The sequence below is a fragment of the Thamnophis elegans genome, chromosome 4, assembly GCF_009769535.1.
Source record: "Thamnophis elegans isolate rThaEle1 chromosome 4, rThaEle1.pri, whole genome shotgun sequence".
Taxonomy (NCBI): Eukaryota; Metazoa; Chordata; class Lepidosauria; order Squamata; family Colubridae; genus Thamnophis; species Thamnophis elegans.
In genome coordinates, this window is record NC_045544.1 from 67,260,988 (window position 1) to 67,333,076 (window position 72,089).

At 39.3% G+C, this 72,089-nt stretch overlaps 1 protein-coding gene across 1 annotated transcript; it reads left to right on the forward strand.

The window, feature by feature from the left end:
* The first annotated feature begins 10,288 nt into the window (after positions 1-10,288).
* Positions 10,289-29,943, forward strand: KCNK1 (potassium two pore domain channel subfamily K member 1). Its single transcript, XM_032216438.1, has 3 exons — positions 10,289-10,877; positions 25,003-25,398; positions 27,542-29,943. The coding sequence occupies exons 1-3, from the start codon at positions 10,532-10,534 to the stop codon at positions 27,799-27,801; spliced, it is 1,002 nt and encodes a 333-aa protein (XP_032072329.1). The 5' UTR covers positions 10,289-10,531; the 3' UTR covers positions 27,802-29,943.
* The last annotated feature ends 42,146 nt before the right edge of the window (positions 29,944-72,089 follow it).

The following is a 72,089-nucleotide window of genomic DNA, read 5'->3' on the forward strand; positions in this document are numbered from 1 at the left end:
ATGTAGATTTTTAACAGCTTGAAGCTAGGATTGAGTACTGATGACCTAAGGAAGCAAAACTAATTTGATTCCAGTACACATGTGGATGATTTAGGTGGTTTAACTATGAGTTGTGAATGACCATGAGTCTATCAGGGGGTGAAGAGAGAAGATTGGGGTTCTTAGAATATTGTTTATTTTTATGGGTGAACTCATACCTGAAATTCTAAAGTGTAGTTTATTTCTATTGTTGGAAGAAATATCCATCTGGTTCAGTTCCACTGGAAACATGGAGGCTGCTTGGAAGATGTTTTAATGATGAACAGAACCACCAAGCACATGGTTCTGGGTTGCTGACCACGTGGAGTTGAGAGTGAGTGGGTTTTATACTTTTTCTTGGGCTTTGAACTTGAGCTTCCTGTTCCTGTGCAAGAACATGTATTCTATTGGCTGTTGTCAGACTCCCATGGTACCATGTACAAATCCTAAGAGTTTGTCTGAGCTAAGTTTGGTTGATGTTTGGGCTGATGCATTGAAGAGGCTTGTTGGGCAATTCCTATTGTGGCTGAGGGCTAACCATACCTTCATTCAGACCTTGCTGAATTTGCCTATGAATAGAACTATCTATCTCTCTATCTCTTAAGTCCTGACATCTGCTGTGGGCTATTAAGAGTGAGTCTGCTTCCTGCCTCTAAAAAACATGTTTCTCCATTTCTTATACAGAGAAATATGATATTCTGCCTTTTTAATATTTCCTAAAATATTTCATTCTTCTAGAAGAGGGGTGAGTGCTAACTTTCTACACACTATTTTTTTTGAATGGGTAAAAATAGCCTGGTTTACACATAATGCTAAATGATGAAATATTTTTTATAAAGCAGAATAGCTGGGCTCACATTACATGCTAAGCCAAACCAACAAATCACTCTGTTTCTACACCTGGCCAACAGCCCATTTTCTTCAATATATTTCTGATTGTTCTTTCCAGCCCAAATTTAAAGAATGCTTTACTTTCACATCTTGTTCCCAAAGACTACTTGACAGCGAGCAGCCTCCTACTATGCCACACAAAGAAATGTGAAATGTTTACGAGAAACATTAAACAGCCTAGAGCTGCATTAAAGATAGAAAAGGAAAACCACAGCAAATCGTTTGTTTCACAGTATTGGCTTGTTGAACTTCTCACAATTTGTTCACTTTATATGTAATGTTCTGACTTCTGCTCCAGGCCACCACATTTCTTGTTTTATAGATTCTGTTTTTATAAATTTAAACTCCTAATTCTTCTTTGCCATGAGTTAGTCCACACAGTCTTTATCTCCTGTGTGATTGACACCTTGTGCTCAGTGCCAGCTCAAGCATTTATGGCACCCCTAGCCCACAATGACTGATGATGACACTTCTGGCTGATGGGAAGATTTGTATTTTTGGACTGTTTCAGAGGGAGGAGCAGCATTGGAGATCTCAAGCTTTGGTGGCCTACGCCAGTACTTCCTCAGCCTTTGCCTGAAGCTGCTCTGCTTATTATGATAAAGGATAAATCCTCTTTCTTTTTATTAATAACTGTTGCATTCAGCATCCAGATTATAAAAGGAGTTTGGCAGGGAAAGAGGATTCCTCAGCCTCTCTTGTTACTTTCAGGCAATGCTGGTTAAAAACTGGGGGCAGGAATTGTGCCCAAATTTTGCATACGAAACTTTTGCCAGACTATTCTTGAGTGCAGCTCGTCTGCCTGGAATCCACACTGTATATTGGACATTAATACAATTGAGTGAGTCCGGAGGTATTTCACAAGAAGAGAGTACTCCACTACTTTGCTCACGATAGAATACCTTATGACCCCAGGCTTGAAATTTTGGGCTTGGACAACCTGGAACTACGCCACCTATGGCCTGACCTAAGCTTAGTACACAAAATTGTCTGCTACAACGTCCTACCTATCATTGACTTCTTCAGCTTAAACCACAATAATACTCGGGCGAACAATAGATACAAACTCAAGGCAAACCGCTCCAAACTCAATTGCAGAAAATATGACTTCAGCAACAGAGTGGTCAACGCCTGGAATGCTCTACCTGACTCTGTTGTTACATCACCAAACCCCCATAACTTTAACCTTAAACTTTCTACCATGGATCTCACCCCTAAAAGGTCTGTAAAGGAGGCATGTATAAGTGCAGCAGTGAACCTACCATCCCTGTCCTACTGTCCCCATTTATTTGTACCCATTTCCTGTGCTCATGTCCATGTTTAGACTTATATCTGTTATCTCGTACATGTTTGACCAACTAACTAATTAAAATAAAATGAATAAATTCAAGAAAAAGAAAGAAAGAAAAGTGCTTTGGGATGAGATTCATTTAAATTCCTTTTCTAAAAAGCATCGGTCACTTTGTTTGGGACAATATTAAGTGAAATTGTTGACCCTGTGCTGGAGATATAGCACACTGAATTTCAGAGGGATCAGTGCAAGTCTCTGTATAAAGGAACTCTTTATAATTTGGAAGGATTTATTAAGCTGTACTGTAGATCCATCTGTTAATGAGGAGGACTGGGGAACTTAAAAAGAGAGAGAAATTGGAGGAGGAGGCAGGAACATCCCAAAGGCTGCAGCATATGGAGACATTCTGCAGCACAGGTGCTGTCAGTTCTTCCCCCGGGGAGAAATGCTGGATGATTTAATATCTGGATTAGAAAATACATCTTTCTGTCAGTCATTTTACTCCACTCCATTCTCCTTTCCCTTCCTCGTCTCTCCACCTTGAAGTTCCATGTTGTTATGAAGAAATGAAAACCCTCAAGGTCACCTTTTCTACCATGTCACAAATTCAGCTTGGATCCTAATACGCTGCACTGCAAATGAGCTTGTTCTGCTAACTGTCACATTACCTGAGCTACTCTGAAGCAGATTGTTATCTGGTAGAACGGGAGATTTATGGAGCCATTTCCCCATTGGAAAGAGTTCTTGCTTGGCATCTCCTGGATCCTGAGCTTCAATGGATCCGCCAAGGTCTGTAAGAGGACTGCCAGGTTTTGTTCTTCTTCAATAGTCAAAGTGAACAAATTCACAAGATATTTTTCAGATTTACCTTCTTCATAGGTAAAGGTTCTCCTTGCATATATGTGCTAGTCATTCCCAACTCTAGGGGGCAGTGCTCATCTCTGTTTCAAAGCCAAAGAGCCAGCGCTGTCCAAAGACATCTCCATGGCCATGTGTCTGGCATGACTAAATGCCGAAGGCGCACAGAATGCTGTTACCTTCTCACCAGAGGTGGTTCCTATTTTTCTACTTGCATTTTTACATGCTTTCGAACTGCTAGATTGGCAGAAGCTGGGACAAGTAATAGGAGCTCACTCCATTATGTGGTGCTAGGGATTCAAACCACCGAATTGTTTGACAAGCTCAGCATCTTAGCCACCAAGCCACGGCATCCCTGTACTTTCTCCATAGCCTCATGCAAAATGTCCAGCTCTGGTTATGTTTCTGTTTTATTTTCCTTTTATGCAGGGAATGGGGGACAGAATTTTACTACAGCAGAACAGATAACTGTTTGCTGTTTTGGCAGTGATTTCCATGTCTTCTTGTGCTCAAGCCTAGGTGGCCCCAGATCATTTCCAACCTGCTTTTGATGCACTGGGGAATAGAAAATGTGATTGTGGAAGTGAAACATTTTGCTCATTTTACTTGCAGACACCAGCATTTTGTGTCATTTTTGGCATTTACTGTATAATTTTTTCACATTGGCTGCAGACTTTAAAAAAAATAATAATACAGTACCGGTGTTCACGTAATCAAAATCAGGGTTTGAGAGTATTCCCACTTCTCTCTAGCAAGAGCCACAATACTGTCCTCAAAAATCAGCTGATTTTTTTTTCATAGATCAGTTATTTTCATCTCTGCTTCTTCAGCTTTTTATATTCCAGATGTCTTTGCCAAAGCGAGTCTTTAATTACTGTACTCACAGGCTAATTCATACTTTGCCACCATATATTCTCATGGGGCAGTTTGTTTTGTCATTCAATCGTCCTTAAGCTTTCCAAAATTACATGTTTGACTAGCTTTTCACAGGTAAGAGGAAGTCTGCCATAAGACCTATAATAAATATTTATTAATAGTACAGTTAAGGATAATTCTACAGATTAAAAAATATATACTAGTCAATAATTCTGAATATTTACTTCAATGCAGATGTTTTCTGAACCATTTCATTATTCTGTTTTGGAAATAATTTTATTAATAATGTACATCCAGTACTATATATCCAGTACTATACACAACCAGGAATATATTAAGTTGAATTCCATAACAGTCATATACAGTTCTTGGCCATAGATTACATTTACCATATTTTGAATTGACACAGAAATATGTAAAATACAATTCTATTTTGCCCTAAAACACAAGAGAAACATTTGGAGGCATAATTTATTGTGAAGTAACCATCCTCTGCTACCAAATGTGATGTTCCCGTGGGTCGTCCATGAGGCCAATGTTGAGAAAAGACAGGACACGAACTTTCTCGAGATGGAGCGACCCAGATTGGGGGTCTGAGAGCCCCTTTTATTGAAATAGGACAAAGGCAGGAGGAGCAATAGCATGTGCTTAAAAACAGCCTGTAAAAGTACAATTTCTAATCTACTGCTTCAGGAAAGTTCTTTCTATATATGGTCAAATCCTGGACGTCAATGGCAGGGCACATCTCAGAATGTTATGTTATTCACTATCAGGTTGTTATGGCTTTCTAGGAGTTTGTTTTCTCCTGTGTGATTCAGCGTGACTCTGCAGGCCCTAGTATGAACTAGGCCATGGAGGATACACACCTGCACAAGGAACCATATTACAACAATTTATTATCCACAGCAACACCATATTCAATAGAGCTGGGGATATACATGGTGCTATTAGATTGTAGTCCTCGATTTATGACCACAATTGAGCCCAAAATTTCTGTGGTTGTGAGACATTTGTTAAGTGAGTTTTATCCCACTTTATGATCTTATTAAGTGAATCGCTGCAGATATTAAGTTAGTAACTCAGTTGTTAAGTGAATCTGGCTTCCCCATTGACTTTGCTTGTCAAAAAGTCGCAAAAGGGGATCACATGACCCCTGGGACACAACAACCATCATAAATATGAACCAATTGCCAAGCATTTGAATTTTGATCACATGGGTTGCTAAAAAGAGATCATAAGCAGAGGTGGGTTCCTACTGGTTCGGCCCGGTTTGGCTGAGTAGATAGTAACTCGGCCGGACACGTGCCCGAACCGGTTCTATGCTCGGCGGTGCCATCTTGATTTTCTGTTCTGCACATGCGCAAAATGTTTTGCATACCGAACCCGTAGTAATGCCGGCAGGAACCCACCCCCTGGTCATAAGTCAATTTTTCTACTTTCTCCTGGTCATTGTAACTTTGAACAGCCACTAAATAAAGTGTGACAAGTCGAAGAGTACCTGTACATATTAATCAATATTTTTATTCTTTCCAGCGCACTAGAATGTTGGATAGAAATGATGTAAAGGAGTTTAGGACTTTGTCCATATCTCTGCCTGCAGTAGAGATGAAACTAAAAGCTGAACAGAACACGATTCACTTCCTTCTGAGTCGTCCAGTTATCTAATTCTGACTGTTCCATTCTAAGCCTCGATCTACTGTTTCCTGGTCATGTGATCCAGAGCATGTAGCCCACACTATGCTTCCCAGTACCCATATACACACATGAAAGGACACTAGGTTCAGATACATATGCAAAGACAGCTTGATTAGGTCAATACAAGTACAGAATAGCAATGCATACAAAATCCTCCCACTTTCTGTTCTGGAGTGAAAGGGGAAACTGAGGAAAGAAGAAACTGTACTATGGGCATGGCAAGCCTAAAGGGAAGTTCAGAGTCCTAAACTAGCCCAAGGAAAACCTTTATCTGTCTCAAGTGGTATGTTTGTTTAGTAAAGAGAAAGGCAAGGATCAACAGCCTACAGATAGCCAGCAATATTAACTCAATCTTTTTATAACCTATCTTGAATTATTTATCAAAAGTTAATTTGATTCCTTGTTTAAACATTAGCAAAGTGAGTTGGCTGCTGTATACCTCACCCACATTCCACCCAGTTATATTGCATCAGATACAAAGCATACATAGGAAAAAATACAAGAAAGTGGTAGTGAAACTAATAAATCTTTTAGAGAATCTTTCTTACACACACGCAGACGAACAGACGGACATGTATTTGTATATGTATATAACACACACACACACGTGTGAGTGTGTATGTGTGTTGTTATTGTGTTTTTTCCTTATATAAATCAAGTATATGATATTGGTATAAATTGAAGTCTTAGAAGTTTAAAGATCTATTTTGCAGATTAAACATCTATATTTGACAGGGAAAATAAAGATGTTAAGGAGTTTCCAAAATGACGGATTTTTTTCTTTCACCATCTTTCTCTGGCGTTTGAGTATAAAATGAGTGAGCTGTAACATAGAACCATAAATTCAACTAAATATTGTTGATAAAACAGGAAAAATTGGGATTGCAAAGAACATGCTACCCAGAATTCTATAATTGGTCATGTCCAAGTGACTTTACAGCTAGGATGATTTAATACTTCAAAGAAATACTTCAATAGTCTTAGGAGTTGCTGAAGTTAGCAAGAACACAATGAGCTATGTAGAAAAGCTGGAACTTTTACAAGGGACGAAGCATGCCAAGTTCATAGAAAGAAATAAAGAGATTTTGAAAGTGTATGACTTTAAAATAATCTTCTTAATGGAAGTAGAGTCATTTTGGGAAAGAAGGTGGGGTCTACAGAGTCTTATGGTCAATTGGTCTCTTGGTACCCCCCAAAAATACATGTTATTCTGGCACATTTTCTTTGATTGACATAAACAGTCTAACATCTTTGCCTCCCTGCTCCCCCTTCTCTTTCACACACACACAAACATACACATGAATAACTTTTACCAACATGACTCAGGACTGAAGAAATAATAAACGATAAGTAAAGTTTCAGCCAGACCATGAGTAAGTTTCTTCAATGCTCCAGGATGCAATTAAAATGATCCTAGAGATTTAGAATATCAGAAAAAGTTGGTATTCCCTGACCAAGTTTTATCATTCTCAAGCTTTAAACCTGAAATTTCCTCATGTTTTTCATAGTTGCCATACCTTTTCCTCAAAATAATTTGAACCAAAATAGAAATAAAGTCGCTCTTGCCTTGTCTTTGTTGCTTGCAGTGGCACCTGCAGCAAACCACAATGATATCTCTGGAACGAACTCCCGGTGGAGATTTGGACCCTCACCACCCTCCAATCCTTCCGCGCCGCTTTAAAGATCTGGCTGTCCCGGCTGGCCTGGGGTTGATTCTAACCCCACTCGAATCGTGTGACTGTTGTGTTTCTTTTTAATATGTTGTATTGTCTTTATGTTGGAACATTGTTTGTCTTCCCCCCCCTTTTTTTAACTGTGAGCCGCCCTGAGTCCCCCCAGGGAAAAGGGCGGCATACAAATAAAGGAAATGAATGAAATGAATGAATGAATATCAAAGTAATAACATGTATATATGCACATAACTATGTCATCCTTCTAATGTCTGGTGCAAGTACATGTCACGGCATTTGCACGATGATGTTGTCATTCATCTGTCATCACTCCCCCACACCCTCTTGCCTTAGTTCAGTCATTCCAAAAATCCTTGGTCTCTTCTTTCTCTGGTCTTTCTCTATATCTGATTTCTTATTTGCTCATCTTTCCGCAATGTGCAACACTCTAAATCTAAATAACTTTACAGCATGGATATGAAAACCAGGGAGAAACAGCTTTTTAAATAGTTATATTTATTCTCTCAGATGTGAAGCACAAAACCAACATTTCTCTTCTTTTTGTCCCATTTGTATCTGAATTCATGATGTGACCAAACAAATAAACACAACATTGTAGCTCAACCAGGATTTTAAAAATGCACTCTCAGAATGATAATATTGGGATGGTGGCAATGCGAGAGGAAAAAAAAAACTGTTACATTGCCTTTAACAAGTGGCAAACTCCCCGGTTAGCTCACAACAGTTGCAACACAGACAGCTTAGGGATTAGAAGTAAGTATAGAAAATGTCATGCCAGTCATGTTTTTTGTTGATTTAAGAACAGAAAGGCCCTGTGGTGTATAACAGGAATGAAGACTGTTAATTTTTTCTATTATTTTATTCCCTAAAGGTCACTTAGCAAAGCAGTAGGGCAGCTAACACCTACTTCCTGTTTTCTATTTTTTTTACAACTGGAGTAGGGAATCTTTTAATGGCTGAGTAGCATGCTTTTTCTTTTTTAGTTTTTGAGAGCTGCAGTACCTGGTACTTCTGGAGAAGGAGAGACCAATTTCATTTCATTCATTCATTTGTTCATTCATTCTTTCATTTTTGTATTTTGGAGATAGTTAAGGCAAAGTAGACATAGTCAGCATAGCACAAGCTAAACAGACTTACTTTAATTTACTTCCATCTTGTTTTAAGGTGGAAATGTAAAGCTGTCCGAAATCAATAGTTCCTTTACCAGTGACAAGCAGGGTGGGCTCTGGAAGGCATCAAAAGGTGTCTCTGGCAGCAACTAGCTCAGCCTGACCTCAGCTCTTGCCTTTTTCCTTTTACATTTTTTTTCTTTCCATGATGGCAGGCAAGAGAAGAGTTGAAATCCTCTCTGAAACACCTGGAAAAGGTACTTGTGGGTCGGAGGGAGGGGGAGGAATTCAAACTTCATCCTCCTGGTGCAACTTTGTGTGTGTGTGTGTGTGTTTGAGAGAGGGGGGAGGGAGCATATTGAAACGTTCTTTAGTTTATGCACTATGTAACACTCAAATACTATGCCTTTGGGTCTTCTGAAATTTTAATTATCCAATCATAAGCAAAAACAATGTTTTCAGTAGAATGAATTTCCACTTCTACTTACACCTACCAGCCAAAATGCTGCTAGTCATATTGCTAACATGGACTGAGGAGGAAAACCTAAATTTTCTGAAACCTGGTGCAACTTTGTGTGTGTGTGTGTGTGTGTGTGTGTTTGAGAGAGGGGGGAGGGAGGGAGAGAGGGAAGAAGGAGGGGAAGGGAGAAGAAAAAGAAATAAGGAAACTTATTTAGCAAAGGAGAAAAACAAATGCTGTCACTTTAAATCAGAACTGAGCATGCCTGGCTGTGGAATTCTGGGAGTTGAAGTCCACAAGTCTAAAAAAATTGCTGCCTCACCAGCCATAAACCTCACCGCGAGTCACTGGAGAGCTGGGAAATGGGACCGATTTGGCTCTGGTGCAATGGATGGACTTAATGACTCTTCCGTGCTAAACAGAACAATGTATAATACAGAAGAATCCTGAACTGTACTTTATTGCACTATACTGTATCAAGTTTCTCCAATCCATTCACACCAACAGTGCAGCTATAAATAAAAGTAGTGCTGACTGAAGGGAGGAGGCAACAATGCTTAGTCATATCATGACCATTCTAACCTACTCAGCTGCCTTCATAAACAGAACAGAACTGTTACCATAGTTAGGCAGCAAAACAGGATAGCCGGATTCCCCTCCTTTCCTTGCTCCTGTTTCAACAGCAGCTAACCCTGTAAGAGTCACTGCTGCTTTCCAGTGTTTGTGTGCAACTCTGCTCAACAGAATCCACGACCTGAAGTCTCTAATTCAGAATTTCTCAACCTCAGCAGCTTTCAGCGGTGAGGTTTTCATACTGACTGGGGAATTCTGGGAGTGTTGCTGAGAGTTGAAAAGCACTTCTCTCATTTATGGGAGCAAACGTGCCGTTTTCATTCACTGCAAACATTCTACATAAGTTTCCACTGGATTCCTTTCTGCTATGTAAGTTTGCAGTGAGACAATAAAGGATGATGACCATCGGGTTGGCTCTTGGCCATTAACGCTGAGATGCTTCCCAGGCTCCCTCCTCAATGCTGCAGCAGCTTGAACAGCATCGGAATCCGAAACTGATACAGTCGTGTGGGTATTTCGGGGCGAATCTCGAGATTCCGAATTGAAAAGCCACGGAACAATCCAAGAGGCAGACCGATGAATGGAAGAATCTATCCACTTTTTCCCGATCCAGGATCGTTCGTGGATTATTATTTTTTTCGCCTTTTTCCTCCTTCTCATTTGGTTAGCGAGCTCCCAGCTGGAACCAGTTCAGCAGCTTCTGGTGACGCGCGTCCCATTGCCGGTTACCTGAGCTGGCCACGTGAGCGCCACATCATCGGGGATTTTGATATTGAAAGTCACCGAAAGAAGGAACCAGAAAAAGAGCCTGGTCCGAGACCGAGGAGAGAGGGACCTCTGCTCCGGGGCTGAGATCGCGTGGGCCAGCAAGCCGCGAGAGCCTCCGGGGCCACCCTCCGTGGGCTGCTTTCCCACCCCCGCATCTCCCTCCAGCGCGCTTCGAGGCCCCAGGCTTCTGCGCTGAGCCGCCCGGGTCACTCAGGGACGCGGGTCTTTCGCGGGCTCCGGGCAGGGCAGCAGCGGTGGCGGGCTGGCGCTCGGAAGGAGTGCGCGGCGCTGGCGGGGGAAGATGCTGCAGTCGCTAGCGGGCAGCTCGTGTGTGGAGAGGCACCGCTCCGCCTGGTGCTTCGGCTTGCTGGTGCTGGGTTACCTGCTCTACCTGGTCTTCGGCGCCGTGGTCTTCTCGTCGGTCGAGCTGCCCTACGAAGACCTCCTGCGCCAGGAGCTGCGCAAACTGAAGCAGCGCTTCGTGGAGGAGCACGAGTGCCTCTCGGAGGAGCAGCTCGAGAGCTTCTTGGCGCGCGTCCTGCAGGCCAGCAACTACGGCGTCTCGGCGCTGAGCAACGCTTCGGGCAGCTGGAACTGGGACTTCACCTCGGCGCTTTTCTTCGCCAGCACGGTGCTCTCCACCACAGGTAAGCAGGCGGCGGCGGCGGCGCGGGCCTGGCCTGGCCTTTGCGTTGGGAACCTCCTTCCTAGGCCAGCCCGGGCCTGCCAAGCCGCGCAGAAAGCGTGAGTCCGCAACACTGGGAGAAAGTGGCGGCTTCTCTCCTTCCCCTGCCCCCACCTCGGAACCCCTTTCCAATGGAAAAAGAGGTTGCCCGGCTAGGAAAATGTAGAAGGCAGAGGCCGAGGCACGTTTCTTGTGGGATTGCATTGCGGCTGTTTGGTTTGCAAAGAAAGTGTCTCCCTTCACGCAACCCGCTTTTAACACGCTTACTGAAATACTACGAGTCTGGAGTCGTAGTAAAATACGTAGTAAAATTGAACCGTAAAATAGCAAAACAGGCCGCGTTAACAAAATGTCCCACAAAGAAGAACCCATAACCAGGGTTGATGCTTTGTTACCCATGAATTGCAGATATGGTGGGATACAAATGCAGCCACTAACTCTTGTCTTGGTTGAGCGAGGTCTGTGATCACAGTCAGGGTCTTTCTCTCTTATAAAGGAGAATATTTGTAGCTCTGGTTCCTTGGTGCTCTCTGAGTTTGGTTGTTTTCTTGCAGACATTTTAGTACCCAAACTAGGTAATCTAGAATATAAACTAACAGTTTCTAGAATATAAACTGACAGCAAAGTGCAGTCCTTACTAGCATTGATGATGTTACCTCATTTGGGTAAGGAAACTTCTGCAAGAAAACAAGCAAGCTCAAGGAGCACCAAGGACCTCTCTTTTCCTTTTCCACCTTTATCGCCTTCAGGCATTTCCACTTTTCCTTCTACTCCTTTGCTCCTTTTGGTTTCTTCTGTACAGAGCTAACATTTTCTGAACAAACAGCATTACAAATAGAGAACTTGGGAGGCAACGTACTCATATCTTTTGTGAAGTGGTAATCCAACTGCAAACTTTTCTTTTTCCTCATTATCATGTCATCCTGGGCTCTCATCTTTTCCCCCAGTTAATAGGGCCAGTACTTCGTCCTTTAGTAATAAAACTCTGGTACAGATTCCTGCTTGTGATACAAGAAAGAAGCCAGCCCAAAAAAGAAAGAATCTTAGTTGGATTCATATATTACATTTCAGTTGGATTTTATTATAGAGTCTTAAGTATTATGCCTGTCAAAACTGGCCATCTAGTTTTAAAAACAGTAAATGTATACAGGTGCACAGTTTGTGGACATGCCTTTTCACCAATGCTATTACAATGGATCTTTGTTTAACTGTGCTTGTAGGATCATAAACAGTTTTACATATTCCCAATGAGAACCTGTTTCTATAAATGAATAATATGTGTTCACTTTTAGATTTAAGTCACATGTGGCGCTAAATCATGTAAACTGTTTAGCTTTGACGCTTTGATTTTTGTTGTTTGAATCCAAATACTTATATATTTATTATTAGATATACATTTATTATACTTATATCCCACTTTTCATTCAGGAGTTCAAGCAGGGGAACATAGCCTTCTTCCTGCTTTTCCCCACATCAACATTCTTGTGAGGTTAGGCTGGGAAAAAGTGACTGGCTGAAGAGATACTAAAAGCTGGTTGTGTCTGCTTCTGCTGAAAAATGTATCCTATGTCAACCCAGTTTATGACTTCTGGCCATAATAGTTTTTTTTATCAAGCCAGGCCATTCTGCCTTGTTTAAGAGTCAGAGCTTAAAAGAAGCCATAACTTAATGTTCATCATATCTTTGTTGCATTCATGAAAATCTTCTTGTACTGTCAACATGGTGAATTATTACTCTATACATGTCCTGCAATAGTTATTTTTTAAAAATGAAATTCTGATTAGTGAGAATGTCATTTTGTTGCTTTTATAATAACTCATAACTGTGATAGCATGTCTGGTAAATGTGACTTTATAGAACGCATGCATGCATGCATCCATCCATCATTAATATTATTATCATTGAGCAGTTCAATAGCCATCAGATTCGTCACTTACTATGGTTTGCCTAGAGAAATGTGGCAAACACTGCATGTAGCACATTGGGGTATCTAGTTAAAATGCCCCTTTAAACCAGTAGAACTTGAAAGTGAAGAACTTGTTCATGTCTTCTTAAATACAGGAAGCACATCCCACTGCTAAAGAGCAGGTTAAGAGGATGCCACTTCCTTATTGTGTTTCTCTTTCCTATTTGAATAATGTGACCTGGTAAGGACAAGACGGTATTGTATTTCCTGATATAATGGAAAAAGCCATTGCTCGCATATGACTGAGAAAGGGAAAGCACACCCATAACTAAGTCATCATTTAGCTTGCGTCTCTGCAGCTAATTTATTGTGTACCGAAATGTATGTTATCTAAAGTTTCTAAACCTTCCAGTTAAGTATGAATCCTTTAATGCATTTTTCCCTTAGTTCTAAATAAAGATCCTATTATGGACATATTGCCCTTAAACTGTTTAGAGGTCTTGCTGACTCAGCAGTTAAAATTGCATAAAGGTGATATGAGGTACTGTCAATGTGATATTCGGTATCATGTCCCGTATTCTGATCGATTTGGATGACATAGTGAATGATAGTGAAACTTTTGTATTAACCATTACTGGATGGATAGATACCATATTTTTCGGAGTGTAAGAAACACCTTTTTCTTTCAAAAAAGAGGCTGAAAATCTGGGCCTGTTTTTTGCTCCTGTTTCCCCACCCCAGCCCCTAGGAGCACTCTGGAAGCCTCCTAAAGGCTATGCACAGCCATTTTTGCAAAGGGAGCGAGGTTTCAGTAGGCCAGAAATGCTGTATTCAGTGTATAAGATGCACCCAGATTTTCAGCCTCTTTTTGGAGGAAAAATGTGCGTCTTATATTCTGAAAAATATGGTAATTGTAAAAAAAAATGCCACATCAGTCTTTGACAGTTTCACATTATTGTGATGCTATATAGTCAACCAGCATCAGAGATTTGTGGCCAGGTAGAACTATAAATTATTTGCATAGAAAGTCTTTGGATCTTAAGTGATATGAGTGAACTTTTCTCATGCAGTAAAAGCTTCCAGTCCCATCCCACCCCAGCTGTAACATATACAACTGGGTTAGATTCCAGCAAACTAAGTAAAAAAGTAATTCAGTGGCTTTTCTTGAAGCAACCAAGTGAAGAATGATGGTTATGTTCCATTTTGTGTACCTATGATGCTGTTTTATACAGAGCAGTGTTTCTTAACCTTGTCAACTTGAAGATGTCTAGACTTCAACTCCCAGAATTCCCCAGCCAACGAATGCTGGCTGGGGCATTCTGGGAGTTGAAGTCCAGACATCTTCAAGTTGACAAGGTTAAGAAACACTGATACATAGCTTTCCGACTATTATTGATTAATAGTTTCACAGCTTTATGTTCTTTTTAACAATGTTTATTTGATACAACAGCTAGTTTGGGGTCATAGTTAAGGCACCAGGGCTAGCAACTGAGAAAAGTGATTTCTAGTCCCACCTTGGCAAAAATCAGCTAGGTGATCTTGTGCCAGTTATTTTTTCTCAGCCCTAGAAAGGAGGGAATGGCAAACCAATACTGAGAAACCTTGACAAAATAATGATCTGCAGGACTTATCCAGGCAGTCTCCTAGAATCAGACACAATTGAACAGAAGAAGAAAAACACCCCAGTAATGAACTTGACAAAGTTTAAAATATTAAAAGAAAAAATGAAATTGAGAAATAACCTAGTAGAATTATAATAAATGGAACACCTTCATCAGTTATTTAAAAAGAAGAATATCATTTGCACAAAACAGGAATGTTGGTAATACTGTTTCAAGAGTAGAGGAAGTTGTAATCAGAACATTAATTAAATGTGCAGAAAAGGGAGTCTTTGAAATATTTTAATAAGCTTTCTTTTCATGAACATGAGAGAGATGCTTTAAAAAAAAAGAAACCATGATATAAAAATATCTCAGTTGAGAATAATTGACTTTCAAATTTCACTTAGCAAAACGTTTGATGTTCTACAAGGGGCAATCTTGAAAAGAAACTCACATTCTCCATTGCATTCCTACTGATAATAGGAATTATAGTTTATAAATGTGAGAATTCAAATTTTCAAATCCTGTAATTCAATGTAACAGATAGCTACTTTTTTTCTTGCAGTGACTTATATAGTTGTACTGATCATAGTTATCAGTAAACCAGTGGTGGGTTTCAAAATTTTTAGAATCTCTTCTGTAGGTGTGGCCTGCTTTGTGGGAGTGACTTGCTGGCCATGTGACCGGGTGGGAGTGGCTTGCCAGCCATTTGACCGAGTGGGAGTGGCTTGGCAGTCATGTGACTGGGTGGGCATGGCCAACTAGTAAAATGTGGTGAAACTCACTTAACAACGCTCTTGCTTAGCAACCAAAATGTTGGCTCAGAAACCCTGGCATTTGAAGCAGGCAAGTCTTAAAGCTGTCAAGTTACAAGACCCTTGCACCCCTAACCCTTTAGAAAAAAAAACCAGGGGTGTTCAAACTTGACAGCTTTAAGACTTGTGGACTTCAACTCCCAGAATTCCTCCTCTTGCTCTTCATCTTGATGATGTGCGGATGCGTGGGGGGAAGGGAGCTGGAACCGGTTCTAAATGGCACTGTAGATTTGTGAAATCTCTTCTATAGAAGAGGATAGAACTGGCAGGAACCCACTCCTGCAGTAAACTCTAAAAGCAATGCTTAGTCTGGCAGCTCTTTTTAATTAAAAATAATAAATATTCACCAATGGACTAGATAGAAGTTAATGAGCTGAAGTAATGTTATAGATAGGTAACTCCCAAGGAAGTTTCCTTGATGACTATGAGAATCCAACCATCCATGGATGATTTGCAAACTGTAACCTATCCCTTACAAGAAAAGCTGAGCTCTGATGATTTGCAGATGGGATTAGCATACATAATATGTCATACTATGGTATGCCATTAAAGGCGATCCAAAGTATGATATAATGCTAAGTTCTCCAGCTGAACTTCTGGCTGGCATTGTCTATCAATTTATATTACATTCCTTCCGGAACTTGGAATGTGCATATTGTGATCCTTCAGGTAGTGAAGGAGGCATAGTCTATTTCTGAAGGCATTCTCTTTGACCATTAGCCTTCCTTTGAAGAAAGTGGTTTCTGCTTGTGCATTTCTCATGGTACAGAAACCATTTCTGCTGTTGAGATCAAACAAAATAGGTCCATTCTGCTGCTCACCAAGGGGAGGGGAGATTTTGTATCCCAATTTTTGTCTCGGTTTCATTAAGATAAAGTGTCTCTTCAAAGCTGAACATATCTCTCTTCTCAGTCCAATTTAAGGAGCTGGTGTTGGGTTTAAATCACTTACAAATTTGAGACATCAGTATAAGGAGTGCCTCTTCCCTTATTAGTGTAACCATGAATTGAAGCATCATAAGAGAGACATAAAGAAGAGAACCTTTTCAGCTTCAGAATGTCTGAGAGAACTTGATCAATATTACATTCTTTTATTGCCAGATTAAAAAGCCCTTTATGCTTTATGCCCATCTTAATACTGTTTCTTAGGATTCTAGCTAGTTGGTTTATTTTAGTTTACTAACTCCATGGACTGATATTCTATTATACCCAATTGTACTTGGAAATGTGGTTTCATTATTTATTTATTTATTACACTTATATCCCTCTGCTGCCAAACAACTCCTAGCAATCACTGCTAAATTAGAAAAGCAATTTAAAATGTTTAAAGAAAAAATATACCCAGGATATATTTTCACTGCAGTCGAAAGAATTCAGAGAATCTTCTTTTGTTTGTTTGCCTGAGCATTTTACAACTTTATGAAATATTCAGTGCGAGTGTATTTAGAAAGGCTTTTCACATTACAGACACAGTAAATTATTTCACAAGCAGGCAACTTACATTCATTTTTGAAAGAGCCTGATGATTGTTATTGTTGTGTTTAAGGCTTCATTTGAAATGATTGATGTAGTGCTTTAGTTTATTGACTTCATAGAACTCCAAAACTAGAAAGGACCTTTGAATCAATTGCTCAGTTCAGGAATCCCAGGATATGGCTACCTAGCCTCAATTTCCCAATGAAGGAAACCCCATCACCTCTCTCAGTAATAAAATCACATCTGGAGTACTGCATCCAGTTTTGGTCACCACATTACAAAAAAGATGTTGAGACTTTGAAAACAAAAGTGCAAAGAAGAGCAACTAAGATGATTAAAGTCCTGGAGACTAAAACATATGAAGAACAGTTGCAAGAATTTTGTATGTCTAGTCTAGAGAAAAGTAGGACTAGGGGTGACATGATAGCAGTATTCCAGTATTTGCCACAAGGAAGAGGGGGTCAACTTATTTTCCAAGGCATCAGAAGGCAAGACAAGAGACAATGGATAGAAACTAATCAAGGAGAGAAGCAACCTGGAACTAAGGAGAAACTTTCTGACAGTGAGGACAATTAAGAGAGCCACTTGTCTGTAATGGTGTGGGTCTCCTATTTGAGCAAGGGATTGGACATGAAGATCTCCAAGGTCCTTTCCAGCTCTGTTCTGATTGAATTTCTTCTATTGTCAAAGAACTCTGTTCATTACCATTTTTTTCCTAGTGTTCTATAAGAATTCACCTCCGTGTTACTGAATCCCTCATTCGGTCTCTAGTGCTACAAAAGTATAGAGCATAAACTTTAATTTCTATGCTGATATTTAATTCATGGATATACTAATATGGGAAGAGTTATTTCATATCATTTCAGACATTTGAAAAAATGCTAGCATCAGTATTTTGCCTCACTTTGAACATTTTCAGTTCTTCCAGGCTTTTTTAATAGGATATAGCTTGTAGTCTCCTGGTTATCCTCACTTCCCCTTTTTGAAATTGTTCCAGTTTGTCTCCAGGTGGTGTGGTCGTGCCCAGACTTCATAACTTTTTGTGAAATGTAATGGCAGTGAGACAAACATCACATGAACTGCAATTGTTGTTAATCTCACTCTAAGCACTTTCTTAATTGTATCAACTTGTGGCATGTTTTAAAGTTTGGGCATCTCTAGTTGAGTGGAAATGTAACTCAAGACGATAAGGATCATTTGGAACTATACGGGATTCTAAATTACTGCAATTTCCTGGTAGCCTCTCATAAAGATACTTATACAATAGCAGAGTTGGAAAGGACCTTGGAGGTCTTCTAATCCAACCCCCGGCCTAGGCAGGAAACCCTATATCGTTCCAGACAAATGGCTATCCAACATCATCTTAAAGACTTCCAGTGTTGGGGCATTCACTACAGCTGGAGGCAAATTGTTCCACTGATTAATTGTTCTAACTGTCAGGAAATTTCTCCTCAGTTCTAAGTTGCTTCTCTCCTTGATTAGTTGCCACCCATTGCTTCTTGTTCTGCCCTCAGATGCCTTGGAAAATAGTTTGACTCTCTCTTCTTTGTGGCAACCCCTGAAATATTGGAACACTGCTATCATGTCTCCCCTAGTCCTTCTTTTCACTAAACTAGACATACCCACCGATCTTCATATGTTTTAGTCTCCAGTCCCCTAATCATAATTGAGTTCAAGCCTTTTTTGAGATTAGCCATGGTTGCCAGCCCTGCCATATGTTGTAGGATCAAGTCAAATACATAAACTTTAATTCACATTTACCGCACCATGTGTGAAGTTTAAGTGTCAGTTAAGTGTGGTGCTGGTTTAAGCCAGTAGCTTGGCACATCTACCAGCTGTAAATATAGATGAACTAAAGCAGCTTTTATGATGCTCATATATAAAGAAGCTGCACAAATTTAATAATTAAGCTTACTGAGTTTTTTCATCTGTTCAGTTTCTTACTGAACGGCAGCTTCATATCTGCCATCTGCTTCAGATTTTTTTATGACACATAATTCAAAGAGTATTTTTCCTGTTTGTATTACCTCTGTCCAGGAAGTCTGAATCATATGAATTCCTAAATATGAACATAATGTTTCCTGCTGTGGTAAGAATGTTACCCAACTTAGTACTCAGGGATGTAACAGTACTGGAGGCATCAGATATGCTGTTTTCTCAAATTCTTCATGGCAAGGATAAAATAAGTAAAAATAACATGATGTTGACATGTACTGAAACTCATGCAGCACATGAGCTATGAATGTTTCCTCAAAAATAAGTCAATGGTCTGGCTCCTAACTATTTGTTCTGAATATTACAGCCTTAATGCATCTAGCCAGCCTTAGAAATTAAAAAAGCTATTAATGTTCTTCTCTAAAAAAATAATAATTAGAAGACCTGAATCCAGACATTGTGAGTAAGAGCTATTGATTATTAACCAATATGTAAGCCATTTTAAAAATCTGTATTCTTTTGCCATAGTTTTAAAATTGAATGACAATATTGTGATACAGTATATATTAATATTATAATATAAATTAAAAATGTAGAGTGAGAGATTCCTCCCTGATAACATCACTGCCAACAAGAAAATTATATTGACTGCTGGATGGATTAAGAAAACTATGTAATTAGAGTCTTAATAACTCAGGTAATCAACATAACAGCTGCTGTATTTAAAGTGAAGGATCTGTAATATCAATTTCAAGCACTGATTTATTCACAAACCTGGGGGCCAGAGGGCAAAAATTGAATTTTCTGTAATAATCATGTCCGTGCAGCACTTTGGATCTGAAGGGAAAAATTCCTTTGGTTCACACACAATCATGCACACTCTGTGACATCTATTGACAACTTTCCCAGAATCACACTGAAGCTGCAGAGGACAGCCACGGGATCCTGGGAAAAGATGTGATTGATTTAAAACAGCGATGTCAAACTCCATTTCGTTGAGGGCCGCATTAGAGTTGTGTTTGAACATGGGGAGATAGGTTGGGCATGGCCAGTTCGATGTCACTCATGTCAGGGGCACCTGTGGTGGCCTCTGCTAGTGAAAACAGGCTCCTGAGCTCTATTTTTAGCTGTGACGGCCTCCTGCAACCATCTGCCAGCGAAAACACAGCTCAGGAGGACCGCATCCTCCCAAGCTCTGTTTTCACTGGCAGAGGGTTGCAGGAGGCAATCACAACCAAAAATGGAGTTCAGGAGCCCATTTTTGCTGGCAGAGGCACTGTGGGCTGATCCTTTGCTGTTTCCAGGGAGGCCCTGTGCACCCCGCAGGCCAGATCTGACCCCCGGGCCTTGAGTTTGACCCTCCTGATTTAAAGAGTTACAAATTGAGGCACCATGAAGAACTTTCTGTTGTATAGAGGTGGGAAGTGGAGAGTGTCATTGGCTACTTTTCTTGTACATCACCCAGAGCCATATTGTTTGAGTTGGATAGCCAAATAAATAAGAAGATGGATTAATCCTGTGACCTGCATTATCATTAATATAATAAATATTAAGTACCGGTAATTACCAGATAACTTTACTGGTGTTTATTTCCAGTTTCTGGCAAAACAAAAAACAAAAAACCCTTTCATTGGGTAAAAATGGATTCATTTCATGACCACAGCATTCTCTTAAGCCTATTGCAAAAATGCTGGAAAAACAGTTCCAGTCACATGATGTCTTGACTTACGACTGTAATTCTATTACAATTGTAAGTCAGGGGCTACCTTCTTCCCAGAGGAACTGAGACACTGAGGCTATACTTTTTGCAGCCTCTGCACTCAGAGTAGTGGCTCCTGCAAAAGCCCCTACTGATTCCTGAACAAATTGAGGTCCCTTTGTCTAGTCTCACCTTCCTCTATTTTGTCTCAAGGCACTATAGCTTCGACACTATTTTTTTCATACAGTAAATCAAAGCACTCCTAGCTACAGGAGAAAATATGTATTTTCATTTTTTTGTTTTTGTTTTATTCCCCTCTTGCTTTTCTACACATTTTGATTCATTTTATTTCCAGCAGGATTTCTGCTGCTCATTTCACAGGAAGAAATAACTTTCCCAGGTTTTAGAACTTCTTTTGGACCTGCTAGAAATTTAATAGAGCCGAGGTGGCGCAGTGGTTAAATGCAGCTACTTCAGCTGACTGCAGTTCTGCAGTTCGACTGTTCAAATCTCACCGGCTCAGGGTTGACTCAGCCTTCCACCTTTCCGAGGTGGGTAAAATGAGGACCTGGATTGTTGTTGGGGGCAATATGCTGACTCTGTAAACTGCTTAGAGAGGGCTGAAAGCCCTATGAAGTAGTATATAAGTCTAACTGCTATTGCTATTGCTATTATTTATTAAATATATCAGTGGATATCAATGTATTTTACTGTCAAGCTATAGTGCAAATTCTACTACTCATGTACTACCGACAAGTGCCATATACTACTATTAGAAGCCTGGACTGGATTAATTGCTCCTGACATTGGTTCCTCCTAAGCTATGTTATGATTCTGCACAGGTGCATCATACAGCAAGCATTTCTTGTGCTGCTAGCCAGACAGGGAGCAAAACCTGACTGGATGTAAAACCTTACTTTACTCACCACCGAATTGCATTTTGTTGGATAGGGTCCAGTGTTCAAGTCTGTCAATATCTTTCTGGATCTTGAGCCTATCTTCTAAAGTATTAGCTATTCCTTCCAAGCTTCATGCTATCTGCGAATTTGATAAGTTCCCCTTCTATTCCCTCATCCAAATAATTTATGTAGATGGGCCTAAGACAGAACCTTGAAGTACCCCAATGCATGCTTCCTTCCATGTAGATCTAGTTCCATTGAGGACTACACATTGAGTGTGGCTGGACAGCCAGTTATGAGTGCATTTGATGGTGATGCTGTCTATCTCACATTTTTCTTTATCTTGGCCTGGGCCAAGAGAGTCCAGGAATCCAATAAACAAGCAACAACAACAAAAAAGACAAGAAACAAAGATGTGGAATCCAGAACTCCAAAGATAATACAATAAAGCAAGGTAAAAGCAACAGAGCTGAGATTTACAAAATTGTCTTTGTAGAGAGTGAAATGAATAAATGAGCCAAACTGGGCCTCTACCCCAATGCCCAGCTGAAGCACTGTTAGACTTTGCTCTCCTGTGACCCATTTTTTGGCCAGTCTGGCTGATCTGAAGAGCTCAGCCTTCTGTTGTTGGATCTTTAAAGCACACCTTTGTTTAGGAGTGGAGGATTGAAGTTCATATCTGAGAGGCTGTTAGTGGGTGCAAGCAGGGAGTACTGGATTTACCTCAGCCAGAGGCATTGGCTTCATCTCCTACAGGACTATTATCCGTAGATGTCCTTGGCTCTTAATTACCCTTCATCAGAAGACAAGTCAAGCAAGGCCACAAAAAGGCACTAGTTTTACAGCTGATGATTGTCATGGTGTTTTAGGAATGGACCATGTTTTTCAACAGTTTGGATTAATGAGGGTGAGCATTAAAAATCAATGCACATTTGGAAATGCCACAGCCGAAGATGAAAAAGCATAGCATTAAACTTATTTTTTTGCTTCAAAGAAACCTTGAACTCTCCATGTTCCTGAATATTCTATTCTTGGAAAAATAAATGCTATTTTAATTAGCATCCTATTAACCTAGCATGCATGTTTTGTAGTCCACTAGAAGCATAACTAGAATTGGCACCTAATGCAAATGTTTGAGATCCAACAGCATTTTCAAGAATTACTGTACAACTCAAGAATGGACATTGAAAGTTACAAATTTAGCCGAGATGGCTAAAATATCGGCATATCTTAAAGATCACTCAAGTGAGAGATATAAACGAGACTGGAAAAAATGGATTGACTATATACAAAATAAATACGGGACCAAGAAATTCCAGTTAGCCTATGCTTAAGATCAGAAATGATTTAAATTGTTTAAAGTTAGCTCAGCAAGAAGAAGCTAAGGTCAATGTAGAATGTCATTAATTTCTTTATTTCTTTTTTTTTCAACAGATTTTAGACTGTGTTTGTTAAAAATCCATACCGTGTACGGGTTCTGGGAAGTCGGGGGGGTAAGGAGGAGGGGGGTTGGGGGGGAGGGAGGGAGGGTTATGCATTAGGCTAGACAAGAATTTGGTGGTAAATTAGAATTATTTTGACATACAAAAAATTGTACTTTGATGTCTTACTGATTGAGGAATGATGAAATGTTTGTTTTAAAAGAAATAAAAATTTTGATTCTCGAAGAAGAATTACCGTACCTATAGGCTTTAAAATTTTAAAAAAATCATGACGTAGCAGGCAAGTGCTTAAAAGAAGTACTCAACACTTTTCACTAATGGAAAGTTCTATACATCCAGCCCAAACTGGAACATTTTATCCTTTGTATAAATTTCTTTTTATCCTTTTTGTTGCTTTAACCATTGTGCTAGGATACAGCCCTTGTTTGCAAATAGTTGACTCGCCTTGGTAATATTTATTGATAGTTCATTGTAGGGCAGGTTAAACAAGTGATCTATGAGTTTTCTACAAGAGATCTTAAAGTAGCCTTCAAACCTGACTACCTCTTCTGTGTTGTTTATTAGTTTTTACTGGGCAGAAACCTTTTGGTTGTTTCTTTCCCAATAGGTCTGTAATGTTAGAAAATCACCTTGACTTGCAAAGAACTTGCATCAGTTTTCATATTCAGCATTTGGATACTTAGAAACAAATTAATGCATTGTGGTTGGATTGCATGTAATTAATACTGAGTTAATTTTATTTGAACAGTTTCATTTCAAAGATTTATAAGATCACCCAACTCAGAAATTGATACTGCATGATAGATTATAAGCTACCCTATATATTATAAGATGAACAACAAATATAAGTCTGGAACTGCATTTTTAGGGAGTAGGAGTGAGCTAATATTCCTCTATCATAATTTGTGATTTGTTATTTGGATAAAATAAACTCTTAATTTCTCTCTGGTACATTAACATGTCAGAGGGAAGAGAAAGAACAGGGACCCTGTTGGTGGGAGAAAATAGTCCTAAGGACTGTGGGGAACCTGATGGTGGGAAGCAGAACATGGGGTATCTCAGAGGGTGGGGGAAGACTGAGGCATCCCATGTTCTACTTAACAACCCACACAGTCATTTCATAACCACATCAGAGAAAGCAGGAGATGGGGTCATTGAGCAAGGTGATCTTGCTTAACAACCATTACAACATGTGGCCATGATGGACAGGCTCCATTATGGTCATAGGTTGAGGACTACCTATATAAACATATTTTGAATCTCTGTTGGAAATGTGAACGATATAAAGGGACATTCTATCATGTTTAGTGGATATGTAAAAGAGCTGTAAAGATTGGATACAAATACATTAATTCAGGACTAAACTCCAATTAAAACAAGAGGCTTTTCTTTGGGAACTAATGGACAGTTAACTAGAAAAATGACATGGACTTTTATTTTTATATATGACATGCACAGCAAGATTGTTAAATGGTCAAAGTGGAAAGGTACGACACTACCCATGAGAGAGGTTAAGATGATGGAATTTGCAGAGCTGGTTAAATTAACTTCTTTGATTAAAGAAAAAAGACAATATCTACATTTATAGCTGACTAGAAACCCTTTACAGACTGTTTTCATGAAACAGAAAAATGGCTTGTGATTTTGATGATTAAAAAAAATAGATGATAGAAAAAGTGAGCTTTCTCTACTTATAGAGTAAGGAATGAGTAAGCAAGTAAATATCCATTGTTATATTTCATGTAAAGGAAATTAGAAGACTTTTTCTATTCCTATTCTTTTATTTCTACAATTTTGTCTTTTCTTTTTCCTTTCTCTCTTTCTGTGTCTTGATTTATGTATTAGTTTGTGTTTTAGTGTTCTCTTTAAAACTTTAATAACATTTATATTAAAAGAAAAAGAGTGATAGTATTTGCAAGTGCTTTCTCCGTCCTCCCTCCATAAATGAGACAAATACTCTTCGGTTTCAAATGGCTCACCTTCCCATTTCTTGCAGTATGAAGATTTTGTTTAGAAACTCTGGATAAGTTCGCTCTCACACCCAAATACTATAGTTAGGAGTTTAATGACAAGATGGCTTTCCTAATGTCAAAATACAGCTTTCCTTTCTCTCTGCTTTTTGTTCTGTGGCACAAGTGAATGATCTTTAATGAAGTACAGACAATGATGTAAAATGTAAACCTTGTCTGCACTTCAACCTCAGGTTGAGGTAACTACTCTATCAAATTAAGTCCTCAGAATGCATTCAGACTTAACAGCTTTTCTCTACACATAAATCTCTAAGCCTGACTCCTGTCCTTGTGCTTATGTTACAGGTTATGGTCACACTGTGCCTTTGTCAGATGGAGGAAAGGCCTTTTGCATCATCTATTCAGTTATTGGGATTCCCTTCACCCTGCTCTTCCTGACAGCAGTGGTGCAGCGCATCATAGTTTATGTCACCAGGCGGCCTGTACTGTATTTCCACATCCACTGGGGCTTTTCGAAGCAAATTGTGGCCATCATCCACGCCGTGATTTTGGGCTTTGTGACCGTCTCATGCTTTTTCTTTATCCCAGCAATAATATTTTCTGTCCTGGAAGATGATTGGAACTTTCTAGAATCATTTTATTTTTGCTTCATTTCTCTCAGCACCATCGGCCTTGGCGACTATGTTCCAGGGGAAGGTTATAACCAAAAATTCAGAGAGCTATATAAAATAGGAATTACATGTGAGTAACAAATTAATACCCTAACAAGAAAAACGCATATTTCTTCTTAATAACTCTTTATATTATATAACTGCAGATACCAAAAAAAAAAAATTAATGAGATTTTTGAAAATCTTATTGAAGTTCTGCTTTTTCTTTAATGTGTAATTTACATGTAATAACAAAGTGCTATAGAAGATGTACAGGTAAGTCCTTGACTTGTCATCATTTATTTAGTGACTATTCAAAGTTACACTGAAAAAGTTGCACTGAAAAAAGTGACTTAAGGTTTAGTCACACTTATGACCATTGCAGCATCCTCCTGATCACGTGATCAAAATTCAAATGCTTGGCAACTGGCATGTATTTATGACAGTTGTAGTGTTTCCAGATCATGTAAAATCCCCTTTTGCAACCTAAGAAGCAAAGTTAATGGGGAAGCCAGATTCACTTAACAACGGTGCTATTAACTTAACAACTGCAATGATTCATTTAACCACTATGCCAAGAAAGATTGCAAAATGACTAAAGCTCATTTAATAACTGTCTTGCTTAGTAATTGAAATTTTGGGCTCGATTGTGGCTGTAAGTCAAGGAGTACCTGTATATTCCATTCTGACAAGCAAAGTTAACCAGTCAGATATTACTAAATGCAATCAAATACTTATAAATGATTCATAGAATAGTTATAAATTGTCTCTTTATAGGAACCAAAAATTAACAATTAAATGGAGCCACTATATTCAAGAAAGTATATACATTATATCAGATCCTTATTTTCTAGGACAGGAGGACACAAGCAACAATCACCTGAAAGTTGGATGTATCATCAGAGTTCCTCCAAACATTTCTGTCAAATTCTTATTTTTAATGTGGCAAAAAGCAACTGGATATTCAGCTCCTTGATTTTTATTCCTTATCTTAAAGTACATTTTCTTACAAGTGCTTATATTCTTAATATTTACAAGATTAATAGAGTCTAACAGAAAGCAGAGTAGGTAACTCCAAATACTCCTGATTTCTATCACTCTTCGTAATGTAATCTTCTTATCACTTTTTAAAATATTTTATTACATGCTTATGTAGCTTCTATCTCTTAGTTTTCAGCAGGTGTTATATACATAGGATAATAGGGTGTTTACAATGCAACTGTGTAGGTAATATGACATCCAGCCTTTTGTTGATAGCAATTATTAGAGTGATATTTTTAAACAGATAAATATAGTCCCAAATTTATATTTAATTAGCAAGAGTATTATTGTTGATTGTATAGTTCTTGTATTATATTCTGCTTGTATAACTAATACTGTAGAACTCCATATTGATCTACTTGCAGGATAGAGATAACAAGAGAGAGAGATATTTGCTGGGTTTGAATAAGCATTTTTGATTGGATATACATACATACATACACTCCTTATATATAGATATTTCAGTGGTGGGTTCCCATTACAACTGATACGGTGCAACAGGGCCCGGCGGCCACCACATGAACACACACATGCTTCCTTACCTCCCACGATGCTCCACGACACTCCCAACTGCTCGTCAGAGCGTCATGCAGGCGCCGTACGCTCCGTGCGCTGAAGTGCCAAAGAGCTCAAATACAGGTAAGGATGGCGGGTGGGCCCTCCGGACCACTGTACTGGACCAGTACCCGGTGCTCCCGGCAGGCATTGGTACGCCCATACCAGGGCATACCACCTGCAATCCACCACTGAGAATATGAATATATATATATATACATACATACATACATACATACATACATACATACATACATACATATATATATATATATATATATATACACACATACACATACACATACACATATACATACACACACACACACACACTTGAACAAAATTAAATGTTTAGTCAAATCTCACTATAGATGAGAGCTATTCAAGCCTTCTTTATATGTTTGATAATTATGTTAGTCAGTTCACAGGATGGTGTACAATTCTACTTAAGAGTCTTACTGTTTGATTTAAGTCTTTCAGAATGTGGGAGATTTAATGGGGACATGTGGAAGGACTGCACATGGCATGGGCATTAAGAGCTTCTGGATTAGCAATTAATCTCTTTCACTGTGGAGATTTGCACTACTACTAACATTCAGTCAATTCTTAGTTCATCAACTGTGATAATTCTTTCCTAGGTTACTTGTTGCTGGGCCTCATCGCAATGCTGGTTGTTCTAGAAACTTTCTGCGAACTTCATGAACTCAAAAAATTTAGGAAAATATTCTACGTGAAGAAAAACAAGGAAGAAGACCAAGTACACATTACAGAACATGATCAACTATCTTTCTCTTCAATTTCAGACCAGGCAGCATCCATGAAGGAAGATCAGAAAGTAGAGGAGCCTTTTGTGACTCCTCAACCTGCAGTTAACTGTGATGATTTTATAAACAATTAACCAAGGGCTTCCATTCCAGTATCAACAGTGCACTTAACATTCTTGCAGTTAGAACTAGTACTATTAATGTAACTATAGAAGCAGGAATGCAGTGCTAAACTATTCATATATTCATAATGCTTTGGGATCTTTTACAATTTATGGGCCAAATATATTTTGTTGCTGGCTCTACATACTGGGAATATTGATTGAAACTAGTGTGCAGTTGAGAATCTCAGGATTCATGATCTATACACAGTATATAAGATAAAGATAATCCCTGTTCAGTCTCCTCTCCTTTTCAACTCTAAAATCAATGAAATACTTAGCTTTTCCCCAAAGATCAGACCTTCTTATGCCAATTTTATGTGTGGCAACCAATCTTTGGAAAGCACCGAGTTAGTAAATCTTCATGCTTTCCACATACAGAATATAGTAGCCACAGCAGTCCTTAGAAAATAGGAATAATCTTCCAGATGGCAGTCACTGAAGTGTGTAGCAGTATAATTATCACTACAGAACCAAAAAGAGAACCAAGTGTATGCTATCTGTTATGTGTCATCTCAGTCACTCAAAGCTCTGAAAACATTTAGGTTTATCTCAGTATGAATAAGGCAAAGAAACAGACATTCTGAAACATCTGCCCTCAGTCTAATGTCCTACTCTGACTGATCACCTTTATCCTGTAGAGCCTGAAGAGGGGAGTTTGGGCCAAGGTGCTTTATGTGCGGGAGAAAGTTGTTTAGAGTTATATTTTCTGCGCACTAAGCCTACATCAAGTAATTTTACCCTAAAAAGTATTCTAGATCCGTGATGGCGCTACCTATGGTACATGTGCCACAGGAGCCATATCTACCGGCATGCGAAGTGTCAGCTCCGGCGTGCATGCATGCTCCGCCTAGCTGATTGTTGGTCTTCCGGAAGGCTGGGGGAGGCCATTTTTGCCCTCCCCAGGCTTCAGGAAAGCATCCAGAGCCTGGGGAGGGGCATAAACAGCCTCCCCTCTGGAGAAAATACCAAGCTCAGCTTGGAGGCATGGGCAGGATTGTGTGCACATGCCTGTGTGCACCCTTGCATTTTTGGCACCCAACAACAAAAAGGTTAGCCATCACTTTTCTAGATGAAGACTTTGCTAAGCCTGAATGTGATCTCTGAGTGTTTTCCTTCTAGCCTTAAATATAACATAAGGGTGTTATGCAACAGATTTGAGTGGGTTGTAGGAACAGGGACCCATGAACACCAGCATACAGAACTGAAGGCATATTACAGTGGAAAGCCATCTTCCTTAGCATTTTCATCTTCACGTTGGGCTCCAGTTTTAGCAGGCTGGTTGTGATTTTCAAACTATTCATAGCCAAGCAATTTTAGAGCTAAGATCTTATTTATTCAGTGAAATAATAATCAAGCTGAATACTGAAGTAATGATGAAAAAAAATACTTGAAAGCTCTTATCACCTAAAAGCACTGTACATGAATTTAATATTTATTAATAGATTTTGTATCTTTACTAGGAAATTTGACTTTCTTGATAAATCTGCTTCAAAATCTATGTGAACTGGAATTTATTTTTAAGAAACCACAACTCAGAGATGCTTCTTTAATTTGATTTGAAGCTTAGTGTAGTGCATGCTCACCAAAGCCGATATTTTTGTACCATTTATGTTAGTTTTGATTGTATAGTTCAACTGTTACTTATGTACATAATGATATTTATATATTGTGCATATCATGTAGATTGCTAGAAATGAAGTGTCCGATTTCAAATTTTAAAGATTCTTTTCCTCATATATTTTTTTATGAATCATTCAAACTATGGCACTGAAAATAATGACTTAAATTCTGACCAAATGAATGTGGAAGGGTAAGTCATTATGCCTGCAATGTTAACATTCCTGTTTTGTTTTCTTTTGTTTTGTTTTAGTATGACAGTCTACTCTTATGGGTGGCAGTATTTCCATGTAGCTTGAATGCTGCAACATCTTTCACACTGTACTGTACTGTACTACAGAATTCAGATTTTATTGACAGTTGTTGCCTGGAGACAGGTGATGTTGCATAATTGCACAAGGTTGTTTTGTTTTATTTGTTAAGCCAGAGAACATAATAAAGCCTAGTTAGAAGAGAAATACTGTAGAAAAAATTGTAGAGATAAGGAATTATTATTCTAACAATTAGCATTTCAGACTTTTAAAATAAATCATGTATGGTTCCAACTCTCTCTCTCTCTCTTTTTTTTTGACATTTTAATATTTAACTGTAATTTTACTTGTCACATGAGACAGAATATATATAACAAACTACTGTTACCAATACAACTAGCTTCTTCAGGGCACATCTGAAAGTGGATTTAATGACAGATGATCAATGCCCTTTGTTCAATAGAGTGGAATGCAAAATGGTGGTATTATTTTATTATTATTATTATTATTATTATTATTATTATTATTATTATTATTATTATACAATTGTATCACAGCGGCCAGTTGTTTCGCCGGATTTGGCATTGGTTACTAGTCGGGCCCCACCCAGCGGCCTAGGACATCGTAACGTATTTTCGTAATATGCGTGCAGATCCAAGCAGTGCGGCTTTTTGCATTTGACTGATGGTGATTTTGTCAATTTTTAACTGTTTTAAATGTAATTCCAGTGCTTTTGGAATAGCACCCAGTGTGCCAATTACCACTGGAATTATCACTGCCGGTTTGTGCCATAGTCGTTGAATTTCGATTTTTAAGTCCTGGTATTTTGCGATTTTTTCATGTTCCTTCTCGGCGACCCTGCTATCACCTGGTATTGCGATGTCTATGATTGTGACGTTATTTTTCTCAACCAGTGTGATGTCTGGTGTATTATGCGCCAGTATTTTGTCGGTTTGTATACGGAAATCCCACAAGATCTTGACCATCTGATTTTCTGTGACTTTTTCAGGCTGATGTTCCCACCAGTTTGTTGCTGTTTTAATATTATAATTTTTGCACAAATTCCAATGGATCATTTGTGCTACTGAATTGTGCCGCAATTTATAATCAGTCTGCACCATTTTTTTACAGCAGCTGAGTATGTGATCAACAGTTTCGTCAGCTTCTTTGCAAAGTCTGCATTTGGCATCATCAGAGGATTTTTCGATTTTGGCCTTAATGGCATTTGTGCGGATAGCTTGTTCTTGCGCAGCCAGGATTAGTGACTCTGTTTCTTTCTTTAATGTACCTGTTTTTAACCATAACCAAGTTTGTTCACTGTCCACTTTATCTTTTATTTTTTCCAGAAATTGACCATGCAGTGCTTTGTTCTGCCAACTCTCCATTCTTGATTTTATCACATCTTTTCTGTATTCTTGTTTTGTCTGTTGGGCCTTCAGTAGATTTTTGTTCTTTACTTCGATTAATAGATGTTCTTGACTTTCTTTTAAATAATCAGCCAGTGCACGTTTTTCTTCTTCAACTGTTTGCTTCACTTGTAATAATCCTCTGCCACCTGATTTTTGGGGCAGATATAGTCTATCAGTATCACCACGTGGATGTAAACTGTAGTGCATTGTCATTAGTTTCCTGGTTTTTCAGTCCAAAAGGTCCAAATCAGCTTGTGTCCAGTTAACTATGCCAGCTGTGTATCTTATAACTGGTATTGCCCAGGTATTTATGGCCTTGATTGTATTTCCACCATTCAATTTAGATTTCAAAATTTTCCTAACTCTGTTGGTGTACTCTCGTCTGACAATAGTTTTTACTTCTCCATGCTTGATGTTATCCAACTGCAGAATGCCTAAGTATTTGTAGGCTTCATTTTCTTTGCATTTAATTAGTTGGCCATTGGGCATTTCAATTCCCTCAGATGCAGTGATTTTGCCCCTTTTTATGGATACAGTGGCGCATTTTTCCATGCCAAACTGCATTGAAATATCGGTGCTGAATACTCGGACTGTATTTGTCAATGATTGGATTTCTATTTCTGACTTTCCATAGAGTTTCAAATCATCCATATATAGTAAATGCAAAAATTTTTCAGCTTTTTTGGCTGTTTGGTAGCCTAATTTCATTTTTTTTTAAGATTACTGATAGTGGGATCATTGCGATGATGAAGAGAAGAGGTGAAAGTGAATCACCCTGGAAAATTCCTCGCTTGATATTAACCATTCCGTAGCTCTCATTCCCTACTGCCAACTCAGTTCTCCATTGTTTCATTGCCTTTTCAGTAAAGGATGTAATATTTTTGCTAATGCCAGTTGTTTCTAAGCATTTTATGATCAACTATGTGGCAGTGAGTCAAATGCCTTTTTGTAATCAATCCAGACCATATTCAAGTTCGTTTTTCTGTTCTTACAATTTTCTAATATCATTTTATCAATTAGAAGCTGATCTTTTGTGCCCCTGCTCCTTCTTTTGTTGCCTTTTTGCTCTACTGGCAAGATGTTGTTTGTTTCCAAATAATCCACCATGTTATCTGCAATAATGCCTGTGAGTAATTTGAAGGTTGTTGGCAAGCATGTTATTGGTCTATAGTTTTCAGGTGTTGTTCCTTTAGTTGGATCTTTCTGAATCAAGTATGTTTTTCCAGTTGTCAACCATTCATCAATTTGGCCCTTTTGTAAAATTTCATTCAGTTGCCTGGCCAATATTGCATGTAAACTGGTCAGATATTTGAGCCAGAAACCATGTAATTGGTCCTTTCCAGGTGATGTCCAATTCTTTACCTTTTTAACTCGATTTTTGACCATCTCAGTTGTTATTTCTAATACTTGCATTTGTTTGTTGCCAATGCTTTTCTCAAAGTCATGTATCCACTTTGCTTCCTTGTTGTAGTCCTTTGCATTTTCCCACAATTCTTTCCAGAATTCAACTGTGGCCTGTTTTTCTGGTTTTTCACTTTTGGTGTCACCATTTACATTAAGACTTTGATAAAAACGCCGTTGGTCTGATCGAAATTGCTGATTTTGTTTATATTGGATGATTCGTGCCTCATATCTTTCAATTTTTCTAGCTGTTGCTGTTATCTGCTGTTTTACAATCTCTACAGCTTCATTGATGTTTCTTGTATCCAATCTATATCTCCTGATTAGCCGATCTATGATTTTGTTGTTTTTAAGCCGTTGCTCATGCATGTTCTTTAAGTTACTAGCATCTGCCCTTAATTTTTTGATTTTTTGTTCTAAACGGATTTTCCACTTTGGCTTTGATGCTTTTTCTGTTGTGTGACTAGGTACTTTAATTTTAATGCCTAGTTCATTAGTGACTATTACAGCTGCGCTGTACATTAACTGGTTTGTTTCCAAGATGGATCCTGGTTCAATTGTTGAAAACACTGCATTAACCATTTTCATGATAGGGGCCAAAATTTTCTTCGGCACAGTTTTTAGTGATGGTAAACGTTGCCTTTCCTCATTAAGCAGAAAATGCTCCATGATCTTATCCTTCAATTCTTTTTGTTTTTGAGTTAGTTCATCAGTTGGTTCAGTGATAACTGATTCTAGTGGTGGTGATGTTATTTCCTCCCCAAGAGCTTCTTCTGGGAGTTCTACTATAATGTCTTTAGTTGTGTCTTGAATATCAGTTATTTCCGCTTGTGATATTGTTTTTTGGGTTTTGCAATTTGCCTGAATTTCCTCATGTTCAACTTCACTAAACACTTTATTCCATATAATAAATCGCCTTTGATCTGCTAGTCGTTGTTCACTAACATTTGAATCTGGATATTGTTGTTTCCATAATTCATACATTCGCTTTAAATAGCCTCTTTTTTCTGGCTCTGAGTTGTAGTAACAGGCCATTATGGCACGGTTTTCATCTGCACTATATTTTTGTCGTTTTGTTGGCTGGTCCACTTGTAGCCCACTTGTCGACGGATGTCCAGGGACCCCAACATCCGCCGCGGCCCTTGTTAACCCGCGCGACGACCGATGCGGTATGGAATTCTTATTTGTTTTTTTCACCATATTGTATGTGTTGGCGGGGGTTTTTTTTACGGGACCAGATGCCAACCTGATCCCAACCTTCCTCCTTTCTCATCCGGGCTTGGGACCGGCAATGGCGGAGTTTGGGACCGGCAATGGCGGAGTTGTAGCCCATTATTATTATTATTATACAATTGTATCACAGCGGCCAGTTGTTTCACCGGATTTGGCATTGGTTACTAGTCGGGCCCCACCCAGGGGCCTAGGACGTCGTAACGTATTTTCTTAATATGCGTGCAGATCCAAGCAGTGCGGCTTTTTGCATTTGACTGATGGTGATTTTGTCAATTTTTAACTGTTTTAAATGTAATTCCAGTGCTTTTGGAATAGCACCCAGTGTGCCAATTACCACTGGAATTACCACTGCTGGTTTGTGCCATAGTCGTTGAATTTCGATTTTTAAGTCCTGGTATCTTGTGATTTTTTCATGTTCCTTCTCGGCGACCCTGCTATCACCTGGTATTGCGATGTCTATGATTGTGACCTTATTTTTCTCAACCACTGTGATGTCTGGTGTATTATGCGCCAGTATTTTGTCGGTTTGTATACGGAAATCCCACAAGATGTTGACCATCTGATTTTCGGTGACTTTTTCAGGCTGATGTTCCCACCAGTTTGTTGCTGTTTTAATATTATAATTTTTGCACAAATTCCAATGGATCATTTGTGCTACTGAATTGTGCCGCAATTTATAATCAGTCTGCGCGATTTTTTTACAGCACCTGAGTATGTGATCAACACTTTCATCAGCTTCTTTGCAAAGTCTGCATTTGGCATCATCAGAGGATTTTTCTATTTTGGCCTTAATGGCATTTGTGCGGATAGCTTGTTCTTGCGCAGCCAGGATTAGTGACTCTGTTTCTTTCTTTAATGTACCTGTTGTTAACCATAACCAAGTTTGTTCACTGTCCACTTTATCTTTTATTTTTTCAGAAATTGGCCATGCAGTGCTTTGTTCTGCCAACTCTCCATTCTTGATTTTATCACATCTTTTCTGTATTCTTGTTTCGTCTGTTGGGCCTTCAGTAGATTTTTGTTCTTTACTTCGATTAATAGATGTTCTTGACTTTCTTTTAAATAATCAGCCAGTGCATGTTTTTCTTCTTCAACTGTTTGCTTCACTTGTAATAATCCTCTGCCACCTGATTTTCGGGGCAGGTACAGTCTATCAGTATCACCACGTGGATGTAAACTGTAGTGCATTGTCATTAGTTTCCTGGTTTTTCAGTCCAAAAGGTCCAAATCAGCTTGTGTCCAGTTAACTATACCAGCTGTGTATCTTATAACTGGTATTGCCCAGGTATTTATGGCCTTGATTGTATTTCCACCATTCAATTTAGATTTCAAAATTTTCCTAACTCTGTTGGTGTAGTAGTAGTATTATTATTATTATTATTATTATTATTATTATTATTATTATTATACAATTGTATCATAGCGGCCAGTTGTTTTGCCGGATTTGGTATTGGTTACTAGTCGGGCCCCACCCAGGGGCCTAGGATGTCGTAACGTATTTTCGTAATATGCGTACAGATCCAAGCAGTGCGGCTTTTTGCATTTGACTGATGGTGATTTTGTCAATTTTTAGCTTTTTAAAATATAATTCCAGTGCTTTTGGAATAGCACCCAGTGTACCAATTACCACTGGAATTACCGCTGCTGGTTTGTACCATAGTCGTTGAATTTCAATTTTTAAGTCTTGGTATTTTGCGATTTTTTCATGTTCCTTCTCGGCGACCCTGTTATCACCTGGTATTGCGATGTCTATGATTGTGACCTTATTTTTCTCAACCAGTGTGATGTCTGGTAAAAAAAAATAAGGTAAAAATTATTATGTGGTTAATCTTTGGTGAGATTCACAGCCTTTATTATTGCGCGGTTAATCTTTGGTGAGATTCACAACCTTTGGGGCTGATTGGTAGCTCAACAACTCGAGTCCTAACCAAGGGTCTAGAAACTGTTAAGGTAACGTCAGAGGATATAAGCTGTTCCAAGTAGAGTGGTTTTTTGTAGAATCAGAATGTTTGAGTCTGATAAAGTTAAAATTTCCAAATAGCGAAGTAGCCCTTTAGGTATTGTTCCAAGAGCTCCAATTGCAATTGGGACAACACTCGATTTCTTTTTCCACAGTCATTCAACTTCAATTTGCAAGTCCGGTACTCTGTGATTTTTTTCTTGCTGCTTATATTCAATTCGTACATCACCAGGTATTGCAATGTCAATGAACCAAACTTTTTTTTTTTTTACTATTGTTATGTCAAGTGTGTTGTAGGCCAAGTGCCTGTCAGTCTGGATTCTGAAGTCCCACAAGATCTTGACTTTTTCATTCTCTAGAATCTTCTCAACCTGATGTTCCCAGTGGTTTTGGCTATACTCAAATCCAAACTTCTGGCACAATTTCCAGTGAGTGATTTTAGCAACTTGATCATGGCATTGTAGGTGGTCAGTTTGTGAAATTTTGCTGCACCCATTGATCAAATGGTCGATGGTCTCATCTTTCTCATTACCGATGCAGCATTTGCTTTTTGTGATAACATGCTGAATTTTTACCTTCATGCAAGTTGTGGCTAAGGCTTGTTCTTGAGCTGCCTTCTGTTTCTTTTTTCAGTACTCCTGATCTTAACCAATTCCAAGTTAGCTTTTGGTCAGCTTTGCCGCCAATACTTTGCTTTTCCAATTTTTAGCTCACTTCTCAACTACTTCTTTCTTGTATTCAGCTTTTGACTTAATTGTCTTCAAAAGGCCTCCTTTATTTACTTCCTTAATCATTGGTTCTTCACTTTTCTGGATGTAGTCATTCAAGCTATATCTTTCTTCTTCCACAGTCTGCTTTACTTGTAGGAGTCCTCAACCACCCTCTGCTCTTGGTAGATATAATTTGTCAACATCACTTTTAGGGTGCAAGGCATGATTCATTGTCGTAAGCTTCCTTGTTTTTCTGCCCAAATTGTCCAATTCCATTTGGGTCCAGTCAATTATTCCTGCAGAGTATCGAATCATAGGTATAGCCCAGGTATTTATTGCTTTTATGTTGTTTCCTCCACTCAATTTGGACTTTAATATCTTGTGAATTCATCAAATGTCCCTGGCTGAAGTTGATTCCTTGACTTTATTATGCATTAAATCAGAGGCCTCTATAATCCCCAAGTATTTGTAACCTTATTCTGGTTTTACTGCCTTTATCATTTCTTCATTCTCAAGTTCTATTCCATTATCTTCTATGACCTTGCCTGCTTTGATTGCCATTGTTGCACATTTGTCAATTCCAAACTGCATGCTAATGTCTTGGCTAAATTCTTTTGTGTTTTCAATTAATGAATTCAGTTCAGCTTTTGTTTCACCAAACAGCTTCAACTCATCCATGTACACCAAGTGCGAGATTTTCAATCCTTTCTTTGCAAGTTCATATCCATAGTTCACCTTCTTCAAAATGGTTGTCAGTGGTAGCATTGACAGTATAAAAAGTAGGAGCAAAAGGGAATCACCCTAAAAAATCCCTTGTTCAATTTCAACTTAACCCAGTTCTTCTCCATTAGCCATAAGCTTCATTTTCCAGAAGTTCATTGACGTTTCCATGAATATTTGTATGTTGCTGCTGATGTCAAAGATTTTCAGGCATTTCTTGATCCAGCTGTGGGGAACTGAATCAAACGCTTTCTTATAGTCTATCCAAGCCATGAACAGATTGATTTGTCTTTTCTTTGAATTCTTTAGGATTAGCTTGTCAGTCAGCAGTTGGTACTACTTATTATTATTATATACTTTATTCATTAAACATGAAACTCAGCCAACTGAACACTCAAAAATGCATTACAAATACCAGTGACTAGTGCTAATGGTTGATATGGTTTGCTGCCAGTGTCCTAGGTATCAACCAAGTACCTTCTTAAAATATAAGATGTTCTATGTAGCACAGTTTTTTTGCAGTTCCACTGGTATTGCAGGACGCTGCAATTTATTGATGTATCTTGTAAAATTCTTGGATATGGTGCCAAGTGCCCCGATGACAATGGGTATCACTGTTTCATGCTTCATCCATAGCCGTGTAGTTTTGATGGCCAAGTTGTGATATTTCATTATTTTTTCTAGTTCTTTTTCTTTGACTCTGGCATTTCCAAGAACAGCTATATCAATAAACTGTGCACTTCAGCCCTCTACAACCGCGATATCTGGCGTGTTGTGCTCCAAATGACAATCTGTTTGTATTCGAAAGTCCCACAAGATCTTCACTTCATTTTTGATAACTTTTTCCACTTTATGTTCCCATGACTTTCTGCATACAAGTAAATCATTATTTTTTAATAATGACCAGTGGATTAATTTAGCAACTCAGTCATGTCTAGCTTTGTAATCAGTTTGTGCGATTTTGCTGCATTCACACATTAAATGTGAAACAGTTTCGACTTTGTTATTGCAAAGTCGGCAGTTTGGGTTGTCAGTGAATTTTTGTATCTTCACTTTCATGGCAATAGTTTGTAATGCTTGTTCTTGAGAAGCCAGTATTAAACCTTCCGTTTCTTTCTTGATAGTTCCCATCTTAAGCCATGTCCATGTCAAGTTGTCATCACATTTTCCTTCAATGTTTTTCAAGTGCTGTCCATGGAAAGCTTTGGTTTTCCATCTATTTAATCTGTCATCCAGCTGTTTTTCCTTATATTCTGCCTTTGTTTCTGTACCAAGTGCCCCGATGACAATGGATATCACTGTTACATGTTTCAGCCATAGCCATGTAGTTTCAATGGCCAGGTCGCGATATTTTGTAATTTTTCCAGTTCTTTTTCTTCGACTCTGGCATCTCCTGGTAGAGCAAAATCAATAAACTGTATGCTTTGGCCCTCGACAACCGTGATATCTGGTGTATGGGTTCCAAATGATTATCCCTCTGTAACAATAATAATAACAACAACAACAACAACAGTGTGAAATCACAGAAACCAGTTCTTTAGTGTTGGCCTTCATTCGTATCAGGTTTTTCCAAAGAACTTAAGATGTTGTACTGTGCTGTATTGGCATAGTACATATATGGATGCAAACAATGGGGCCTTTTGTGATTGATGAAAAAATGGTCTGTGTACAGTTTTTTAAGTACCGTCCAAGGTACTTAACATTGCCTTCATAACCATTGGGACTACCATGGTTGATTTATGCTATAATGTTTTGATTTCAATTTTCAGATCTTGATGTTTTCATTAGGGCTTATTCGCATACTCAAGTGCGAATAAGCCCTAAGGATTTGGCACATTTATCCAGCTATTGAGTCCTTCCCAAGGTTATTATAATAATCGTTATTGTAGTTATTCAGAGAACAAAGTGGTTAATAACATTTAAGGTGAAGTACATATTTATCACCCATCAGTTAAAACTGACTTAAAGAAAACTTTCATTAAACATCAAAAGGCTGCCTCAGTAGTTCGACAAAAGGGTAAATTCCCAAGGCTCAGAAAAATGAGAGCCTCCTCATATTCCTACTAAAAGGACCTTGGATTACTGTGGGGTTTTAAAAAATATATCCTCAGAATCTTAAAATCCAGACAGCTTTATTTATATGAATGCAATTCTTTACATAACATTTTATAAGACGGATGAACTGTTTTGTGCCTTAAAATGGCCTAATACACTATAAAGCTATAACTTTTCTTGCAACTAGTCCTAGTTAATATATTATTAACTATATTATTTGTGACCAATTGAGGAAGTCTCTCAAAAGCTTTTCATAGGCAGTCCCACATAGCCTGCATTAAGGTAATTGAAACAAGAATTTCAACCTATGAATCTGATCAGGTCTGACATGGGAACAGTTAACATACTATCCTGAACTGGGCAAATGCACTACTGACTATCGCTTTATAGCTTCTAGTTCTCAGTGATGATAATTCGGACCCAAATTTCCATTGCTAAGTAATGTCATAAATTGCAATGCAACAGTGTCCTCATTGCTTAGTGACAATAATCCCTGCAGTCCCTGTTCCTATCGTTAAGCAAGGTTTTCAGGTCATTAAGGAATCCTGCTGGCTTCCAACCATCAAAATCAGTGGGAAAGCCAGCAAGAAGTTCTAAGTGGCTGGCAAGCAAGTCAGTAGGATGGTTAGTGGCTTATGTCCGGCAGGGGAGATGCCAAATGTGAAGAATCAGGACTGCACATCCAGTTAAGCTGATTTATTGTTCTGCCTACACACAAGAATTCAGTCAACTAATAGCACTAAATTGACACTAAATAAGCATTAACTGAGTTCAAGGGAGGGAGTGGACTTGGATCACTTGTGGAAATGTAACAATGCTAGGCTGGTGTTGAAAGATGTGGCATAGTGTTATAAGTGGGTAGCTCTGCTGGGTGCAACCACCCAAAGTGAATTGCAACCTTTCTTGATGGCTTCCCTATCAACTTTGCTTGGGGGAAGCCAGTAAAGAAGGCTACAAAGTATTATTATATGATTGTGGGATGCTGCAAACATAAGTATGCCAGGCACCCAAATCACAATTGTGATTTCAAGGATGCTGAGATGTTTGGAAGAGTTCTGGTTGTACCAAACATCTTCCATTTGAAAATTATGGAGGTCACTGTGCTCTTAGGAACCTTCAGTGCAGCAGAAATTTTATTGTAGCCTTCCCCAGATATGTGCTTTGCAATAATCCTGTCTTGAGCAATGCAGACATTTCCTTTGATTTTATTGTTCTGCTCCATGTCAAGGTCAATTGTGTCACATGACATATCACAATGTTTTTTGCATTTTCGGATCTGGGTGGGCGTGGCCTGTGCATGATGAATCTGGCCTGTGGGCTGCTAGTTTGACATTTCTGTGCTACAGTATCAGAAGTGGGTATCTCCTGGTTCGGCTCAGATCGGGTGAACCAGTAGTTGTGGTGGAGGGAGGTTCCGCCCACCTGTCCAGACGCTTCTGTGCATGCGCAGAAGCATCGCGCGTGAGCACAAGAAGTTGCTGGAATTGCAACCCATTTCTATACAGTATGCATTGTTAGCTGTGAGACCTACTATAGAGAGTTGTGTGCCTTTCCAAATCATGTCTAATCAATTTAATTTACCACATGGGGAATCCAATCAAGTTGTAGAAACATCAAGAGAAATGGGAGGCACCAAAGCTAAATTTCATGTGTTGTTCCATAGGATCTGAATACTTATGCCAATGTGATATTTCAGTTTTTTTTTCTTTTTAATAACTTTACAGAAATTTTTAAAATTTCATTTTCACTTTCTCATTATGGGGTATTGAGTGTAGATTAAAGAGGAAAAAAATGAATTTCAACAACTGTAGAATCAGGCTGCAGCATAACAAAAAAATCATGAAAGTGAAGGGGGACTGAATACTTCCAGAATTCACTGTATACCACTGATTTTTTTGGTATCAGATTGAAGCCATAAGTTACTGTGAATCTGATTCTTCAAAGAGAAGGGGGACATAATTTGCTTTTCTTGCACAAATAATAATGTATATTGGCTTGGATTTATTTTCAACCGATATCAAACACTTCATTAGAAACTGACATTTTTCTAAGATTTAAATGGAGAAATTAAATTAATCAGTGACATTTGCCCCAAATATAATGGCTGGCCACTTCCATTAGTTTTATTTGTATTAGGGATAGGTGAGATAAGGGTAATATATTTGCTTTATCAAAAGCAGTTTTTATCACACCTTATGGGTGTTTCCATCTGCTGATTAGTATCTGCTGGAACTGTTAAAACAGCTTGGAACTACCGTACTTAAAGTAAAACTGTTATTACTTCACTTTTAGAACTGTGTGTTGCTTTGAATGCACCCTTGAAGAACCATAGTGTATGTATTAAATAAGATGGAGGCATTGAATAGAGACTTTCACTCAAGCATTACCTTCTGAAAGTATTCTTTCAAAAGAATTGGAGTCAGCCATGAACAGGCCGCATTCCAGCTACTGAAAAACAAAGACTATTCGTAATAATTCAGAGCTACCTAATGGCAGCAAATATTGCATAATCACACTGAGATCAAGGAGCCTTCACCCAAATAGAACAAAAGAACAGGAGTGTTTTTATTAGTCATCCTTTCAGTGTAGGTCTATTCATTTCTTTTAATGAAACATCCATATCAGATTACTGAAAAAAGAAAAAAAAAGTAAGTTAAATTATCTATGAAAAATAGGTATGTAGAGAGCATCATTCAAAGCAAAATTAATGTATGCTTAGACAATTTACTTGATGTGCTTCAAGCATCTAAGTAACAGCAACATACTTTTGCCAGGAAAAGCGAAACCTGCAGAAAATAATCATGCTTTTCTAAGAGTATTTTTATAATTCTTGCTAAATTGGAAAATTACATTTCATTTCATTCACTTTTTTTTTTAAAAAAAATCATGGTTCCACTACTTAGCAGATTATCAGTGTTTGCCCTCTGGTGGCCAGTTGGATGGTGATGATGTGTTCTAGATGCAGTTAGATGTAGAGTAGCTCCTTGGTTAACTGGTGGAATTTCTTCCATCTCAGGAATGCTTTGAATTCTCCATATATATGCCAGCTTCTAAACCATCATGCTGTTTGGTTCTGTCAGCTGCCACTTAATGCTTGCCCTTTGCTATCACTCATTGCCAGACTGCCATGAATTCTAGGGGGAATGGATGGGAGGGGTGAGGATTCAAGGAAAGTGAAAAATTCACTGTATTTCCCTGAGAACTTCTCTGATTTCAAGGTCAACAGTCTGGGAAAGGAATACAGCTGCATACCAAAGTGAGTGTTCTGAAATGAATTTGATTGGATGGGGGGGGGGCAGCATAGAAAGGCACCTAAGGGAAGAAAAGTTAGATTTGAGAGATTTTGGCATGCAAATTTCAGTTCTGGCTTTGCACTACTGTACTTCACTTGACTTCTAGTAAACTACATCTTTCTCAACAAATAGAGTTAAGAATCATTATTTCTTAGAGGCTCAAGCTGAGGCAGGTCTGACAGGTTCCTTTATAAAGATTATTGTAGAGCTAGTCAGACAGCTGGATCAATTATTGATCTGTGACTATATTGGCTCTTGTGCATTTGGACAAATTAGAATGCAGCACACCCCTTTCATTTTGTGGGTGACAAAATCATCTGCTTTCTATCATAAAGTCCTAAATTTCCTTTTGGCACTTTCTTATGACATTTTTATAAGCCAATTCGGTATAGTGGTTAAGGCACCTGGATAGAAACCAGAAGACCATGAATTCTAGTCCTGCCTGAGATACTAAGCCAATAGGGTGAACTTGGGCCAGTCACTCCCTCTCAGTCCTAGGAAAAAGGCAAGGAAAAACCTCTTCTGAAATTTTGCAAAGAAAACTGTAGGGTCTTGTCCAGGCAGCTTCTAGGAGTTAAACTGACTCAAAGGCGTGCTTGTGCGCACATACAATGACTATTCTAAGCCATGGTCCTAAATAGCTAACTTTATTTATTTATTTATTTATTTATTTATTTATTTATTTATTTATTTAATCAAGTATATTATGGCAGCTTGCTTCAGAAGACTCTGAGTGGCTTGTGATGTCAAATAAGCAATTAATTGTCTAGAAACACATGAAACAAACATGGCAGCACACACTAAAGCCAACAATTCCAACAAAAGCATGATACAAAAGATGTCAGGAACTTTACAAGCACATTATCTGTAGACCAGGGAAGAGTTACACTAAAACGCCGAGATATTTTATAGACCACATGTATCCCATCTCCCTACCCCTGCCTACCGGTTATAGACATAGGGAGTCCCTTAAAATGAGTCAGGAAGTTATCAGAATCTTTGCTTATCTGTATTTTGGACAATTTTGCTTTTTCTTTGCTGGGAGTGTTAAATTGTTAGAAAACATTCTGCTATTCAACCTCTCCTTCATCCCCCACCCCCCGTTTCTTTCTTCTAGAGTTGCAACTCCACGTTTTTTAAATTAAAAAAAGATATTGGCTTGAAATTCCAATTTCATGAGTTCAAATGGATTGATTAGTCCTGTTAGGGTGACTGGACTGTTGTCCTAGTGCCCAAATGATTGAACCTTGAATCAAAAACTGTGGGAAGATAGTCAGCCTTGCTTTCTTCTAGCCTTGGGCCAGCTATTTCTTGACCATTCATTCTTTTTGTTCTTCCTTTCTTTAATACCCTGTATTAATAGGACCAATCTTTTCCCATCTCTAGCAGAGGGAGGGATGGGTCATTTGATTGTCCGTATATATATGACATCTTGCCCTGCCTCATAGCATTGTATTCTGTAATTGGCCAGCAGCCTATAGGATTGCACAAGGACAAATACCTTCTTTCTTAGGAAAAATTACATGCACAAAAAACATGGAAGTGTTTCAACAATTCCCTTCCCCTAAATATTGTCATCTGTTGGAAGCTAGGAAGCATGTGTTTTCTATGGCAGTGGTTTCCCTATGGAACACCTTGGCCCTTGAAGTTTGGCAGGCTTCTACTCTTTTAGTCTTTTATAAGGCTTTAAAGGACTTGGCTTTCCCTCCAAGCATTAAGGTTAGACTATCACATGTGAGAATTGATTTACTTTTGTCCTTTTTAATGGTTTAGGTGGTTTTTATCGTCTTAAAATGATTTTATATGTCATTTAATTTTTGATTGGGAGTCACCCAGAGTTGGTTGAAAGATGGGCAGCTATGAGAAGGAGGAACCAACGTCATGACAACATAACGTGCAGTCTCGATAGTGCGAGACTGCCATTGACACTTTTGCCACTGGACAGTCCAGTTAGACCTAAACCGTCCCGTAGAGATGGTGAACAGGAAGACCAAGCCTTGCTCGTCTCAGGGACATCACAAAGTCCGTGATTGACTTAGGGGAAGCGCTTCAAGCTGGCGGCAAACAGGCAGCCCCCAGGCTGACAAAGTCGGAGATGGCTCCGGGAGGAAGGAAGTGAAAGTGAGTCCATTGGCTGAAGTTTTTTTTTCTATTCTGAGAAAAATTGCCCAAAGAAACTTTTTTAAAAGATAAATTAGTCCTTTAAGTAAAAGAATAAAGCGGTGAATTTAATTTTTATTGGACTGCCTTGGAAAGTTTTTGTTTTTTCGTGTAACTATATTTTGTGGATTGAAGTGATCGTAACATTTCTTGTTTCTCTGCTTGAAATGAACGGCTTTATTTTTTTCCCCTCTATTTTTTGTCACTTTATTTTTTGGCTTGAATTAAAACCCTTTTTTATTTTAACAAATTCTTCCTACCATTTGTTATTAAATTCCACCAAAGACAATTAAAGATCTTTGTTTTCCATAAGCTTGAGACAAGTATGAAAAAGTGGAATCTGCCACTTGGAAGCCAGAGTCTGGAGTTCTTTTTTTTAAACAATGTATCCTTTGTTCATTCCTCTTTGATCTTACTGACTTTGTAACTGAAGGGTTTGCAATTTGCTTACAAAATCTGATAAAGAGCCAAAGGCATGAATTGTTAATACACACACACACACACACACACAAAAGAGGCTTGGAAGGCTAGAGTGGCAGTGGCTATCAGACTCCTTTTTTCTCTTTGTCTCCTTCATTTTTGGGGGGAGAAATGGAACAATATGCAGATGAGGAAACCTTAAAATTCCAAAATATTCTGGCTGGAATTCAAAATATTTTGGAAGGATTTGGGAGATTTGAGAAGAAGTTGGATAGACTATTTTCTCACAGCAAAAGATGATGGGGTTGGAGCCCCAAAAATTAAAGAAGAGAATGAAAATATAGAAGATAAAGACAAGACAATAGATGAACTTATTAATGGAGCAAATATGGGTGAAAGTAGAAAGAAGGGAAGATGGAAAAGTGAATTTGACAACTTGGAGCTTTATCCCAGATTTCAAGATACAGAAGAAAAAAAGGGTGATAATGATGGAGTTAAGAAGAGAAACCTTGTCAGAAATAAGTCTGGCAACCAAAGACAAGTTAATGTTAATAACAATTCAAGGGCAACGAGACTATTTGAGAGATCTTTTAAGGAATAAAGTGCGGAGAGAACAGTGCGGAGAGAAGTTTATAAAAACTTTATAAAGGAGCTGAAAAGAGAATTGATACAACAACTGGCAAGAGAGATAAGACTGTTTTGCCACTGGAAAGATACAGGTTGATAATGAAAGTTGATGATAAAAAGTTAGTTAATTTTTGGAAACTTCCTGGGCGGGACTTACTGATGGAAGCAGCTAAACATAGCTGCTCCCGTGTTACCAGTCGCGTTATCTGTTAAGATGATCATCTATCAGACATCTGACGAACACCTTACTCTTTGGGAAAAGAAGGGAAAGAAGAGAAGTTTTGTCAAGCAAATGCCTTTCTGATCTTTGCAGCTTCTGTGTCTGTGAAGAGAAGGGGGGCCAGCTGAAGGCAGAACTGCTCCGTGCTGGAATTCACCAGCTGCTTTGCAGCCCAAAGTAAGCTTCCCTCCCACTCAGTTCAAAGATTGAATTACTTGATTTCAAAACAAGCAGAATTCGTATGCGAGAGCATTAATTGTTTATTTGAATCCTAGCTTCTTTTTTACAAGATCCTCTTCCGTTATTTTATCTATTTAAAGAGGCGCCTAAAATGGTGACAAGCCAGTTGAATTGCTGAGTAACAATGCTTATCTAGTTATACAGAGTTTCAAAACTTCAAAGAAAGGGACTGAATTATTTTGCCTCACAGCTGGCCAACAGATCTTTATTAATTAGTTTCACTTTTAAAGTTTTAAAAGACTCTTTGCTAATATAGAGACATTCAAAACAGTAGTGAATATGCTGAACTGTTTCGTTACAATGCTTATTTTTTGAAACCTGCAAAGTCCTACGAAGTTTATTAAAAAAAAAAAGTACTTCATTCCACAACTGTATAGCGGGCCAGTAGAGTTTTCCTAATTGCTTGAAGATAAAATTTGGAATGGCATCAAAACCAAATCCTAATCTGAAACCACCCTCTTCCTCAGCCCCCAGAAGTACATCGCCAATACTTGGCACAAAGTCACAGCCACCGCCCTCTATGCCCCCTACTGGAGAGTTACTAACGACAGAACTCTTTCTGAGAGAACTGAGTGAAGCTCATAACATGCTGACAAATAAACTGACAAACAAAGTGGAAAACAAACTGAAAGAGTTCAAAGAGGAGATAAAAGGGGAGATAAAAGAGGAGATAAAAGAACTTAAGGCTGACTTGTGTGAAAAAATTGATACCAGGGTTGCTAAAATGAAAGATGATATGCTGGGACTTGTAACTGTACTGACAGAACATGTTTCTGGAATTGAAGATAGTCTAGAGGATCTTAACGAAGCTAATACCAATTTGACATCCAAAACTGAGGTGGTGCAACAAAAAGTTGAAAACGCTGAAAAAGAAATTATTATGATACAGTACAGGCAGATGGAGCTGGCATTAAGAGTAAGGGGGTTGCGTGAGGATAAACAGGAGAACTTGAAACAGATTTTTTCAGAAGCTTTTGATTGGTGGGAAGACCGGGGTCTAACTTTGACTGGCAGATCGATAAAATTTATCGCGTTAATTCTTGGGTGGCAAAACAGAAGCAACTCCCCCGATATATAGTTATATATTTCACTACAAGAGAGTTCAGAAACATGATACTACAAGAGTCTTATAACACTAGGCTCCAAATTGGGGGCCAGGATCTGACTGTTTTGAAAGAAATACCACCTCAAATGCTAAGAGCTAGGAGAGACTATGCTTTTTTAGTGGAAGAACTCAGAAACTGTCAGATACAGTACAGATGGGACGCGCCATTTGGTATTATACTTACATTTGACAGGCAAAGATATCGTCTCAATTCCATATGGAAAGCTCGAGATTTTTATCACAATATTTTGAAGGCGGGACACCCTGCACCATCTGGATCTGGAGAAAGACCACAAGAAGGACAAGACAGACAGCAAACCACACAACTACCAGACAAGATGTACCATCTCCCCTCCCCAGAAGGGCAAGGTGTTATGGAACAAAGACCCAGCCGTATGACTACTAGATGAATGGAAAAACAAGCTAAAAGGCAACAACCTCAACAATTACCGGCCATCGATCAAGGAGTTACAGCAACAAGCTCTGAAGCCATGGGAGGAGCTAGGCCAAAGGTTAAACAGGCCATGCAGGAGGCTCTAAAAAAGCTTCAGGTAACCAAAGATGACAACTAAGATTTTAACATGGAACATCAATGGACTGAATTCTCCACAGAAGAGAAAGAAAATATTTCACTATCTTAAACAGTTTAAGAATGATATAATTTGTTTGCAAGAAACTCATATCAAATCAACTGATCAAAAATATTTGATTAACTCAAAACTTGGTCAACATTTTGTAGCCTCTGCTATGGAAAAGAAAAATTGTATAGTCGTATACTTAAGAAAAGACATCAAAGCTGAACTAATTGAAGCAGATCCCTTTGGAAGATATATCGCGCTAGATCTAATCTTAGAAGGGAAAAAGACATTACTTTTGGGAATTTATGCTCCTAATCAACAGCAAGACGGATTCTATAGAAATCTTTATGCTAAATTAGCACACTGGGACTATAGGTCTTGTATACTACTGGGTGATTGGAACGGTGTGATAGACACTAAAAGATAAGAAGACCTCCCGCCCAAATATTAAAATGCGAGCTAAGCTACCCAAATCTTTTTTTGACATGATGGACGACTTTGAATTGAGAGATATTTGGTGAGAAAGAAACGCAGAGGAATATGACTTCACCTTCTTTTCTGATAGACATCAATCCCTTTCAAGGATTGATTTTATACTAATCACTAATGATTTGCTTTCTAGGCTGAAGAGGAAAAAGATTGCAGCTAGGGTCCTTTCCGATCATAACCCAGTTTGGATGGAATTGGGAAGGGCAGTGCAGGCAAGAAGGTCTTGGAGATTGAATGAAAACCTATTCAGATATGAAAAGTACATTAATGATTGTAAAAAATTGTTATCTGAATAAGGGTATACCTATGGAATTCGTATGAGATGCAAGCAAAGCGTATATGAGAGGAGTGCTGATGAATATAAATAAAATACATAGACATAAACAAGGGCTAAAACGAACAGAATTGGAAGAGGAAATTAAGAGGAAAGAGTTGGAGTTAACAATGAATCCAGGCGATACAAAGGTTAAGGAAGCAATTACCATATTAAAATCTCAATTTGACATGTTGATCTCTGACCAGGTAGCCACTAGTTTATTATATGCAAAACACAATACTTTCTGTAATGCAAATAAACCTGGCAGATGGTTAGCGTATCAGATTAGGAAAAAAAGGAAAACTCAAAATATAACTAAACTGATTTATAGAGGGAAGGAGGTGTTTCAACAGGAGGAGATTCAAAAGGCATTTCGGAAATTTTTTACAGAATTGTATAAAGGGGATAAAATTAATGGTTTAGATATAGACAAATACTTAGATAAAGAGAAAATACCCTCAGTTAGAGAAGAGCACAGGCAAAAATTGAACCAACCAATAACCTCGGGGAAAATTTTGCAGGTAATTAAGCAACTAAAGTTAGGGAAAGCACCAGGTACAGATGGTTTGACAGTGGTTTACTATAAAAATTTACAGTTAGAAATGGTAGAACCTCTTAGAGAATTATTTAATAAAATTCAAACGGAAGGTAAGGTGCCTCCATCTTGGAAGACAGCGTTTATATCTTTGATACCCAAAGAAGATCAACATACTACCCAACCAAAAAATTATAGACCTATCTCATTACTTAATGTAGATTATAAAATTTTTACTAAAATACTAGCAAATAGGTTAATGCTGGTTATTCAATAATTGATACACACTGACCAAACAAGTTTTATACAGGGGAGACAGATGAAAAGTAATGTTAGATTAATTATTAATGCATTAGAATATTTGGGAAAGAACAACCAAATTCCTGCTGCGTTCATATTTTTGGATGCTGAGAAGGCCTTTGATCGAGTTAACTGACAATTTCTGTTGAAGATATTGCAGATATTCCAGACCCGGTTACAGCACAGAAACCGCTTTGGTCGCATTGATGGATGATCTTTGGAGGGCCAGAGATGAAGGACATTCCTCCATCCTGGTCCTCCTTGACCTCTCAGCGGCTTTCGATACCATCGACCATGGTATCCTTCTGCGACGACTGCGGGAGGTGGGAGTGGGAGGCACCGTGCTACGGTGGTTCTCCTCCTACCTCTCGGACAGGTCGCAGTCGGTGTTAGTGGGGGGGCAGAGATCGTCCCCTAGGCCCCTAAATTATGGGGTGCCGCAGGGCTCGGTCTTATCCCCCCTACTATTCAACATCTACATGAAACCGCTGGGAGAGATCATCCGCAGGCACGGGATTAGATACCATCAATATGCGGACGATACTCAACTGTATCTGTCCGCCCCGTGCCAAATCAATGAAGCGGTTGATGTGATGAGCCGGGGCCTTGAGGCCGTCATGGACTGGATGAGGGTTAACAAGCTTGTGCTCAACCCAGAAAAGACCGAGTGGCTGTTGTGTTTCCCTCCCAAAGATTTGGCCAATATTCCAACACTCAGGCTGGGGGGTCAAAATTTACACCCCTCAGAGAGGGTTCGCAACTTGGGAGTCCTCCTGGATCCACAGCTGTCATTCGACCACCATTTAACGGCTGTGACCAGGGGGGCATTCGCCCAGGTACGCCTGGTGCGCCAGTTGCGACCCTACCTGAATCGGGAGGCACTCACAACAGTCACTCGGGCCCTTGTGACCTCTAGGCTGGAATACTGCAATGTGCTCTACATGGGGCTGCCCTTGAGGAGCATCCGGCGACTTCAGCTAGTGCAGAACGCAGCCGCGCGAGTGATCGCGGGTGCACCTCGATTCACCCGCATAACACCTATCCTCCGCGAGCTGCGCTGGCTACCTGTCGATCTCCGGATGCGCTTCAAGGTGCTATTAATCACCCATAAAGCCCTACATGGCAGTGGATCGGGATACTTGAGAGACCGCCTTCTGCCAATTACTTCCCTCCGACCTATAAGATCACATAGATTAGGCCTCCTCCGCATTCCATCGGCCAGCCAGTGTCGGCTGGCAACTACAAGGAGGAGGGCCTTCTCAGCAGTAGCCCCGACCCTTTGGAACGAGCTCCCCGTGGAGATTCGTACCCTCTCCACCGTCCAAGCCTTCCGCACAGCCTTGAAGAACTGGCTCGCCCGTCAGGCCTGGGGATAAGAATTATTACCCCGCCCGAATGATGAATGTATGGTGCTTATTATTTTATTATATGTTGTTATCTCAATGTTGTATCCCCCCCCCTCCCTGGTTTTTGTGTGAGCCGCCCTGAGTCCCCTCAGGGAAAAGGGCGGCCTACAAATACTAATAAAACCTAAACCTAAACCTAAAAAATGCAGATAGCAGATAGCTTTTTACAGTCAATTAAAGCAATATACCAACAGCAAACAGCACAAATCATAGTCAATGGAAGTTTAACAGACTCTTTTCAAATTGGAAAAGGCACAAGACAGGGCTGTCCTTTGTCCCCACTATTGTTTATTATAACTTTGGAAGTATTGTTGAATAAAATACGGGGCTTGGATGGTCTAAAAGGGATCAAGATTAGGCAGCAAGAATACAGAGTCCGCGCTTTTGCGGATGATTTGGTCATAATATTGGAACAACCGCAGGAATCCAGAATGGTTTTAATGAATACGATTAATCAATATGGTCAAGTATCTGGTTTTAAAATAAATTTAGGAAAAACAAAAATATTAGCTATAAATATGAACACTAAACAAAAGGAAGAACTAGGAGGGATGCTAGGATGTGAGGTAGTCAAAAAAGTCAAATATCTTGGGGTTAATATTTAAACCTTGAACGGGAAATTATACAAGCATAATTATGAACCACTTTGGCATAGTATACAGACGGAGATGAAAAAATTGGAGAAATTGCACTTATCTTTGTTGGGTAGGATAGCGGCAGTGAAAATGAATATCTTATCAAAAATTTTATTTCTCTTCCAAATGTTACCTATACTTAAAAAAGATGCGGATCTTTTAGAATGGCAGAAGGGTATAAACAAATTTGTATGGGCAGGAAAGAAGCTGAGGGTAAAGATGAAAATAATGCAAGATGTACGCGAGAGCGGAGGCTTGAAATTACCTAACCTAAAACTATATTATGATGCAGTGGTGCTATCTGTAATTAGTGATTGGACTCATCTAACTAATGATAGAATACTGAATATCGAGGGACACGATCTGGTATATGGTTGGCATGCTTATCTGTTTTTCAACAAAAAATTGGATAAGAATTTTAAAAGTAATATTTTAAGAAATGCTTTACTGTGGGTCTGGAAAAAATACCAATATAAATTAAATGACAAGATACCCATGTGGGCAATTCCTAGACATGCAATTGAAAATATGAATACAGCACAAAAACAGGATAGAACTACCTACAGACAGCTTCTCCTTTTGGAAAGGGGGGTTCTACAACTAAAATCTTTAGAGGTATTAAAAGAGGAGAAGGTAGTTCAAACATGGTTCCAGTATGGGCAATTACAGGCCAGGTGGAAAATAGATCAAAAAATTGGTTTTGTCCAAGTTGAGGATAATTTGTTTAAACAAATAAGAGATCAAAGTTTAATGCATATAAAGAGGATATATAATGTACTAATACAGATGGATTCGGAAACAGAATTAGTTAAAGATTGTATGATAAAGTGGGCTCAAAATATTGAAGAACCAATAATGTTGGATACATGGGAAAGAATATGGATAAGAAATGTGAAATTTACACAAGCTCAAAACCTGAGAGAAAATTTTTATAAGATGTTCTATAGATGGCATTTAGATCCTAAAAAGCTGGCTTCTATGTATCCGAATGTACAGCCTAAATGTTGGAGGTGTGGTTCTCTCGATGCTACATATTTTCATATATGGTGGACTTGTCAAAATGTTAAGGCATTTTGGATAAAAATATGGTGGATTATGCAAAATATCTTTAAAAGAAGGATAAAGTTTACTCCTCAGTTATTTTTACTAGGTATATGTACTGACTTTACAGTGGTAAAGACTAACTTGGTTCTGCACCTAATAACGGCGACAAGACTGTTGGTGGCGCAATACTGGAAGAAGGAAGACTTGCCTACAACTCAAGAATGGACATTGAAAATTACAAACTTAGCCGAGATGGCTAAAATATCGGCATATCTTAAAGATCATTCAAATGAGAGAAACAAACGAGACTGGAAAAAATGGATTGACTATATACAAAACAAATACAGGACTAAGAAATTCCAGATAGTCTACGCTTAAGATCAGGAATGAGTTAAACTGTTCAAAGTTAGTGTAACAGGAAGAAGCTAAGATCAATGTTGAGATGTTATTAACCTCTTTTTTTTCTTTTGTCTCAATATATTTTAGACTGTGTTTGTTAAAAATCTATACCGTGTACGGGCTCTGGGAAGTCAGGGGGAGGGAGGTGGGGTGTTAGGGGGGAGGGTAGGGGAGGGGGATATATACTATGTGTTAGATTTCAATGTAATGATTTCACATGTATACTGTTTCTCTTTAATTTCTCTGTAAAAATAGGACAAGCTGAATACATTGACATATAGTAGAAATACACCAAGGGGAGGAGGAGTGGGTTAGAAGAAAGAGGGGGAGAGAGGGCGGGAGAGAGGATGGGAGGGAGGGTGAGAAGGAAGGGAGGGAGTGGACTGGGAGAGAGGAGTGGTAGAGGGGAGGGGAAGTAGTGTAGAGGGAAATGATGGAGGTAAGATAGTAAGTTGGAGGGGGGCAGAAGAAAGAGGTGTATGGAGAGTGGAAGAGGTATATTGGGTTTCTATTTGAGTTTGAGTTTTATTTTATTTATATTTCTGGGGATATTGTTGACAAGAGGAATTGCTGTGATTATTGTTTGATGTTGTATGGCCCCAGTTATGCACAGTATATATGTGACTGTACGAAAATGAAAAATGGAAAATAAAAACATTTAATGGGGAAAAAAAGTTAGTTAATTTTTGGTGATTAATAAGTAGGAATTTCAGTATTTTGTAGATTGTTTTAGATTGTTATTAAATGTTTATTCATTAACATATAATTAACTATGACAACAATAATGAAATGATAACCTCAATTAGTATAAGGTTATAAATTGTAAATTGGGACTTGGCGAAAGGACGTATACATTTTATTAACAATTTTTTGTTTAGATCTTATTATAAAGGTATAACTTCTTTGGGTCTGATGAGAGGAGATGTGATATTAATAGGAAATAATTTTTCATTAACCACAATAATAACAAGGAAATGTTAATGGATATTTTTGTTGATTGATAAGTAGGAATGTTAGTTTTTTGTAGATTGTTTTAGACTGTTATTAAATGGTCATTCGTTAACATATAATTAACTAAAATAATAATAATGAAATGATAACCTTAATTAGTAAAAATAATGGATATAAATTATAAATTGGGACTTAGGGAAAAGACCTATAAATTTTATTAATAAATTCTTGTTTAGATCTTGATATAAAGGTATAATTTCTTTTGGGCCTGATGAGAGCAGAGGTGATATAAATAGTAAATAATTTTTAGTTAACTACAATAATAACAAGGAAATGTTAATGGATAATGTTTAATGATATATATGTGTGTGTGTTGTATTAGTAAAAGTAAATTGGATATAAGCTTCAAATTGTGAGTAGGCGGGAAAAGGGGGGGAATGCTTAGATATCTTATTAACTGATTTTGTTTTAGAATATGTTATAAAGGTATAATGTTATTGGAGGTTTATTGAAATTGTGAATGAATGCCAGTTGGTGGTTGTGTCATTAAACACATATGATTTCAGATAAAAGCACGTTTAAATAATTGTAATTAAATGAGAATTGTGGTACATTGATAGCAAAATACATAAAGATTTTTGATTTAAAATGTACAATTCAATATGAATGAAGTATATGTAATGATTGTGAAAGTAACGCACGAAATGTATTTGTAACCAATCGACACGCTGCAAGATGTAATGAAGGATGATTCTTTTTTGTGTTTTTGTTAATTAAAACAATAAAACTTTTCAAAAAAAGATGGGAAGCTATATAAATGTTTTAATAAATAAATAAGCTGCTTCTGGAGTGCTCTTTTGACTAGAGAAAATGTCTTTAATTTAATTTTCTATAAAAATATGTGAATTGGTCCCATTACTATTCAGCAAATTAACAATATTTATGTGAGATTTAGACTCACTAAATGTATTCCATTAGTCTCTTCATACTGAGAAATTACCCTAGGCAAGTAGTTAATAATTTTTAAGACTGCCGTAACAGCTTCCTTTTAATCAATAGTCTTTTCTTGTGTAACTTCACCCCTTGATTTTCTATGCTAATTTGTTTTCAAGAAACCACATGTACACCATTTGTTTATTGTTTTGAGCAATGAACACAGCTCTTCTACCATACTTTCGTGCAGCCACTGGATTCCTAACATAAAAGTAACATAAAGGACTTTCTTCATAGTCAACAAGAGGAGAGATATTTATGAAGGAAAGGCATGACCCTTTTTTTGCAGCCAAAATACACATGCATATAGTGATTGGATTTTGTGGGTGGTGAATGCATGACTTGAAAATCATAAAGCATACAGTGGTAAGCATTTGTTACAGCAGAAATTCAGAACGGGATTTTTATCTAGATTAGATAAGCATTGCTCAGTCTAACCCTTTATTTACTGATCTTGCTAATGTTCTCCAAGTGACCTAACATACTGTAAGTAAATGAGATTATGGTAATAACCATAGACAGGCACTGGGATAATATTTTGTATATTTCTTCAAAGCAGATCTGAAATGCTTAATTTTCATTTTCATAATTAATTTATGCTAATAGGTTCCAGGTCCATGGCAGTGTAAGATATTCCTTTTGAAGTCGGAGGTACAATAATGCATGGCATCAATATATTGATGCTGGTTTTAAGATTATAGGGAAAAAATGAGAGATTACTCTGCAGCAAATTGGCCTGTCTAAATGGGAATTGTATCGTGTGTTGCTGAAACTAATCTGAAGCTAAGGCGACAGCTATAAATTGGTTGTGAAGGCATCACAACCAAGAAGGGGAAACTATAGAAACTGAGTTTATTCACTCAGGCCTTTTGCAGAGAACTCCAAGTGATAGCTTTACATAACCTTATGTTCCATCTCTGCCATCTTTTTTTACTCCTCATGCAGCTGGAAGGTGCTTAATGGAGTAACTTGCCCTTCTAATATCCACTTCACCTATCCAGTGAATATTTCAAGAAAGGGCTAAGCCTTTCAGGAGCCAGGACAGAGTTCAAAAGTACTGCAAGCTTATTTCATGCTACCTATAGACAAGAATCTATATGAGCCACGGTGGCGCAGTGGTTAGAGTGCAGTACTGCAAGCTACTTCTGTTGATCACTGGCTGCCAGCAGTTTGGCAGTTCGAATCTCACCAGGCTCAAGGTTGACTTATCCTTCCATCCTTCCGAGATCGGTAAAATGGGGACCCAGATTGTTGGGGGCAATAGGCTGACTCTGTAAACTGCTTAGAGAGGGTTGTAAAGCACTGTGAAGTGGTATATAAGTCTAAGTGCTATTGCTATCTGATCTACTGAGAGTCAAGGTAATTTGGCATTAGATAAGAATTAAAGGGGATTGGACTTCGGTTTCTTGTGGGAACACAGCAACTTCCAACTGATGACATGTTTGACCCTGCCCTTGGGCTCAACTTGATCATCTCCTACAATGCCCCAATAATCCTTAACAATTTATAACACGGGCTACATGTTTTAATATGGTAGGCATTTTATCTTGATCATTAATGCAGGATCAAATCTGAGTCGGTCACCAGAATGAGAGGTTTTGCCTTCCGAGCTTTCGACTTGTGCTGTAGCCCATCTTCAGGAAACTTCATTCTAGCAGAATGTATGCTATTCTGTATGTGGAATTTATTAATACCAATTGATTGTTAATCTCAACGGTTACATAGATACTAGTGGTTGCTTAAAGAAAAAATGTGAAGTATTGTGTTTAAAATAAGCAACATGCTTTTGAAATCGAAAAACATGTTCTAGATTAGTCAGAAACAGATAGTATTCATGAAGACAACAAACCAGGGAGTTTAAATGCATTATATCCTTCATAAATTTTGGCTATAGTATTGCCTTTCTTTCTACTTCCATCTGCACATGAGAATTTCTTAGAACATTTTTTAAAGAATTCCATCAGGGTGATGCAAACACAAGCATTTGAACAGCTTGAATAAGATCAATTCTTTAATAGCCGAAAGCCATAATTAACTAGAGGAGGAAAGGTCAAGGAAGAGTGGGATAATGATGAATAATAAATGAAGTCAATGAGAAATTCCATTTTTCTATTTTATTTTCCAGTGGGACTAGGATTGTCCATATTTCATAATCTATGGTAAACCTTTTTTTTTAGAGTTTAATATACCCTGCAAGTCTCAAATATTTTTGTTGTTGTTTGGTTTCTTTTGCACTACAATTATAATGAATACAAAGTACCAGAAATACAGCGCACAATAAACAATCTTTGCTTTTTTATAATTTATTACATATGCACATGTTATTTATTCTTATTGTGTTTTATGTTGACAGACAAATAATCTCCCTAGATGTATTGAGCTATCAATTTACTTAATAAGAATGCTATTTTTAAAAAAATACTGAACAATTTCAGTCAAAACAATGAATTCTTAAATTGCTTTTAAATTTGAAAATTGTAAGCTACTTTTATGAATGAAGATGAATATATGTGTCTCAGGATAATATTGAAGGATCCAATCTGGATCAGTCACTGGGACCGGTGACCAGTGCCCCTCTTGCCCCAGTGACCAATGCAGATTGGATCCTAAATTACTTTTTACAATAATTCATTCAAATATTCCATCCTATAAAGAGCAGAGTTTTTGCCAAGGCCATCATTTAGGGTGCTTTGTTGATAATACAGTTAATGATAATACACAGGGATTTGCCCAGCTCCTATTAACCATTTGAGACAGGTATGCAAATATGCTTCCTCCTCACCAGTTACTGGGAATTCTGGGGGAGACTAAGCAAGGAAGAAGCTAAACTAAAGAATAAATTTAAAATAGTCAAGAATAACAATAGTTCAGTAAGCAAATTCTATTTTATTGTTTTTTTATTATTTGTAAAATTCCATGTTTCCTCTGCACCTGATGTTTTCTAATGGCCTCTGGATATCTTCTCTAAGGTCCATTCTTCGGTTGCCTACAGTACAGGTAGACCTATAGAGCAATTGACACCGGAATTTCCATTACTAAACTATGCAGTTGTAAAACACAATCACATTGCTTAACAACAGCAATCCCTATAGTTCTGGTTGCCATCATTAATCCAAATTCACAGTAATTAGGAGAGGCAAATTCTGCTGGCTTCCCACAATCAAAGTCAGTGGGGAAGCCAGTAGGAAGTTGCAAGTCCCAGGACAGCAAGCAGATAAGTGGATGCTGCTAGGTGAGGAAGGCAACAAGGGTGTTGCATGGAAATATGGGGATGGGTGTGAGGCAAGAGTGAGCAAGGAGTGGAGGGTATGTGTGAGAGGTGCAGCAAGGATGAAGTGAGGATTAGGAAGGGTGAGAGGGTGTGGAAGACATAAAGTAAGGGTCAGGAAGGATATGCAATGGTACAGATCAGGGAAGGCATATGAAGGTGTATGAATGGCTGGAATGGTGCAAGCACAGAGGCGCTCGGGAAGGTACACAGGTGAAGGAAACTCACTCCAGTGATTTGCTAACATTCTCTGCCAGCTTCCCCATTGACTTTCTGGGGAAACCAGCAGGGAAGGTTGCAAATGGTGATCATGTGATTGCAGGGCACTATAACTGGTCATAGGTGTGAACTGGTTGCCAAGTGCCAGATCAGAATCAAGTGATGCTAGTATGGCCAGAATTCCAAAGACTGGACATAACCACTATTCATTCAACACCATCATAACTTTGAACAGTCACTGACAAAATGGTCATGGATCAAGAACTGCCACTACACTAGAAAAGTATTTCCCAATATGATTTCCTTCGGATATATTAAATTGCAATTCCCATTGTTCCCAAACAGCAAGAATAATGGCTGAGAATTACAAAGCTGAAAGGTGGCATGCCTGGAAGTCTCTGATTGACAAAGATTGCGCTAATTGCTCTAGTGACAGGGTGGAACCACCTTAACTGCTGTTGACAGTCCATCTGGCCTGGTGCCATTGAGTAAAGGTTCCATGTGAAGAGGTTGTAAGTTGAATTAATAATGAATGCATGAACATGTCTCTTGGAAGTCTCACTAGCATTTTAAATATTGCAGGGATATGAGGAATGACTCTAAGGCTTTTCTATGAAAGGACAAAGGAAAATAAGTTCATAAAATAAAAAGCTGCTCAGATGCCAGTTCTGCATAGTAATAGAATAGAATATTACTATGTATAGTAACATTCTACAAAGGTTGGTAATCCTTGGAGATCATCTAGTCCTGTGATGGTGAACCTATGGACGTGTGCCAGAGGTGGCACGCAGAGCCCTCTCTGTGGGTATGTGTGCGTTCAGTCAGTGGGTCGTCAGGTTTCCAGTGTTCTGGCATGTGTGTGTGTGTGTGTGCCTTCTGGTTTGGGCATCCTGTGCCAAAAAGGTTCACCATCACTGATCTAGTCCAATTCTTTGTCAAAGATATCCCTAACAGAAAACCATATGGCCTCAACAGCTGGCCACCCAATTTCTCTTTAATCTTCTGCACTTGAAGGAGATTCTATTAGTTAGGCATTTATTCTTAGATATTTTCTCCTGATACCAAAATTTATTTCCGTATAATTTCACCCCATTAATTCTCCTGGAAATAATTCTAATTTTCTATATGACAGCTCTCTTCAGATACTTGATGACTATGATCATGTTTCTCTACTGCTTTCTCTTCATTAGATAAATCATACCCAGTGCCTCCAACTGTTCCTCATAAGTGTTTCTCTCTAAGAGTCTTCCCGGGCTTTCTTCTAGAGCTATTTTGAAATGTCATGGCCAGAATTTTGTGCAATAGCAATAGCAATAGCAGTTAGACTTATATACCGCTTCATAGGGCTTTCAGCCCTCTCTAAGCGGTTTACAGAGTCAGCATATTGCCCCCAACAACAATCCGGTGTATTCTAGGTGTAGTCTGAGTAATGCAAAACAGAGGGAAATCACACCTCTTGAACTTGATATATTTTTATCTATGCTATGGTGGCACATTGGTTAGAATCTATGGTGGATTCCTAACCGGTCTACTACCGATTCGCTGAGAGAGTGTGTTTTGCGCATGCACAAAAGTTTGCCAGCTGCCAGCTGTTCAAGTCTCACCGGCTCCAGGTTCACTCAACTTTCCATCCTTCCAAGGTCAGTAAAATGGGGACCCAGATTGTTGGGACAATATACTGACTCTGTAAATCACTTAGAGAGGGCTGTAAAATATTGTGAAGCAGGACATAAGTCTAAGTGCTGTTGCTATTGCTAAAGGCTACATTTTTTTTACAACTGCTTCTTGCTGTTGACTTGCGCTGAGTTTGTAATCCATCAAGATACCTAGATCTATATTTCATATACTGTCCAGTATACTTAAGCTTTGAATATTGGTATCAAATGTTTGCATTCATTCCTAATATTGTTTGATATTACCTGGTTGTGGAAGTGACCTTGGTATACTATTGGTATCAAATATTTGCATTTGTTCCCGTTCAAATTTATCTTGGCAGATGATTATTCTGAACTTTGATAATGTTTGCTATTTCCTCTAGCTTGTATCATGTGTACATTTGATAATATTATTTTCTAAACCTTGGCCCAAGTCACTTACAAATGTGTTAAACAGCACAGACCTGCTTCAGATTCAGAGCTATTGACAATTATTGACTCTAACCAACTTTGTATCTATCTATCTAATGGTAGCATATACCAGCCCACATACTGTCATTCTCTAGTAGACTATAAACCTCTAGTAAGGTTTATAATATGGAGCATTCTTTGACCATCTTGACATCCATGGTCATGTACATTGGTCATACTATCTAAAAAAACAAGTTAGTTTGACATGATTTATTTTTAATAAATATATGTTGAAGCCTGCCATGCAATACAATTTTATTCAATTGCTTACATACTGACAGCCCAATAACGTCTAGAATTGTACCCAGTATTGGTATCAATAGAAATGAAATGAAAAACCCAGTCAATCTCATTATCCTTACATGAAACCTATCTACAAGTCAGGAAACTGCTGTCTGGATAAAACACAGCCAAACAAGCAAACAAAAAAACCTCCAGGTTGACAAAAGGATGAGCCATGGTTGCATATTCTCCCCTTGCTTATGCAATCTATATATTGAGGGAAGCTGCATTGGAAGAAGAAAATGAGCAGGGTTTTAATCTCAGAGGAAGATACATCAATAACCTGTTCTGTGCTGATGAAAATACTCTGATAGATGGAAATGCAAAGCTCTTGGAATTAAAGTCAAGGATCACCCTGAAAAAAATGGAATTAAGATTAAATATATATAAAAAGATTAAACTCCTGACAGGTGCAGCAGCCAGCTTTAGTACTGACAATGAAGATACTGAAGTAGTAGATGGCTTTTGCCTTTTAGGATCAACTATTGACTATAAAAGTCACAGCAGTCAAGAAATACACCCTAGACCAGCACTGGTACAGTAGCAATAAATAAGCTTGGAAAAGATATTCAGATGCCACAATTCAGGTGTCTATACTAAGAAAGATCAGAATAATAATGGTCTATGAAACTAAAAGCCAGATTCTGAAGAACCTGGGGAGAAAGATTTTGAACCTTGATATTGATGGACATCATTTTACAATGGTTCTGCTTCTACTTCAGTGGCTGAGTCCAATTGGAGATATGGTGGGGGATAAAGAGAGAACGCACCTCAGTTGCTTCCATATATGGTACTTCAGATCTCACTTCTCTTTCTTTTTTGTTCAATATACTCTTTCTATTCAGTTCAACATCTGCATGAAACCATTGGAAGAAGTTATCCATTATTTGGGGATGAGATGTCATCCATAGTTGTAAAACTCCAAGGACTTCCAGAAAAAAGCCAGGTCTTTACAACTTTCCAGAAGGTCATAAGGGCGGGGCCATTGTTATCTCAGAACGTAAGGAGTAAGTCCCTATAAGTAAGAGCCATCTTTGGGCCCCTTCTCGCTTCATATCCTTGAGTTAAAGACCTTGATCAAGCATTCTCTGGCAGGCTGGGCAGAATGGGATAATTTTATCATTTCAGGTAACCAATAAACTATTCTGCAAGAGTATAATAGGGTAAAACTGATTGGAAGCAAGTGGCCGGCTGCACTATAGACAGTTTCTGAATGATCTTCATGGCAGGGGTGGTTTCCAGCATACACTAGGGCCAGTTTGCTGATGGGTGCGCTGTGCACGTGCTGCACGCACATACGCAGTGCAATAAAAATTGTTTGGCGTATGTGCAGAAATGAAAAACAAGATGGTGGTGCCTATGGCGCCACCCAGAGAACCAGTTCAGGGACATGTTAGGCCTGGGTAGCTGCCGGTTCCCATGACCCAGGCTGCCAAACCACTACTAGCTGGTAGGAACCCACCATTGCTTCATGGCCACCTAGGATAAATTGCAGTAATCTAAATGAGAGATGACAAAAGCATCCGTGAGTGCCCTGAGGGCATCCTGTTCTACTAGGCAAGGCTGCTTTTGTGGCACTATGTGAAGCTGAGCAAAAGTCTTCCTAGCCACCACTTTTTTTCTCAGCAAAAGAATAGGATGCATTTGAAACCAGGCATTTTTGATGGTAGTAAAAGTATTTCTATCTCCTTTAGACTTTCTAGACCTAGCAAGGACCTAGCACAGGAACAAGATATTTGCTCCATGATGCCCAACAGATATGCCTTTTGATCGCTGGTGCATTGACAGTGGAATTGTATTCCACAGCAGGTTTTATAAAGGTCAGAGGGTGGAATTATCTTGTTAATCCAGGTCCCATTCCAGGAGAACAGATAAGACAGGAATGAATGAACCACGTGCTGATCTTGGTTATATAAATAATTAAGCTCAGGTATCTGACCTTTGTTCAGGAGTATAACTTGGTATTCAATATCTTGGAGAGGGCCAGAGTTATTTTTTTCTTTTCTATGCTTTTTTTTTTAAAAAAAAAACCTTGTAACTTCCATTTTTGAATCATTTTGCAATTTCCTTATTATAATCTTATCTTTTTGATGCTATTTTTATTGTACTCGTTATAACAGGAAAGAATTTTTAAATTTTTGCAGTTTTCTGGATGCTGTGGCTGAGCTTTTGTAACTCAGCACATCTAGAATGTGTAAGATTGCTGCCTGAATATGTTAACAGCCCTTTTGAGCAAGATGAAAGCGAGGAACGATGGATTTGGTCAGATCAGAAGTGGCTTAATTCTTTGCAGTCTCCAAAGGAATTAAGGAACTTTTGAGGGACAAATTACATAAAGTGAACAAATGAGAAGTGTATTTTGAAACAAGATCATTAATTTAAATTCCTTTCATCCTTGCTTAGATCTAATTAGTAGCACAGCCTATTCATATGTGAGCCAAGTTCTCCAGCCACATGTGTATTCAGTGTAAATATAAACTTGGCTTTACCCATACTCATTCCTTAGTGCACAATAAATGGACCCATAAAACCTCTACCAAGGGGGCCATAAGAAAGTCTTTTGGAGGAATTGTAACTGGAACAAGCCAGCATAAAAACTACAAATAATAGGCTAGGGCATTTAAGCTTGGAGAAGAGGTTTATAAATATCACTTTTGAAGTTTCAAGTATTTAAAATAGGTCACAATTTTATACAAATATTGGGCTCTAGAGATAATTGGTTTACAAATTAGAGACATTTTACAGTAGCAAACTATAATCACATTACAGTTCATCACAGACTCTTAATTGCTGCACTTAATAGCAGATAGGAAGGACTTCCTGGACAAAATGCCCCAGCTAAAGATTCTGATGACAAATGTATGTGAGAAAAATAGCCCTGCATGTGCACAGTACATTTGGACATACAGTCGCACATTACATACCATGCAGTGGTGATGCTTTTGCTATTCAGCACATACTATAAATATCATTCTAACAGACTGATGTACTCCAGCTGCCACTGGTACAAAAGGACAGGGCTATTTGCCAATAGACTGAATATCTATTCTGCTGCATCAAGTAGGCACTGTGAGTCTAGGAAGACCCACAAATTGTACACCACCCTTTAATGGGGAAGTGCTATCCTTTTCAAGATTAAAGTTGTGATATCTCCGAATCTGGATGGTCCAAACACCCACAGCCATTCAGACTTGGTAGGGTTGAGTTGGTAGGGTTGAGTTCTCCCCATCCAAATGCATACAGCCTCCAGGCACCAGGACAGAACCTTAGTAACCTTACTTGACTACCCTCAAGTGATATAATTGCATATTCTCAGCATATGGATGGGTGCTGAACTTCAAACTGGTGCATGATCTCACTCAGCGGTTTTATGTATTGTACGTGTTGAAAAGGAAACAGTAGAATTCCGTAGCACTCCACCAAGGAGGGATCTAGGGAACAATGTCTGCAAGTCTCAGAGAACCAGTGGTGGGTTGCAGGCAGTATGCCCAGGGAGGTGCCTGCTCTCCCTCCTTACCTGTATTTGAGCTCTTCGGCATTTCCGCGCACACGCACGGAGTGTACGGTGCCTGCGTGACACTCCACCAAGTGGCTGGAGCATCACGGAGGTGTCGCGGAGCATCGCAGGAGGTAAGGACACGTGCATATGCTGTGCGTGTTTGCGCGCATGCTGCGTGCATTCATGTGGACGCCAGGCCACGTTGCTCTATACCAGTTGCCATGGACTCCGGAACCCACCACTGCAGAGAACAGAAGAGAATTATTATAAAATGATGTCCCATTCCCCACCCATGTTCAGAAGTTCAGAAGAATTCTATGATCAACAGTATTGAATGCTGCTGAAAGATCAAGGAGCACAAGAATAAATATATCCCTGACATCCCAGTTCTTCTATGGTCATCAACAGGCATGAGTGAAGCTGTCTAAGAATGAAATCCCAGCCTGAACCTCTACTGAAAAAGGGTTTCGATTGGTTCTCATCACTCAGCCGCCATTCCAAGAAAGAGAATTTGGAAATTGGTCAAAAGTTATCAAAGGATTCAGGGATGGCCTCTTGAGGAAGGGATGCACCACTACTTCTTCCAAGGCTGGTCATCAAATACTAAGTATAGGGCCAACCATGGGCCCTCCTTAGCCATTTTCAAAACCCAGAACAAACCTGTATCTAGTAAGGGTATCTCCCTTCCCAATAGGGACCAGATCACTTTAAACAAAGCTGTTGGATGACTATCAGTGGGCATAATAAGGGCAGAGAAATATTGACATTTCACTGCCATCATGAGAAATCCCTAACATGGGCTCTTACCTGTGTCTGGTCAGATTTGCTTCAAATCTTCTTCTGACAGGTCTCCAGGCATCACTGCATCTCCTGGAGCTGTTTGGTAAACTGAGGGGCAGCCTGGGTTTGGTGCAAAGCTGCATAGGAGCAATTCAGCCCAAGGCCTCAGCACTATCCTATTCGAGGCAGCACTCAGGGCCTCAATTGAACCACCCATCTCTCTCTCTCTCTCTCTCTCTCTCTCTCTCTCTCTCTCTCTCTCTCTCTCTCTCTCTCTCTCTCTCTTTATCTCTCTCTCCCTCCCTCCCTCCTTCCCTCCGCCCCCTCTCTCTAACCCAGCTTGGTCCCTCAAATCCTTGAGGCAGACCCCATTGAACAGTCCCATCTCCTTCCAGAGAGCAGTGATTCCAATGAGGTGGAAGGGAAATGGGACTGATCTGTCCAGGGCAATAGATTGATTTTAATCCTCTCCAGTGTTATATCACATCTCAACTGCCTGAGACAAAAACCATATGTGTTGCATCATCAATTAGATCTATGGTTGCTAGGGAGAGTACAGTTGTATATGAACACAACATTACTGGGTGGCTGATTAAAAACCCCAACCCCAAAGTGGAGACTATCACCAACCCAACAACAGCATTCAGCAATTCAGGTAGGGGAGTATACCAATAGCAATCCCAATGGTTCCCTTATGCTCAATATCTGCAGATATTGTAATGATTCACAGATTACAACATTCCTCCTCCTCCTCTCTCCCGAGCTCTTCCTGCTACAGAACCTGAAACCTCAGGTAGGCACATTTCCAAGAGAGGAATCCCTTTTGCAAATGAATCAAATAGTGGATACTCCTTGCATCTTTCTGGCTGGAGGTAATTCTTGGGTGGAGTTTTCCAACCTGAGGATAAGCATACTTTGCAACCTCTATTTCACCTATGTATTGACTTCTCCTGAGAGGGCTGTAAGGCACTGTGAAGCGGTATAAATGTCTAAGGGCTATTGCTATTCCAGGGATATGCTGTTCTCGGGGTCCTTGGTGCTCTCTGAGCATGCTTGTTTTCTTGCAGACATTTTAATATCCTAACTAGGTAATACCATCAATGCTAGTAAAATGTGCTGTCTGTGGTCAGGTACTGTCATAGCTTAGGCACCATGTCTTGGTCCAACAAGATGACATTGTTTGATGAGACTCAAAACATGCCCTCTGCTGGATCTAGTGGTGAGGATAGAAACAATGGAAGAAACAAGCTCTCACAAATAGCCTGCCACTATGCCTTGTAGGCTTTATAGGTGACAACTAGCAACTTTGCATTACACTCAGGAGACTAGCAGGAACCATGCAGCTCATGGAGCAGCTGTGTTAAATGGGTATAGTGAGAGACACCTGTAATGATATGTGGAAAAGATCTTGGGAGACAGGATGAAGAGATGCTGCCTAGGGAATAGCAATAGCCCTTAGACTTATATACCGCTTCACAGTGCCTTACAGCCCTCTCTAAGCAGTTTACAGAATCAGCATATTTCCCCCAACAATCTGGGTCCTCATTTTACCAACCTTGGAAGGATGGAAGGCTGAGTCCACCTTGAGCTGGTGAGGATCGAACTCTGGCAGTCAGCAGGATTAGCCTGCATAATTGCCACCACCATGCCTCTTTTAGAATGGGCATATAAAAAACAGCTTAAGCCACAACTGGATAATGGGCATGACAAAAGGTCTCAAAAGGAACAATCCCTAAGGCTGGTGATGGTGGGAGAAATTTACTTTGAGACTTGCAAGATTCTGTTAATGTACTTTTACAATAAAGTAGAATTAGATTTTCTGTTTATGTTTCCTGTCTGGTGTATCCAGTAAGACTAACAACAACAAAAACTGCCCTCATTGCTGCATTCTGGACTAGCTGCTGCTTCTATACTCTTCAAGGACAGTTCCATTTAGAGTGCATTGTCTGTAGCACAGTGTATGCTAAAGCTCTCTACAAGAATCTGAACTACTAATAGTCAAAGCAAATTGACCATAGATAAGATTTTGGTCTCAATTGCGGTCATAAGTCCAAGTTTAACATTTTATTGGGTTATAAAATATTGTAAAATACAAAAGTAAACAGAAAGAAGTGGGAAGGAAAAGGGGGAAGAGAATTGAGGAAGGATAAGAAAGAAAAGAAAAGAAAAAGAAACATCGGCTTTGGACTCTCACTGTTGCAGTAAAATAAAGCATTAACATCCAATCACAATTTTTTGCTTTTTCATAATAATACGAACCAGCCATTTCTATAAAGATCTATCAATCTACTACTCAGTAAAACCTAAAATCAAAGTTTCATTCTTTAAGTTCAGAAGTGGTCTCCAAGTGGAAACAAAAGTACTTATGTTCTTTTCTTTAATCACAATAGTCAATTTCACCATTTCAGCCAACTCCATCAACTTCCGCAACCTTAGTAGGAAATTGTGGTCATAAATCTGTACTCAAAATCACAGCTTTTATATAGTTCTGTTTTGCAGAATTGTCCTTCTGCCTTATGAAGTCAGCAGATACTTGTTTTCTTGATGTGCTTAAAAGGTATCTAATCCATGTTGATATAATAATTCTTTTTAGTTTACAATGATCTTGTTCCTGCCTTGCCAGATTCATTCTGTATCCTTTTCACTTCTGCATAAAATACAAAACCCCTAGAAGATTCTTCACCTAGCAGAGATTTCTACCAGCAGGATGGATAAAAGGAAAACTGTTCAGATGTGAATCCATTTTAGTTATTGATTCATTCAATGCTGCCTCTGTGCATAAGTGGATATTCAAGGCAGCCAATAAATTTCATGAAACAGAATCCAAAAGTTTAAAAACATATATTAATTAAAATTAATATATACACTTAAAAGTCTGTGAAAGAAGTTCATCTCTACAAACTTCCAAAGGGCCAAGAGAGGAAGAGCCACATTGAGGGAGCCACGGGAGCTCCCAGAAGAAAGGCTTCCCCCAGGGAGGCAGGGAGCAAAAATTCTGATACTGGGGGCATTTTCAACAGAAAATCCATAATTTAAAGCCGCAACGCCCCCATAAGGAACTGATCACTACTGCAGATATTGTATTGTAGGAATGATCTCCTTAGCTTACGCCAATTGAAAGGTATAAATAACAATGTTGATAAAATTAAACGTTCAGCCTATGCCGCTTCCTGATAATTTTATTGACATTGTTTGTTTGTTTAATATTCTGCCCAGCTAGTTGCCACTTACCCTCTCCAAAATTCCACTCTGCTACTACATTATAAGGGGTCATTTATTTTATTAGTATTTTATTATAGACAAGGTAACTCAGTGGCTAAATGCTGAGCTTGTCAATCAGAAAGTCGGCAGTTTGGTGGTTCGAATCCCTAGTGCCGCATAATGAAGTGAGCTCTCATTACGTGTCCCAGCTTTTGTCAACTTAGCAGTTCGAAAGCACATATAAATGAAAATAGAAAAACAGGGACCACAACAATAGCAATAGCAATAGCAATAGCAGTAGACTTATATACCGCTTCATAGGCCTTTCAGGCCTCTCTAAGCGGTTTACAGAGAGTCAGCATATTGCCCCCAACAATCTGGGTCCTCATTTTACCCACCTCGGAAGGATGGAAGGCTGAGTCAACCCTGAGCCGGTGAGATTTGAACCGCTGACCTGCTGATCTAGCAGTAGCCTGCAGTGCTGCATTTAACCACTGCGCCACCTTGGCTCTTACAGGGAAGGTAACAGTGTTTCGTGCGCCTGCACCATTTAGTCATGTAGGCTACATGACCACGGAGATGTCTTCGGACAGTGCTGACTCTTTGGCTTTGAAACGGTGATGATCTCAGCCCCCTAGAGTTGGGAATGACTAGCACATATTTGTGAGGGGAACCTTTACCTTTAATTATAGATGGGCATCCATTTTGCAATCAACTGGATGGCCATCATACACAACAGCACGTATGAAGACAATAGGAAAACAATAAAAACAGTAAAAAAAACATAAAAACCCTTCTTAACTAAGCAAACTAGAAATAAAAGTGGCTCCATCCCCCTCCTTCCTTTCCTTGTTTACTTATCCCGTGGGAGCCTCTCAGCTCAAGTAAACATTATGGCTGACCCAGGCTGCACACACGAAGGCTTCTAAATGCTCATAAACATTACAGGGAAATGAGATGTAGTAACTCCTTGGGGTTTAACAGATAGAAGTGTCCTTTTGCAGCAGCAGAGTTTCACTTTCAGGGAAACTGATTGCTAGAAGAGGGATTGCTAAAAGAAGGTCTCTAGTGGCAGCAGCCTCTTTTAATTTATCAGCAGTCTGCCCTGACTTTGACGTGTGTGTGTGTGTGTGTTTGTGCGTATATGTGTGAGGGGGGGAATGGGAGATTTTGCTGCTACTTCATGAAGATTCATTTTGTTATGACTTCCCCAGTAATATGGTGGATTGAAGATGGCTCTATGAAAAGCGAAACGGATGACTATGGCTAAGAACTAGGAGTCAACAAGTAGATTGGTTCCTGTTCTGACCTAGGCTTCACAAAATCATGAAGCAGACACTTTGTCCCTACAAAGCCCCTTTTTATTAAACTAATGTTAAGTCCTCTCATTCACATCCAGCAAAGTCCTGGCAAACAGTCTTTCAAGGGTGAATTTACAACCACAGACTTTATCAGGCTTGGAGAACAGCCAGGCCAATATCTTCCAAACGCAATGTTGTACAAGAAAATACTTGGCAAGGAGTCTCTGAGAGTCATGAATAAATGTTCACACTAATTAAGTGAACTAATTGTCCCCTGCAAACTCCACTCCCCTTTCGCTCTTTATTCCCTATGGGAGGGGCCATTCAAGTTGGCCCTTGTTCCTTAACTTTTCCCTTCTCTTGGCAGCTCTGTGCATGCACATATCGGACACAGGCTTCAGCTGTTCTTCTTCCCCACTGATCTCCGTCAGCAGCTGATAACTGTCAGATGGCCCTGCCTCATCTCTACTTCCAATGGAGAGCACTCATCAGAGCCTTCCCCAGACTCCAGGACTGGCCCATGTTCCTCCCCAGCCTCCTCACTGTCTGAGTCTGCCACCAGCTCCACTGGAAGGCCACAACAGTTCCTTTGACCCTCTCTGGAGAAAGAGAAAATGGGAGATTGCCTATGTTGTAAGATATTTATCCAGGTAGTAAGGCTATTATCCTTCTCATCTTCACATTTCTCATCTTTTCTCATCTTTCCTACTATCTTCTCCTATTGGTATCTTATTTATCGCTTGTATATTGCTTGTATATTATGTAACTATGATTTATTTATAAAGAGATTTAGAGATTTATTAATATTTGTAGGCCGCCCTTTTCCCTGAGGGGACTCAGGGCGGCTCACATAAAATAGGGGAAGGGGAGATACAGACATTAAGATAAGACATATAATAAAATAATAAACAACATACATTCATCATTCGGGAGGGGAATTATCCTTGTCCCCAGGCCTGACGGGCGAGCCAGTTCTTCAAGGCTGTGCGGAAGGCCTGGACGGTGGCGAGGGTGCGAATCTCTACGGGGAGCTCGTTCCAAAGGGTCGGGGCTACTACTGAGAAGGCCCTCCTCCTTGTAGTTGCCAGCCGACACTGGCTGGCCGATGGTATACGGAGGAGGCCTAATCTATGTGATCTTATTGGTCGCAGGGATGTAATTGGCAGAAGGCGGTCTCTCAAGTATCCAGATCCACTGCCATGTAGGGCTTTATGGGTGACTAATAGCACCTTGAAGCGCATCCGGAGATCGACAGGTAGCCAGCGCAGCTCGCGGAGGATAGGTGTTATGCGGGTGAACCGAGGTGCACCCACAATCACTCGCGCGGCCGCATTCTGTACTAGCTGAAGTCGCCGGATGCTCTTCAAGGGCAGCCCCATGTAGAGCACGTTGCAGTATTCCAGCCTAGAGGTCACAAGGGCCCGGGTGACTGTTGTGAGAGCCTCCCGATTCAGGTAGGGTCGCAACTGGCGCACCAGGCGAACCTGGGCGAATGCCCCCCTGGTCACAGCCATTAAATGGTGGTCAAACGATAGCTGTGAGTCCAGGAGGACTCCCAAGTTGCGAACCCTCTCTGAGGGGTGTAGAATTTGACCCCCCAGCCTGAGTGATGGAATATTGGTCGAATCTCTGGGAGGGAAACACAACAGCCACTCGGTCTTTTCTGGGTTGAGCACGAGCTTGTTAACCCTCATCCAGTCCATAACAGCTTCGAGGCCGCGGTTCATCACGTCTGCCGCTTCATTGAGTTGGCACGGGGCGGACAGATACAGTTGAGTATCGTCCGCATATTGATGGTATCTAATCCCGTGCCTGCGAATGATCTCACCCAGCGGTTTCATGTAGATGTTGAATAGTAGGGGGGATAAGACCGAGCCCTGAGGCACCCCATAAGTTAGGGGCCTAGGGGACGATCTCTGCCCCCCCACTAACACCGACTGCGACCTGTCCGAGAGGTAGGAGGAGAACCACCGCAACACGGCGCCTCCCACTCCCACCTCCCGCAGTCGTCGCAGAAGGATACCATGGTCGATGGTATCGAAAGCCGCTGAGAGGTCGAGGAGAACCAGGATGGAGGAATGTCCTCCATCTCTGGCCCTCCAGAGATCATCGGTCAATGCGACCAAAGCGGTTTCTGTGCTGTAACCGGGTCTGAAGCCTGACTGGAAGGGGTCTAGATAGTTTGCTTCCTCCAAGGACCGCTGGAGCTGGAAGGCCACCACCTTCTCAACAACCTTCCCCAGAAAGGGGAGGTTGGAGACTGGACGATAATTATTAAGGATAGCTGGATCCAAAGATGGCTTCTTCAGGAGGGGTCTCACCACCGCCGCTTTCAGTGCGGCGGGGAAGTTCCCCTCCCGAAGTGAGGCGGTGACAACCGCCTGGATCCAGCCTCGTGTCACCTCACTGCAGTTAGTAACTAACCATGAGGGACACGGATCCAGTACACAGGTGGAGGTACTTACAGCCCTCATGGCCTTGTCCACATCCCCGGGGGTAACGTCTTGAAACTCAA

What these genes read in the sequence shown, in the direction of transcription:
- KCNK1 (XM_032216438.1), top strand. Translation starts at nt 10,532, where the DNA reads ATGCTGCAGTCGCTAGCGGGCAGCTCGTGTGTGGAGAGGCACCGCTCC. An exon ending in CACGGTGCTCTCCACCACAG is followed by an intron (nt 10,878 to 25,002) that starts GTAAGCAGGCGG and finishes CTTATGTTACAG; the next exon opens with GTTATGGTCACACTGTGCCT. An exon ending in ATATAAAATAGGAATTACAT is followed by an intron (nt 25,399 to 27,541) that starts GTGAGTAACAAA and finishes ATTCTTTCCTAG; the next exon opens with GTTACTTGTTGCTGGGCCTC.